Below are 72,089 nucleotides of genomic sequence, written 5' to 3'. Positions count from 1 at the left end.
CCAATAAACCATTTTTCAGAGTAACAGCCGTGTTAGTCTGTATCCGCAAAAAGAAGAACAGGAGTACTTGTGGCACCTTAGAGACTAACAAATTTATTAGAGCATAAGCTTTCATGGACTACAGCCCACTTTAGCTTATGCTTCAATAAACCATTATTGCAGTACACAAGAAAAGCTCTGTAAATGTACCACCAAGGATATATCAATGACTTTTGGAAGTAGAAAAGTAAAATATGACCAGGGAATTGCCACCAGGACATTACCCAGTAATTGCAGACACATTGTTAAGAGCACATTTCTTTTAATGATGTACAACCATGTGATCTCAAACAAGCTGTAACAATATATGCTAAGATAGAAGCATCATGTATTGTACCACCAGGAATATGGGATAAACTGAAAAGAGAAACATTGATGGATGAAACACTACAAGCCATGTACATCACTACGCATATCAGCAGCAGTGCTGTGAAAGCCAGCCGTGAACCCAGAGCCCTGACTGGTTAGGGGTTTGACTAAGAGTAGATGCTGGTGTTACAGTCCAGAACAATTATACTTGTATTCCCCCTACATGGTCCAACATGGACACTCTCAGTCTTGCAGCTCCCCAGCCATCACCTCACTGGGCCAGAGACTTGAATCTCTCACCCTCCTGACCGGGGTTTTTCCAGGCTGCACAGTTGCCTACCTATACTGCGTTATTCCCCAGCAAGGCTGACCACCTAAACTGGCCTGTATCTGCTATTTACTTATGTTTCAAAGGCTATGAACCATATACTTACCCACAGTTAAGTTGCCACATAACTCCTTCTAATCAAATACATTTATTCTTAAGGTAAAAACATTTCAGAGAAAACATTAAAAATAATAAAAGAACCTACACACATGCTAATAAGCTTATCAAAGACTATACCAACTCCAAGGGTTCTGGCCAATGAAAAGTCCTTCAAACCCCCCTCCTGGGTTTTCCTGTGGTTACAAGTTCCTAACAGCTGTTAGCTCAGAGCAAGCACACCCATTAATCAGAGAGTCACTTTTATCCAGTTTGGGCCTCTGATTTTGTCCTCATGTAACAAGTGATCAACAGACAATCGTATTTTTCCTTAGGGCACAGCTTCAAAAGGATGGGTCTGCAGATTGGTAATTTGCATTCTCCTACCTCCCAGATATCTCCTAGAAAACTCACTCCACTAAAAATTCAGTTTTGTCTGGCCCATTGTTTTAAAAGGGTCCTTTGAAGCTCATAACACTTCCCAGGGTTTACATTAGTCCCGCCTCCCCTTTAAAGAAGTTATATACAATCCCACAATAATACATAAACATTTGCATTTTGAACTCCTATAACACTTAAAAATTAATTCAGTAAGGTTTAACTTAATTCAATAAGGTTTTCCAGGATATTGCAGGTAATGGCCATATCTGTCACAGCTGGCTTCTCCACTCCACCTCCAACCCTCTGCTCCCTAGATACCTGTTCACCTAGATTGCAGGTAATCCCAGCCCTACTTCTTGCAACCTCTCTATAGTGGACTGCCAAAAGCATGTGTTAGCCTCTCTATGGTGGACTTCTAAGTTGCATATGGATCAGAAACAGTCAAGCCAGAGATGAAAAGAGGCTACAAAACCATAACAAGTCTAAAAGTTGTAAATGATTGTAAATCTACCCTATTGTAAATTTCTACATATTGTAGCTCAGCATAACTTCACTGACCTCAGCAGAGCTGTAATGATTCACACCAGCTAAGGATCTGGCCCTAAACTTCAAGTGTTTCATTCCTTGAACCTCCCCGCCCCCGCACCCCGAAGGCTCTGCCCCTAAATCTGTCTCAGAATCTTGCAGCTTCAGAGCTAACAAGAATACTGTCCAGCAAAGGGAGCCTTGAAATGTGTGCCATATACCATGCTAATTTTTGGTGTAGTCCAATAGATTTTTAATCTTACTGAAACAGTAACCAGATGGATTTTTGTTTAACATCTCATGAGAAGTCTGTATTATAAAGGCTAGAATTTCAGATTCAGTTCATTTTGTTTGCCTCAAATTTAGAGCCTCAACTCTTTCAGAGATTCTCATTTTTGCTCATCAGGGAGTTCTTAATTTGTAAGTAGCTCAGTTGGAATTCCACACAGAGGGCAGCAGTCCAGAGCTCCCCTCACTGCTAAGTATTAATACATTTTTCACATGTGCACTGCAGGTATTTTTCTCTCAGAGTGCCTGCCAGTCAGGCACCCAGCTAGCTCTGCAGAGGGAGACTAGATTAATGAAAATAATTACGGACTCCATTCTTCCTGTGCTCTAATACATGAACCACTTTTTGTGATTCAAAACTTGAATCAGAAGCTGGTGGAAATTAATAATGAGCTCATTTACATTTCAATATATTCGCTGCTGATAATTTGAAGTGCTATTTTTTTGCCAGCAATAAGATCCTATTGGCAGTGTCCTATCCTCCCTCTTGTTTGCAGGCCAAAATAAAATTCTTTAAAAAACACTGTTGTCATTTTTAAAAATTATGTGTTTACTGCCACACCGAATTTACATTCAACAGTTCTAGGCTGGCTTGCAAAATTCTTTTACCATTGTTTTGCCAGCTTGAGAGAATTAAGAGACTGTCATTATAAATATATGTTATAAAGAAGCAGCAATATATAAAGTGATGCAGAGCTTGGCAGCTACTTCTCCAAAGATTCCATGGGCACTGAGCATGCTCCATCCTCTCACAGCTCCTATATGACAATTGGAATGTGCATGTACCATCACCACAAAGCATTTGAGTATGCTCCAGCCCAGGGTTGCAGGAGCTGAGCAGGACTTTACCTACATTAGCCCCCTTCTCACACACCAGTTCTTAGTGTATGCTATAGCACCAGGTACTGACACTGAGAGCAGGGAGACTGTCCCTCCTATGCTCTCAATGCCCTCTCTTCCTAAAACACAGGCAGGGGGAGGAAACAGCCTGGGCCTAGCTCAAATCACAAAGATGGGGAGAAACGGGCAGGAGAGGGACAGGGCCAAAGGGTTTATAACCACTAGATTCCTGAGACCCTCTGTTCCTCTATTGTCAGCAAATAGCTGTGAAACCCACTCGCAAAGTGTATGTTAGACCACCTATTGTAGCCCGAAAATTAGTCCACAAATACAGGCAGACTTACAACACAGCTGGTTCCTGAAAATCGTGTCTTAAGTCGAAATGTCATAACTCAGAACCGATTTTCCCATAGGAACCAATGTTCTAACTGGGTGATTGATTCCTGAACCAAGGCCCAATACACTATTTTCACCAAAATAACCCAGATTTTTGTACTCAATCAATTATAGATGGGTAATATAGGTATATTAATGTAAATAACAGTCATGTTGACATAAAAAAACATATATGCTAAAAATACATAAAGAAATATAGTACAGGCAGTACTCTGACTTACAACACAATTGGTTCCTGGGCGTTGCTGATCTTGTCATTTGATTTGTAGGTTAAGAAACCTACTGAAGGAATGAAGAAGGAGATGGGACACCTTCTTCTGAGCTCATGTGTGGGTCTAATTGCGTGGAGTTTTTCGGGGTTTTTGAGGTGACTTGGAAGGACTTAAAGAAAGTTTCCAAGGAAGTATGGACAGATGTTCTCTTTTCCTTGTAAATTTCTCTGTAGCAGCTGTACATGTTGGATATGTCCCTATTCATAGATGCACTGCGTTCAATGTTGGGGTCATGTTCCTCAAACAGGGACATGGCAGCTTCCAAATATTGAAATGTCTCAGCCAACACTTTTGTTGTCAAGACTTTAGGATGATGAGTCTCTTCAACAGTGGGTGCATCTTCTTCCTCTGCCACTTTTTGCTGTTCCAAAGCAATGAGGTCCTCATTAGTTCATTCTTCAGAATATGATGCCAGCAACTCATCAACATCCTCTAGTGCAATGTCTAAGTTGAGTTCTTTGTCCATTACAACAGTAGTTTTGGTCACCTCCTCAGTGTCTGTAAAGCTTGGAAGTCAGACACAAAATCAGGACACAATTTTTTCCAAACACCATTCAAATTTGATTGTTTGACTTCATTCCAGGCCTCACCAATGTTCTTAACTGCATGGTAAATGTTGAAGCCCTTCCAGATTTCCTTCAGTGTTGGTCCACCTTCCTTCTCAGTTGCCCAGATGGCCTGGGCAAACGTGCTCGTAAGATAGGCCTTGAATGATGCAATTATCCCCTGGTCCATGGGTTGCAACAAAGAGGTGGTGTTGGGGGGCAGAAACACCACTTTGATGTCAGGATGCATGTCATCAAGGATGGCTGGATGACCAGGAGCATTGTCGAGGATTAACAATGCTTTAAATGCAAGATTGTTTTTGCTGCAATAATCCTTGACACTTGGCACAAAATGATGATTAAACCAATCTTCAAAAATGTTCCTATTGACCCATGCCTTAGGATTGGATTTCCATATCACTGGGAGAAATGTTTTGGAATATCCCTTGAAAGCCCTGGGGTTTTTGGAATGGTATACAAGCAAAGGTTTAAGTCAAACAAAGTCACCTGCAGCATTTGCACTGAGCAAAAGAGTGAGCCTATCTTTAGCAGCTTTGTAGTGTGGCATGGATTTCTCCTGTTTGGCAATGTAGGTTCTCGACAGCATTTTCCAAAATAGCCCAGTTTCATCAACATTAAAAACTTGCCAAGCACCATACACCCTCGTCAATGATTTCAGCCAATGTCTCACGAAAAACATGAGTTGCCTCCTCATCACCACTGGCAGCTTCACCTGAGACCTTGATGTTATGCAAATTGGCCCTGGCTTTAAAATACATAAACCACCCCCTACTTGCATTAAAAGGCTCTGCATCAGAACTTTTTGTTCTGTTGTTTTTTTAGATCATCATAAAGACTCTTAGCCTTTTCCTGAATTATGCCTAAACTCACAGGAACACGGCGTTGATTTTGATCCTCCAGCCAAGCAATTAACAGTTTCTCAAGCTGGGCAATAACTCCAATATGCTGCTTGGTTATCACAGTTGACTGCATAGGAGCCGAGCCCTTAACATGTTCCTGAGTTCGTATCTTGTCTTTCAGGATGGTCACAGTCACTTGAGGGATATCCAGAGCTTTACCAATTTCAGTTGGCGTCTAACCTTTTTCAGACCTCTTAATTATGTCCATTTTTGTTTCTATGATAATTATTCTACGTTTCTTAGAAGAAGAAACATCACTTGCACCAGATTTATGCCATTATTATGGGCAAAGAAACACTAAATTAAAAAAAAAAAAAAGTTTGGAAGCCCCCAGATTTGGAAGCACATGTAAAACTGGCATTGGAACAGCTACTGAGCATCTTGAGTCAGGGTGATGGGCGGCACAGAATGTTGATGTGCACATATGAACTTGTTCACTGGCATGGCCTTGCATCAGCTCAAGCATCGTAAACTCGAAACACGACATCGGAAAGTCGAAACAGGATGTCAAATTTTTAAACAGCGTAAGTACCATTCATCATAACACAAATGTCGTGAAGTTGAGAATTTCCTGTATGATTATTTACTGAGATACATGATGCGCTTGTCACAGATAACATGTTCTTTTCCTAGGTGGCTACTTAGAGTTAATTGAAAAGATGGAATTTGGTGAAACACACACTGAAGCTTGAATTGAAATAATAGGAAAGGATCAATATACAGAAATATAACAATAAGATAAAAAGTAAAGTGGTTTCCTGTATTCATACTTAGACTCTTGCATTGTGCATAGTTAAACATATGGAGACCAGTGGAAACAAAGACAGAAGGTAAAGTAAGTGAAGCCTATTAGAAGGGAGATCCTGATTCAGTTTACACCATCTTGGGGAGCCAATGAACATGGTGAAATGGGAACTGGATGTGGTATTTTAGCGTGAATATATGTCTTATTTGACCCTTTACGCTGATAATAGTAAGGTCAATTCCTATCTCAATCCATATGTGCCTTTTGGGGTGTCCAGAATTAAGCATTAATGTTCATTATTTGCATCACTTATCTCTTCATTCCTATATATAAATATGGTCTAACTACTTAGATACTCTATAGCAACCTAATTGCTAAGGCCCTCCACAGAATTCTACAATAAGGGAGTTTTGGTGTACTATACCCATTTGTGGTTACTTGTTGTGTCTCAGAATGAAAGCACAAAATATCTGACATGGGCTTATCTCCTTAGACCTACATTATTCAGCTAAATCCCAGACTTTAGCATAACTATTCCCACAAGGCCTTATATCAGTGGTGGGAAACCTGCGGCCCGTTAGGGTAATCTGCTGGTGTGCTGCTAGACAGTTTGTTTACATTTGCATGGCCACAAGGCTGCCCACCACTGCCTTTAATCATAGCAAGCCTAATTTGTTCTCTTCTTGTTACAACTTTCATAACTTCCATTAAACATGCTGAGCAAATGAATTAGATGTTACCCAAAACTACATAGCTGCCAAGATCAGGTCATGGATCAAGGGTCAACACCCCTCTAGGTTCAGACAGAGGATAGGTTACAACCACTACCAGTTAATTTATTAGCTCAAGGCATAAGTCTATGCTATTGCTCTACAGGTCTCAATTCTTTTGTTGGTCTATGTGGGTGTCAATATGATGCCGCATGATGGAATTTCTGCTCTTTGTTTTTTAAAAATATTAAGAAATTACACACATACAAACTAACAGAAAAGAACACTAAGGTTTCAAATTCAAGCACTCAAAAAGTTAAGAAATACCAGAATTAAGATTGCCTGTGTGACACTGAGTAACTTCAACCAAACTTTTGACTGGTGTCCAATTTGATGCATCTGGAGCTAGATTTGCATAAGTGCTGAGCACTCACAACTACAACCAAAGTCAACTTGAGCTACATTTTGAACATATGAAGTGCTAAAAAATGGTAGGTGTTCTGAAAAACTCTGGGGGCAGGATTTGGGGACCCCACAGAACTCTGTTCTGTAGGGGTGCCCTGCACACCAATGTTTAAGGGGTTGAGACTTGGCCACATAGGAGTAGGGGCAACTTTGAAAATTTGCCATAAAATCTGCTTCTCATCACTCCCTGCAGTTGCAGGGGCATTGGCAGCTGTGGTAGGAGGGACACCTCTAGGCATTTTACCATGTCTTAATCCTCCACTGAAAGCAATTTACAGCAAGACCAGCTCCTCTTCACTCCCCTGGGGGAACTTCAGCAAGACAGGTAGCCAGGGAGTACTCCTTGCCCCTCACCAACTTCTCCTCCCTTTCTGCTCAGAAGGGGATATGATAATCTCTTGGAATGCACCTTTCACCACCTATCTGGTAGGTGATAACTGCTATATTCAGCAGGTATTAGCACAGTGGAACCTGACTCTAGCAAAATGAAAAGTCACTATAAGGGAAATGAAATACATTCAAGATACTTGAGACTTTCACTCCACTTCCCTGTAAGTGAAGTTCCATTGTAACTGAGCTCATTTTGCTTCTACTCTACAAGAAAACCACAATGCTTTGCAACAAAACTTAAAAAAACCCAAACACCTAATTGCCTGAGTGTAGTTTGGCAATGAAGGGAAGTAATCAAAAATGAATATCTCACTGCATCAGCTCAATTACAAGCTGAAGCACTGCTCATGAAGCAGTTATCCCTAGTGTACACTCTACCATTCTTTCACCCACTAATTAGCCCACTAGAAACCCATTTCTTTTTTGTATAATAAATTCACTATTATATAATATAGGACTAGATATACATTGTCAAAAATAATGCATTTTCCACATCTGAAGTTTCAGGGCATTCAGTAGTTAGCCATTTTAGCTGAATACAGATTGTCTTCCATGTCTTTTAGATGAAAGGGATTTGAAGAGTAAAGCCTATGCTATCTTACAAGAACCTCAGGGTGTGTCACCTTTTGACTCTTTTATGTGATGTGTAATAAAAGGATTCCTTCATCACAGCAGTGTGTACTTTTTGCAATGAAAAAGAAGTCCAAACCTTCAGGATGCATTGTTATTGTTGGGGGCTAGGGGTGAAATGGGGCAGCATTAACAAGAGAAGAAGTTTAGTCATCTGACAGTTAGTAATTTATCCGCAGTCACAGAAGTTAAACAATAAGGGAGGGTGCAATTTGAATGGTTAAGATTTTGTATATTACTGAACAGGTCTCCATGCCTTGCTTATATATAACTAGATAAAACCAGAAGGCAAAGACAAAAGGGGCTGTTTATATTTCTCACTCTTTAGGCAATATTAGACAAACGTATGCTTAGTACAGTACATAAGTGATATAGCCTCTATGTAAAATATATAATTTTGTTTCAAATAACGGTCAGTGCCAAATACGTGTATATCTTACTGTATACTTTTTCTAATCTGCAAATTATAGCTTGTTTTAAATTAAACAATTTCCCCCCTCTTTTTCATTTGGTCACACAATCAGGCAATTTATCCCATACCCAATCTAAATAATTGTCTTGTCTTCCTGAATGAAGAGTGGGATTATTGATAAACAAAAGAGCTCTTTATATTAATTAGCTTCATAGCATTTTATTTTTATCCCCATTCAGGTTAGTAAGCTATTTATATATTTGAATTATTTAAATTGCCCCCATCCAAAGACAGGTACCAGCAGGTATCATTACTGTAGGCAGCAGGTCAGGTGCCATCAGATCCTTGAATAACCAGTAGCAGAATAATATTTCAAATGATTAAACACACTCTCTGCTGTCCATGTTATCCTGAGATGATCTTTCATTTTATGGTACATGACTCAGAAAAACATTTCCTTTGTGTGGTTGTTTACCTCCATCTAGTGACCAGAAAGATACATAAACCAAAACTTCTATAGTTGTTCATCAATTCTAAGCAAATGCACTATTGAAAAAGTGGGCAAAATGCTGTTTTTTCTTGTGCTCGTGTCCTAAGTGAGGGAAGAGAACATAAGGACTAGAATCACAAGGGGGAATAAGGTGCCTTTATGCTCCTAAGTCCAACATTTAATCACCACTGGCATTCATAAAACCACTGCTCAGATGCTATCTAACTCCCCAGGCACTTAGTTTCCAGCAGTAAAGGCCTTTATGCACCTAAATATCAGCCAGTGGGCGTTCACAAAGCTGCCAAAATCCTGATGCCACCAAGAAATTCCATGCATAGCTCATGCCTAAATCCTGGTGGGATTCACACACAAGGTATTTCCCCACCTGCATTGCCTGCAGAGTCTGGACTAATAGCCATGCTCAGAGCTCACCTAATGTTGCAGTGAAGGAGGAGAAGCAGCCAGAGCTGGAGCCCTCTAAAGCCCCCACACCCAATAGCCCTATTTAAGCACTCACCCAGAATGTGGGAGACCTGGCTTTAAATTCCCCACGCCCCTAACATGGAGCAGGGGCTTGAAACTGAATCTCCCATTTCCTAGATAAATATCCCAAAGCCCAGTGATTAGAGCATTCAGAGGCAGGGGTGTCTCAGGGTATGTCTACACTGCAATGTAAGCCTAGGGTTAGTAGAAATCCTGTTAGCAGGCATGTTAACCTAGGATGAGAGTGTCTACACTCATTTGTAACCCCGGGGTTAAAATGATTGAACCCTTGGTCCCAGCCTAGAGCTCCAGCATTTACACTGCATTATGCAGGCCCACATCCAACCATATCCCAGACTTCCTAGCATCCTCCAAAAATGTAGTCATCATACCTCTTTTTCATGGTACAGTGTGGGAAAATTTGACTATCCACCAAACTTGACTGTCTCAGAGCATAAGTCTAGTGGGGCTGTGTCTGCACTGCAAAGCAATAGCGCTTGAACGCTGGGTTCCAGCTTGACTCGGGCTTGGAAACTCCACCTCTATGGGGTTCTGGGACCCTGACTAGAGCCTTGGGTTAGCACAATTTGTGTGTAGACAAAAGGGGGGTTAGACTTGAGCCTGAGTTTGAACCCTGGGCTTACATATAGTATGTAGTCATATGTTTAGTCTCTGCTGCTCAAGCAGTTCCACTTTGTATTAAATAATTAAATACTTATTGGGCTACAGATATAGTAAGAATGACTCTATAGGCTGCTGGTTAGGGAAGTCTGCTGGGAAGGTGGAGATCTGAGTGCCAATCCCTGAGCCAGTGACTTCTAAGTATTTCACACAAAATATAAGAGCTTCCACAGGAGACACATCCTTCTCCTTGGCTTAAACAGTTGTTTGCCAGCTTCTGTGACTCTCATTTTACATGCCTAACTCTCCCCATGCATTGTAGAGGGAACCTGGGAACCTAACTTGGGGTTGTAAATTCCACAATACTGAGTATTGCAATGCCCAAGTCTTCCTTGTGAATCTAGCTCAGAAAGCCTATTCTCACCAGCAAACAAATAGCAAGATCTCTCCAGTGAATTCAAGAAACTTCTAGCAGATGTGGTGCATGGATTATGTACATCTCCAAGTAGCATAGTCTGGATTTTAGGTGGCAAGTCCAGCCCAGCCCCACTGCCCAACTGACTAGTGCATCTACTGCAATGAACAAGAAGAATTAAGCAGGCAGACATTTTGTTCCTCGCTAGAGGTGTTCTAACTCACTCCCAGAAGTATATTACAGTGGGCCATACTAGCCATCCCACCCAGCACCCACAGGATGTCTTCCCCTTCTCCCCATCTCAGGGAGACTTCTTCAGTTAAGGACAGGAATTTGCCATATATAATGAGAATAAAACACTTGTTAATGTTGTTTTGACTAATTCATTTTCTTTTCCAATATGTCAATACCATCCAACTTTTATTAATTAATTATAAAATGATACTAGGGATTTGTGCAGTTACATTGACAGCAAAATTTCCAGATTTGCTGACAGGATACATTTGTAAGTAGAGTAGTGAAATCACTGTAATACAGTACAATTTCTGATGTGCCCTTTTTGCCCATCTAGCAAATGTTCAATTAAATGCAGCTTTGCTTCCAATGAATTTGTATTAATACAGTGATTGTAGGAGAATTAATACATCAAAAGGCAAAGGGGGAAAATGAAGAGAAGCAGAGAAAAGAAAGGAGGGTAGCAAAGGGATAAATTTTCTGCTGGCATAACGTGGAGCAATTCCACTGAAGTCAATGGAGCTGCACCAAGTTACACCAAAGGAGAATTTGTCCCAAAGTGCTTTTACAACGGGCAGGAAAAGAGTTCTGAGAATTGGATGAAAAATGAAAGGCAGATGAAATTAACAGTGTGGGTCTTCGTAAAGAGCACTTTTTTCAGGTCTGGTATAGAATAGAAAAGCAGAATTAGTTAGGCAGAGATGTTATTTCAGCAGCTGAGAAAGCTAATGGAATTACCTAGACCAGTACGTTCTGCCTTGTGATTACAAGTCTCAGAAGAAAAATATGTATAACAAGTAAACAGTATAGACATGTGAGACTATTTAAAGAGGGACAGAAAATACAGTAAAACATTTTATGCTATCACTAAAAAAGAACAATATAACTTTTACTTAGTTTGTGTGATAAACACAAATATAACTAGATACATAAAGCTACTAAACAATAGAGTCCATCACATGACACCTTGTCTGACGCTCCCATTACAGGCAATAAAACTGCTGAAAAGCTGTTAATCTATGGAAAAAATACATTTGGGAGTACACCTAATTGTCACTACACTAGTATTCTGTGCATGTGTGAAATTCTGCAAGCCTACATGTAATGTAAACCTGTATAAACAATATCAGCAGAAAATTAAATGCTTCTGCATAAGTTACACATTCTGGTGACCTAGAGCACAGTAAACTTGCAGTTTTTTCCACTCAATCTCTTGTCATCTTATCATATTTTAAGCCTTCTCTCGTGTCCACTCATCTATGTGACTGGTTGCTATTCATAGAAACACAGAAAGGCCAGTCACATGGGACTACTGTGAAAAAGACTGTTCTTCAAGGAAGAGCAAAAATAGAAAATGGGATATATTGCCAGCACTCACTTTCCCTTATGGTAGGGTCCTTAGGCCAAAACCCTCTCCTCATCATCCAGCCTGAGCACTTTGGCTGGCATTGGGAACTATTACACAGGGTGAAGAATCTATTTCACTCCCAAGGCATGAAATGACAGCAAAGCCATTTCACCTCTACTACTCCATTCTAATAACTGGAGAATCTTCTAGTGCTCCCTGTTTGGGAAAGGGGAAGGACCAGAAAATCATTCTAGTGGCATACGCTTTAGCTCCTGTCTTCCCCAAAACTTCCTTTGGACAAAAGCATACAGGGAGAGCCCAAAGACTGGTGCATTCACTACAGCACTTCCCCAAATCCTATGGCTACACCCAATACTGAGGCAGCAGAACTGCACACACAGAGAAAAGAAAGATGAGATTTTTCCTCTGAGAGTGCTATATTCAGAATTTAGTAAAGGGTGGAAGGATTGACCCATAAACTGCAGTAACCCAAACATAGCCCTAAGAAGCATGGTGACTCAGAGTAAAAATCTTAAATGAACCAAACGGTACCATAGAATCTCTATGGATAATAATTCCATGTTCTAATAATAAGAATATAGCAGTAGGGATGTATTACCAACCACCTGACCAGGTTAGTGATAGTGACTCTGAAATGCTCAGGGAGATTAGAGAGGCTATAAAAATAAAAAACTCAATAATAATGGGAGATTTCAACTATCCCCATATTGACTGGGTATATGTCACCTCAGAACGGGATGCAGAGATAAAGTTTCTTGACACTTTAAATGACTGCTTCTCGGAGCACAGGATCTGGGCCAAGAAGCGAATATAGCTGGACCGCTTGGTAATAATGACCATAATATAATTAAATTTAACATCCCTGTAGAGGGGAAAACACCACAGTGGCACAACACTGTAGCATTTAATTTCAGAAAGGGAAACTACACAAAAATGAGGAAATTTAAACAGAAATTAAAAGGTACAACACCAAAAGTGAAATTCCTGAAAGCTGCATGGAAACTTTTTAAAGACACCATAATAGAGGCTCAGCTTAAATGTATACCCCAAGTTAAAAAACATAGTAAGAGAACCAAAAAAGAGCCACCGTGGCTAAACAGCAAAGTAAAAGAAGCAGTGAGAGGCAAAAGGGCATCCTTTAAAAAGTGGAAGTTAAATCCTAGTGAGGAAAATAAAAAGGAGCATAACCTCTGGCTAATGAAGTGTAAAAATATAATTAGGAAGGCCAAAAAAGAATTTGAAGAACAGCTAACCAAAGACTCAAAAAGTAATAGCATAAAATTGTTTAAGTACATCAGAAGCAGGAAGCCTACTAAACAACCAGTGCGGCCACTGGACAATCAACATGCTAAAGGAGCACTCAAGGATGATAAGGTCATTGGGGAGAAACTAAATGAATTCTTTGCATTGGTCTTCATGGCTGAGGATATGAGGGAGATTCCCAAACCTTAGCCATTTTTTTTAGATGACAAATCTGAGGAACTGTCTCAGATTGAAGTATCATTAGAGGAGGTTTGGAATAAATTGGTAAACTAAACAGTAATAAGTCACCAGGAACAGATGGTATTTACCCAAGAGTTCTGAAGGAATTCAAATATGAAATTGCCAGAACTACTAACTGTAGTTTGTAGCCTATCATTTAAATCAGCTTCTGTACCAAATGACTAGAGGATAGCTAATGTGACGCCAATTTTTTAAAAAGGCTCCAACTGGTTGAAACTATAGTAAAGAACAAAATCTTCAGACACATAGATGAACATAATTTGTTGGGGAAGAGTCATGTTTTTTATAATGGGAAATTATGCTTCACCCATCTACTAGAATTTTTTGAGGGGGTCAACAAGCATGTGGACAAGGGGGATCCAGTGGACATAGTGTACTTAGATTTTCAGAAAGCCTTTGACAAGGTCCCTCACCAAAGGCTCTTAAGCAAAGTAAGCTGTCATGGGATAAGAAGGAAGGTCCTCTCATGGTTTGGTAACTGGTTAAAAGATAGGAAACAAAGGGTAGGAGTAAATGGTCAGTTTTCAGAATGGAGAGAGGTAAATAGTGGTGTCCCCCAGGCGTCTGTACTGGTACCAGTCCTATTCAACATATTCATAAATGATCTGGAAAAATTCAATGTTGATAAATGCAAAGTAGTGCACACTGGAAAACATAATCCCAACTATACATATAAAATGATGGGGTCTAAATTAGCTGTTACCACTCAAGAAAGAGATCTTGGAGTCATTGTGGATAGTTCTGTGAAAACATCCACTCAGTGTGCAGTGCCAGTCAAAAAAGCAAACAGAATGTTGGGAATCATTAAGAAAGGGATAGATAATAAGACAGAAAATATCATATTGCTTCTATATAAATCCATGGTACGCCCACATCTTGAATACTGCATGCAGATATGGTCACCTCATCTCAAAAAAATATATTGGAATTGGAAAAGGTTCAGAAAAGGGCAACAAAAATGATTAGGGGTATGGAATGGCTTCCATAGGAGGAGAAATTAATAAGACTGGGACTTTTCAGCTTGTAAAAGAGACGACTAAGGGGTGATATGATAGAGATCTATAAAATCATGACTTTTGTGGAGAAAGTAAATAAGGAAGTGTTATTTACTTCTTCTCATAACACAAGAACTAGGGGTCACCAAATGAAATTAATAGGCAGCAGGTTTAAAACAAACAAAAGGAAGTATTTTTTCACACAATGCACAGTCAACCTCTGGAACTCCTTGCCAGAGGATGTTGTGAAGGCCAAGACTAGAAAAGAACTAGATACATTCATGGAGGATAGGTCCATCAATGGTTATTAGCCAGGATGGGCAGGGATGGTGTCCCTAGCCTCTGTTTGCCAGAAGCTGGGAATGGGCGACAGGGAATGGATCACTTGATGATTACCTGTTCTGTTCATTCCCTCTGGGGCACCTGGCATTGGCCACTGTCGGAAGGCAGGATAATGGGCTGGATGGACCTTTGGTCTGACCCATTATGGCTGTTCTTATGTTCTCCAAGTGACAGTTTCTCTCCTAATTCTTCCTTGCTCCTACTGGTGGGCTGTTATTTATACAAGTAGACCTAGGCCTGGTCTACATTAAAAATTTAGATAAACATAGCTACTTTGCTTAGGAGTATGAAAAATTAACACTCCTGAGCACTGTAGCTTTGCCAACATAACCCCTGAGGTTGACATGATTAGGTTGATGGAAGAATGCTTCTTTCAACCTACTACCACTCCACAGGGAGGGGTTCCTACAGGGATGGAAAAACCCCTTCCATTGATGTAGGTCGCACTTCCACTATGGGACTACAGCAGGCTAGCTGCAGTACCACTCCTGTGATGCTATAGACCTCATACTGTCCCTGCTGAAGTCCTATTGAAGTCAAAATTCGTTGACAGAATCAAGAGAAATGTATAGTGAACCTAAGAGCCTGTTTGCTAAAGTCTGTTCACAGAGATCCTAAAATCTATTCAAGAGTATCATTGTGTGGAAAACAGTTTTCCTGTCCTAGGAAAATGTTGAGATTTCAAAAAATGTTGTTAATCTCAAATCAGGACAAAAAGGTTGAAGTTTTTTGCAAACTGAAAGTCTGGTGGGGGGAAAAGTGGGCCAGGTTAATCCAAACATTTTGTTTTCATAATTTTGAAAAAAGGTCAAAATGAAATATTTCATTTTTTTAAAGTAACTTACATTTAAATTACTAAATTAAAAAAATTGAAACAAAAAGTTAATCGGGCCAAAAAAATCCAGAACTTTGTTTAGAAAATATCAAAATGGGATGTTTCAAAGATTTTAAAATTCTTTCTTCAAAAGACTTCTTGAAATGGGCAATTTGTTGAAACTAACCCTTTCCTGTGAAAATTTTGGTTCCAACACATTATCTCGTGTGACAGGACATTGTCCCACTCCTGTCTCTTTTCTAGTCACAGGCCACTTGGAGACCTTCTGTTGGTCAAACACCTTATGTAATTATTTACAGTGCTCTCCCCATCATGATTACAAACTGTTGCAGCTCAGTATTTACATACCTTTTGTCTCCACCAGCCTTGGCGGAGTGAGTTAAGGAGTGTATCTCCTCCCAAGAGATCTCTCCCGGCTCTGACTCTCAAAAGTCTACCTCATGCACACCATCCCTGAGCACTTCCTTCCTATCCCTTTATACTTTCTGGGCTAATTCGCCTTTTAGGCTTTTCCCAATCTATCAATTAGGCACAGCTTTGCCCCTCAGATTTTCACCAGGGTGATTTAATTGGTGATCCTGTGATTAGAATGTTGGTACAGCTGTTGTGGCCCAGCACTCCATCCCAGACTGTTTTAACAGAAAAAGTTTCACCAGCACTATTCAAGATGTAAATTCCAAAATGTAAAAAATATTAAATAATAATAATAATTACTCATTCAACAAGGTTAATAGTTATGAAAGCTGAAATTTAAAAAAAAAACCTTCAACAGGCTAATGAATACAGAAAAGTAAATTTCCAGTGCCAAAAAAGAAAAAAAAATAGAAGGCAACTATGGCAGGGTACTATCTTTGATTCCCCTTTGTGGAACAGCAAGGCCCTTCAGATACATTTCCCAGAGTTTCCTCTGTTGGGGTTTGAAAATAACTCATTCACCTCCAGAGTCTTTAAACAATATTCCCCTTCTCCTTGGGTTTAATTTATTTTGTTTATACAGCTTCTCTCCCCCGCCCCCCCGAGAGCTCCCCTTTAGGTTCAGAAATCTTCTCAGAGCTATGGAATTTCAGTTCTGGCCTCCCAGACGCATAGATTCTCCACTCAGGTTCAGAGGTCTTCCCATCCCTCCTGCTTGTGACTTGGTGGATTTCCTTTTCAGCATCTCCCTCCTTGGCACAGGACACCCACAGTTTCCCCTTGTTCGACTGTGCTTTCAACCATCTTCTTCTCCAGCCTGCTCCTTTTCACCTTAGTCCCTTTTCTCCCTGGACTGGGAGAATTCAGCAAGCATCTACCTTACACTGTTGCTATCTCTCTGCTATTAGCAAGGAGGCATCTTATATGCTAGTCCCCTTCTCCCAGCCCATTCCAAACTGATTGGGTGAGAAAGAAAAATTATCCCACCTACTCTGCAAGGCTTCTAGTCCCAGGCCCTTAAAGACTTTCTCCCAAAACCCACCAATGCCTCTTATTTCATAGGCCTTTGCATTCATCAAAACCTCCCAAAACCTTAAAGAGACATAGCACAGAACTGGAATAAGAGAATCCACCTTCAGAGTTAGTCAAGAAACAGAATCCTGAATAACCTCAAATGTAGAAAGCCCTAAAGCAACCTCCTGTTGGTTGCTCCACCTTTTTCCGACACAGAGGCAGAAAGCAAAAGAACTACATTATGAACATGGAAGTCATTCCTGTACTAATAATACTGTCCTGTGGAGCTATGAGGGTGTGGAAATGTAAGCGGGTGGCTCCATCTTTTCCTCCAACTCTTCCTCTGGCCATTTTGTAAATGGCACCTAAATCCCAGGTTGGGGGGAAATTGTCCTAAAATAGTCCGCAAATTCATGTCAAATTCGCAAAGAGTTTTGGGTTGACTAAACCTGCATTTTTTGGCGAAAAAACTGTTCATCCGAAATGTTTACCAAGCACAACATAGCCTTCCTGTGCCTCAGTCTCCAGTCTGGTGTTGTGAAAATAAATACATATACGTTTGTGAGGCACTCAGATACTGCCGTAATCAGGGGTCATATCATAGCCAGATAGCTAGTCACTTGTAGAATTAAAAGAGTCAAGAATTATTTTCTGTAAATAAAGAGTTAAATGTTGTTTGTTTTACTTTTTCTGAACGTATTTAACTATCAATTGCTAACAGTTCACAAGACTATCTACCAAAGTCAGTTGTAACCTTAGCAACAATTCATTTAATAATATTATCAAATCTTTCATGATACAGTGAAGATGAAAGGGCAAGTACAATCTGAATCCTTGCCAAGTAATGTTGTATTGAGGAACATGTTATATTTTAAGATGACATCATGTGTTCAATGCAGACAAGTTCAGTTGAATGTGTTAATATTCATAATTAACATAAGTAGATGATAGTGTAATAGATAAAATTGCTGGAGATGAATTTATGAATAAAATTCTTTTCCATAATCTATGAAATGTGATTACTGTAATATCATTTGAATTGAAAATTTCTATGCTAGATTCAAGATACAAAAAGGGGCTTGTTATGTGAAGAGATTGCACATTAGATATGAACCTAAAGTTGTTGAGCCACTTACCCAAGCATTTCTGAAATGAAGCTTGCTCTACTACTATCTGATAATTTGTTATCTTCAGTAAAATTGTCTGAATCATTGGTACCTTAATTATCTTTGCTAACAATTGGTACATTAATGATCATTTCCTAACAAACACAAGTCAAGGAAAGTTTGTTGAATGTTACAATTCTGTTGCAGTTCATTCATAACTAAAAATTCATAATTTTATACTCACAAAATACAAAATGGTAACATCAGCACAAATATGAATAGAGGAGCTACCAGCTGTCTATTTTATATCATTAATACAAATGGAAAATGAGATTTGACCTAAAATAGACTCTTATTGTGCTCTAGTAATGAAAGAGCTACTGATAATAACATTTGATTGTGTTGGGTTTAACAGTGTTTACAATTATAACAGGAACTCCCTGGAACTAACCCAAGGAAATAGGGGATAATCTCTTAAAATCTATTTAATAAAAGCAAATGGTTTCCTGTACCAAGCATTTTACACACATCAGTACAGGATAATCTATCAGTGAAATATTAATGAAATCATTTGTTATTTTCATGGCAGCTGAAATAGTACCATGACATTGATTGAAAGGTTATTTATGAGTGTCCTGGTAATGGATGAGTAATTAGCAAATCTTTCCAAAACTCTTCATTGTGTTAATGGCAACTGAGTGTGCCAAATACTCAACAGGCACTTTTCAATATTAGAAAAATCTCAGAAGCAATACAGCTCTCTCTTTAGCAGATCATTAGGGCTCAATTCACTTTAATTCCTATGCAGTTAATATTCAAGGAATACGGATGATAGTCTATGAATTTTAGGTGAGGCCAGAGACATGGCCACTCAACATTTTAGATCCATCCAACATTTTAGATCCATGATTTATAAAGTGTCTAATCCAAACATTGTACAGATTCTCAGAAAGCAAACAAGGCAAAGAACTGGCAACCCACAAATTGCAGCAGTCAGTGTAGGATAAAAACCGTTGACAGATTTCCAGCCCATCTATGTAGCTGTCAATCATGCATGTTGTAAAAAGCAGATTTATGAACAATCATCTGAGAAGCATTTCTTAAACATGAAACATAAAAAGAAAAATGTGCTGCTTTCAGGTAGATGATAATTAATAATTTTTTTAAATGTTCTTTTACAGTAGTGTCCAGAATGTTTTGGGGCTATACAGACATACTGTGTATGACGACACAGCCTCTGCTCCTCTGCTGTGAAATATTTACAGTCGAGAATACAAAAAACAGATAAATGAATGGAAGAATGCAGACTGGGATGCAATATGCAAGCAGAGAGGACAGGGTAATGACTGTAGCACATTAGTTCCACTTCAAATTATATTTTATTGCTTCTTTTTTGTCTTATTTATTCATTTTTACTTGCATGTTATAGTTATCCACCACCAAGTCAAGATCAGTTAGTTAATTTTGTATAGGCATCATCGGGGGAATAGGTCTTCAGGAGAGATCTGCAGGAGAAGAAAGAAGTGGCCTTGCAGATGGGCTCAGGAGGGACTTTCCATATGTAGGACACTTGAATAAGGTCACACAAAAGTCTTTGGCACAGCAGAGAATTGAACCCAGGTCTCCCAAGTAGTGTCCTAACTGGCCATCCTTCCTTTCCAGATTGACCATTCATCAGTCATTGACTAATACCTGTAACTGTTAATCCTAGCCTGTTGGAAATTATGCTAGATGAGAATTTTCTATTTGTTTTCTGTGAAGGGTGTTTGCTGTAATCTAGGTCCCTGCTCAACAAGATATGTAAGCATATGCCTAAACTTCAGAATGTGAGTAGGTCCACCCATTGATTTCACATTAAAATTAGACCTTAAAATGAGGAACGTGCTAAGTACCCTGACGAATTGGGGACATAATTGCTGAACTGGGAGCATAATTGCTGAATTTGTATATGTGACTATGTGTTTGGAAACTTAATGAATGACCTGTAGTCCAGTATGTATGAGATTATGTTTTAGTTTGTGAAACAGGTCATTGTTAAGAATAAATTGTTCACAGATCACAAGTATCCCCAAAACTCATGGATTAAGACCTTCAGCAGTTATGCTCTGGCATTTTGTGCTAACTGAAGTCTGATAAGTGGTTTCCAAAAAGAGTTCCTAGTAGAACCCATTGACGTAACCAAAGCTGATCACTATGGTGAGATTTCCCAATCCAAGAAAAAAATTCAGAGCTTCCAAATATTTTGGAGATGAAAGGACATTTTTGACCATCACTGAAACCTTGATTTCCATGTTCATCTCACAGCCAAAACTAAGGTGACCAATCATGCACGCCCAGAATACCAGACATTCTGGTATTTCCAGGAATGGCATTGGCCTGCTCCAGCCTGCATGGCCCTGCCCCCACCAACAGGACGTTGCATGCCCAGTGCATGTGAGGTTGTGCTGGTGAAGCAGCTCACTCTTCAAAATGGCATCCCCCATCCTCTACCAGACAAAACCACATCTGATTTTGTCTCAGTACCATACCGGGGACAAACCTTAGAAAATCAGGATTGTCCAATTTCAAACCAGATGAATAGCCTTCCTGGCCCAAACTGATTACCCTGAAGAGAGCCAGGGGATATCTAAGAACTTGCCGTTATTGTGCATATGCCATAAACAGTGCTTCAATATTATCCATATTAAACTTAAACCTGCTATCATATATTTAGTCTGCAGTCTCAGCAAGATTCTGTGACAGCACAGAAACAGAAACTCTGTTATACAATCTATACTAAGGGATCACTCCATCCGTTACTGAAATGCAGCTGTTCCTGGGATGAAATAAATAAAAACTGAAAGGAACAGTCACAAGAGTGAAATACGTACAAGCATAATAAATTTAAAAAATAGTAAAAGGACTCAAAAAAAATGCCACCATAGCTAAACAGAATACAAGAGGCAGTCAGAGGCAAAAAGACACCCCTTCAAAACTGGAAGTCAAATCTTACTGAGGAAAATAGAAAGGAGCATAAACTTTGGCAAGTCAAGTGTAAAAATTAATTAGGTAGGCCAAAAAAGAATTTGAAGAGCAACTAACTAAAGACACAAAAACTAACAGCAAAAAAAAAATTTAACACATCAGAAGCTGGAAGCCTGTCAATCAGTGGGGCCACTGGATGATCAAGGTGCTAAAGGAACACTAAAGGAAGACAAAGTCATTGAGGAGAAGCTAAATTAATTCTTTGCCTCAGTCTTCACTGCAGAGGATGTGAAGGAGATTACCGCACCTGAGGCATGCTTTTTAGGTGACAAATCTGAGGAACTGTCCCAGACTGGGGGGTCGATAGAGATGACAAATTGGAACAAATTGATTAATTAAATGGTAATAAGTCACCAGACCAGATAGTCTTCATCCAAGAGTTTGAAGGAATTCAAAGATGAAATTGCAGCACTATTAACTGTGTTATATAGCCTATTTTTTTAACCAGCCTCTGTACAAGATGATTGGAAGATAGCTAATGTAATGCAAATTTTTAAAAAAAGGTTGTGAGGTGGTCCTGACAATTACAGGCCAGTAAACCTAACCTCAGTATCAGGCAAAATGGTTGAAATTATAGTAAAGAACAGAATTGTTAGACACATAGATGAACACAATATGTTGGGGAAGGGTCGATATGGCTTTTGTAAAGGGAAATCATGCCTCCCCAATCTATTAGAATTCTTTGAGAGGGTCAACAAGCATGTGGACTAGGGTGATCCAGTTGCTTTAGTGTACTGGAATTTCAGAGAGCCTTTGACAAGGCCCCACACCAAAAGCTCTTAAAGCAAAGGAAGCAGTCATGGAATAAGAGGAAAGATTCTCTCATGGATCACTAACTAGTTAAAAGATAGGAAACAAAGGATAGGAATAAATGGTCAGTTTCACAGAGGAGAGAGGTAAATAGTGGTGTCCTCCAGAGGTCTGTAAATAGCAGGATCCCCTAAGGATCTGCACTGGGACCAGTAATGTTCAACATATTCATGAATGACCTGGAAAAGGGGGTCGGTAGTGAGGTGACAAAGTTTGCAGCTGATACAAAATTACTCAAGATAGTTAATTCCAAAGCTGACAGCAAAGAGCTACAAAGGGATCTCACAAAGCTGGGTGACTGGGCAACTGAAGAGCAGATGAAATTCAATGTTGATAAGTGAAAAGTAAAGCACATTGGAAAACATAATCCTAACAATACATACAGAGTGATGGGATCTAAATTAGCTGTTACCACTCTAGAAAGAGATCTTGGAGTCATCATGGATAGTTTTTTGAAAACATCCACTCAAATGGGCAGCAGCAGTCAAAAAAAGCTAACCGAATATTAGGAACCACTAGAAAAGGGATTTATAATAAGACAGAAAAATCATAATGTCACTACGTAAATTCATGGTATACCCACATCTTGAATACAGAGAGCAGTTCTGGTTGCCTCATCTCGAAAAAGATATATTAAAATTCGGAAAGGTACAGAGAAAGGCTATAAAACTGATTAGAGGTATGGAACAGCTTTCATATAAGGAGAAATTAAAAATGACTGGGACAGTTCATCTTAGGGTATGTCTACACTACGAAATTAGTTCGAATTTATAGAAGCCGGTTTTATTGAAATCGGTTGTATACAGCCGATTGTGTATGTCCACACAATAAAATGCTCTAGGTGCTCTAGTCGGCAGACCGCGTCCACAGTACGAGGCTAGCGTCGACTTCCGGAGCATTGCACTATGGGTAGCTATCCCACAGCTATCCCACAGTTCCCGCAGTCTCTGCCGCCCCTTGGAATTCTGGGTTGAGATCCCAATGCCCGGATGATGCAAAACAGTGTCGCGGGCGGTTCTGGGTACATGTCGTCAGGCCCCTCCCTCCCCCGTCACAGCAACGGCAGACAATAGATTCGCGCCTTTTTATCTGGGTTACCTGGGTTACCTGTGCAGACAACATGGAGCCCGCTCAGCACAGCTGAGCTCACCGTCACCATATGTCCTCTGGGTGCCGGCAGACGTGGGACTGCATTGCTACACAGCAGCAGCTGCTAACTGCCTTTTGGCGGTAGACGGTGCAGTAGACTGGTAGCCTTCATCGGCGATCTGGGTGCTGGCAGCCGTGGGGCTTGCCTTTTGGCAGTAAATGGTGTATTATGACTGTTAGCCGGCCTATTACAAGTCGGGTCATCGCACGTTAGCAGAGTCTTCCCTGAGCAGCAGCTCGTACAATAGGCCTGAAGACCATCGTCATACACCGCCCCGTATTTGCTGCCAAGCACCCAGAAAGATGCCGAGGGCTATCAGTCACACTGCACCGTCGTCTTAAGATGTAAAAAATAGATTTTCTCTGTATTCATTTGCTTCCCCCTCCCTCCGTCAAATCAACGGCCTGCTAAGCCCAGGGTTTTCAGTTTAATCTTTGGGGGGGACCAGTCTGTGACAGTTGTTTGTGTCTCTCCCTGATGCACAGCCACCGTTCTTTATTTTAATTCCCTGTGCCTGTACGCCATGTCGTCACTCGGCCCCCCTCCCTCCTTCCCCTAGGCCGTCAGATACTACGTTTGCGCCACAGCTCGAGCCGAGAAGCGGTTCGCGCCTTTTCTTTGAATTCTGGGTTGAGATCCCAATGCCCGGATGATGCAAAACAGTGTCGCGGGCGGTTCTGGGTACATGTCGTCAGGCCCCTCCCCCCTCGTCACAGCAACAGCAGACAATAGATTCGTGCCTTTTTACCTGGGTTACCTGTGCAGACAACATACCACGGCAAGCATGGAGCCCGCTCAGCTCAGCTGAGCTCACCGTCACCATATGTCCTCTGGGTGCCGGCAGACGTGGGACTGCATTGCTACACAGCAGCAGCTGCTAACTGCCTTTTGGCGGTAGACGGTGTAGCATGAGTGATAGCCGTGGGGCTGGCAGCCGTAGTGCTGCATTGCACCAGCCCCTTGCAGGCGATGGTATATTATGACTGGTACCCGTCGTCGTCGTACTGGTATGGCTGTCAATCATGGCCACCTGGGCAGACATGCTACTGTTTCGATGATGACGGTTACCAGTCATAATATACTATTTTCTGCCAATTGCCCAATATTGTCTGCTAAGCACCCAGAAGAGGCCGAGGGCGATGCTGGGTGCTGGCGGACGTGGGGCTGGCAGACGTGGGGCTGCATTGCTACACAGCAGCAGCCCCTTGCCTTTTGGCAGATGATGGCATATTATGATTGGTACCCATAATCGTCATACTGGTATGGCTGTCACTCATGCTGCAGCGTCGGCTGCCACCTTAAGATGTAAAAAATAGATTTGTTCTGTGTTCCTTTGCTTCCCCTTCCTCCGTGAAATCAACGGCCTGCTAAGCCCAGGGTTTCCAGTTTAATCTTTGGGGGGACCATTCTGTGTGACAGTTGTTTGTGTTTCTCCCTGTTCCTGTACCTGTACGCCATGTCGTCACTCGGCCCTCCCTCCCTCCCGCCCTCCTTCTCCTGGTCCATCAGATACTACTTTCGCGCCTTTTTTCTGACCAGGCGCCATAGCTAGCACTGGGATCATGGAGCCCGCTCAGATCACCGCGGCAATTATGAGCACTATGAACACCACGCGCATTGTCCTGGAGTACATGCAGAGCCAGAACATGCCAAGGCGAAACCCGGACCAGGCGAGGAGGCGATTGCAGCGCAGCGACGAGAGTGATGAGGAAATTGACATGGCCATAGACCTCTCACAAGGCACAGGCCCCAGCAATGTGGAAATCATGGTGTTACTGGGGCAGGTTGATACCGTGGAACGCCGATTCTGGGCCCGGGAAACAAGCACAGACTGGTGGGACCGCATCGTGCTGCAGGTATGGGACGATTCCCAGTGGCTGCGAAACTTTCGCATGCGTAAGGGCACTTTCATGGAACTTTGTGACTTGCTTTCCCCTGCCCTGAAACGCCAGGATACCAAGATGAGAGCAGCCCTCACAGTTGAGAAGCGAGTGGCAATAGCCCTGTGGAAGCTTGCAACGCCAGACAGCTACCGGTCAGTCGGGAATCAATTTGGAGTGGGCAAATCTACTGTGGGGGCTGCTGTGATCCAATTTGCCAGGGCAATGAAAGACCTGGTGATAGCAAGGGTAGTGACTCTGGGCAACGTGCAGTCAATAGTGGATGGTTTTGCTGAAATGGGATTCCCAAACTGTGGCGGGGCCATAGACGGAACCCATATCCCTATCTTGTCACCGGAGCACCAAGCCACCGACTACATAAACCGCAAGGGGTACTTTTCAATGCTGCTGCAAGCCCTGGTGGATCACAAGGGACGTTTCACCAACATCAACGTGGGATGGCCGGGAAAGGTACATGATGCTCGTGTCTTCAGGAACTCTGCTCTGTTTCGAAAGCTGGAGGAAGGGACTTTCTTCCCGGACCAGAAAGTGACCATTGGGGATGTTGAAATGCCTATCGTGATCCTTGGGGACCCAACCTACCCCTTAATGCCATGGCTCATGAAGCCATACACAGGCAGCCTGGACAGGAGTCAGGACCTGTTCAACTACAGGCTGAGCAAGTGCCGAATGGTGGTGGAATGTGCATTTGGACGTTTAAAAGCGCGCTGGCGCAGCTTACTGACTCGCTCAGACCTCAGCGAAAAGAATATCCCCATTGTTATTGCTGCTTCCTGTGCGCTCCACAATATCTGTGAGAGTAAGGGGGAGACATTTATGGCGGGGTGGGAGGTTGAGGCAACTCGCCTGGCCGCTGATTACGCGCAGCCAGACACCAGGGCGGTTAGAGGAGCACAGCAGGGCGCGGTGCGCATCAGAGAAGCTTTGAAAACGAGTTTTGTGACTGGCCAGGCTACTGTGTGAAACTTCTGTTTGTTTCTCCTTGATGAACCCTCCAACCCCCCCCCCGACCCGGTTCACTCTACTTCCCTGTAAACCAACCACCCCACCCCACCCTCCCCTCCCCTCCCGCTTGCAGAGGCAATAAAGTCATTGTTTTTTCACATTCATGCATTCTTTATTAGTTCCTCACAGAAGTAGGGGGATAATTGCCAAGGTAGCAGGGATGGGTGGGGGAGGAGGGATGGAAAAGGACACACTGCATTTTAAAACTTTAACTCTTATTGAAGCCCAGCCTTCTGATGCTTGGGCGATCATCTGGGGTGGAGTGACTGGGTGGACGGAGGCCCCCCCACCGTGTTCTTGGGCGTCTGGGTGACGAGGCTATGGAACTTGGGGAGGAGGGCTGTTGGTTACACAGGGGCTGTAGCGGCGGTCTCTGCTCCTGCTGCCTTTCCTGCAACTCAACCATACGCTCGAGCATATCAGTTTGATGCTCCAGCAGACGGAGCATTGCCTCTTGCCGTCTGTCTGCAAGCTGACGCCACCTATCGTCTTCAGCCCGCCACCTCTCCTCTCGTTCATGTTGGGCTTTTCTCATCTCCGACATTGACTGCCTCCACGCATTCTGCTGTGCTCTATCAGCGTGGGAGGACATCTGCAGCTCCGTGAACATCTCGTCCCTCGTCTTACGTTTTCTCTTTCTAATGTTCACGAGCCTCTGCGAAGGAGAAACATTTGCAGCTGGTGGAGGAGAAGGGAGAGGTGGTTAAAAAAGACACATTTTAGGGAACAATGGGTACACTCTTTCATTACAAGGTCACATATTTCGGCTTGCAGGCAGCCATCGTAGGCCACAGTGTTTTGGCTTATTTAACCTTCTTAACATGCGGGAAAGGTTGCAAACAGCAGCGCATTTCCCATCTCAAGGATGAATTGGGTTGTCCATTTAAAATGGGGTTTCAATGTAAAAGGAGGGGGCTGCGGTTTCCCGGTTAACATGCGGCACAAACACAAGTAAACCACCCCCCCCCACACACACACACACACGATTCTCTGGGATGATCACTTCACCCCTCCCCCCCACCGCGTGGTTAACAGCGGGGAACATTTCTGGTCCGAATAGCAGGAACGGGCACCTCTGAATGTCCCCCTTAATAAAATCACCCCATTTCAACCAGGAGAGCTTTCTGGAGATGTCCCTGGAGGATTTCCGCTCCATCCCCATACACGTTAACAGACTTGCTTGCTTTTTTTTTGTAATGTTTACAAATATTTACAAAGTTACACTCACCAGAGGTCTCCTGTGTGCCCTGAGGGTCTTGGGTGAGTTCGGGGGTTACTGGTTCCAGGTCCAGTGTCACAAACATATCCTGGCTGTTGGGGAAACCGGTTTCTCCGCTTCCTTGCTGCTGTGAGCTACCTACAGTACCTCCATCGTCATCTTCCTCGTTCCCCGAACCGTCTTCCCTGTGTGTTTCTCCAGTGAGAGAGTCATAGCACACGGTTGGGGTAGTGGTGGCTGCACCCCCTAGGATCGCATGCAGCTCCGCGTAGTAGCGGCAAGTTTGCGGCTCTGCCCCGGACCTTCCGTTTGCTTCTCTGGCTTTGTGGTAGGCTTACCTTAGCTCCTTAATTTTCACGCGGCACTGCTGTGTGTCCCTGTTATGGCCTCGGTCCTTCATGGCCTTGGAGATCTTTTCTAATACTTTTCCATTTCTTTTACTGCTACGGAGTTCAGCTATCACTGCTTCATCTCCCCATATGGCGAGCAGATCTCGTACCTCCCGTTCGGTCCATGCTGGAGCTCTTTTGCGATCCTGGGAGGACTCCATGACGGTTACCTGTGCTGATGAGCTCTGCGTGGTCACCTGTGCTCTCCACGCTGGGCAAACAGGAAATGAAATTCAAACCTTCGCGGGTCTTTTCCTGTCTACCTGGTCAGTGCATCTGAGTTGAGAGCGCTGTCCAGAGCGGTCACAATGAAGCACTGTGGGATAGCTCCCGGAGGCCAATAACATCGAATTCCGTCCACACTACCCCAATTCCAACCCGCAAAGGCCGGTTTTATCGCTAATCCCCTCGTCGGAGGTGGTGTAAAGAAACCGGTTTAAAGGGCCCTTTAAGTCGAAAGAAAGGGCCTCGTTGTGTGGACGTGTCCAGGCTTAATTCGGTTTAACGCTGCTAAAGTCGACCTAAACCCGTAGTGTAGACCAGGCCTTAGAAAGGAGATGACTAAGGAGGGATATGACAGAGGTCTAAAAAATCATGAATAGTGTGTAGAAAGTGAATAAGAGAGTGTTATTTACTCCTTCACTTACCATAAAAATTGGGGTCACCCAATAAAATTGACAGGCAGCAGGTTTAAAGAAAACATAAGGAAGTACTTCACACAACACACAATCAACCTGTGAAACTCATTGCCTGGGGATGTTGTGAAGCCCAAAATATAACAGTGTTCAAAAAAGAATTAGATAAGTTCATGAAGGATACGTCCATCAAAGGCTATTAGTCAAGATGGTCAGGGATGCAACTCCATGCTCTGGGTGTCCCTAAACTTCTGACTGCCAGATACTGGGACTGGATGACAGGGGATGGATCACTTGATAATTGCCCTGTTCTGTTCATTCTCTCTGAAGCATCTGGCACTGACCAGTGCAGGAAGACAAGATACTGGTCTGGATGGACCATTGGTCTTACCCAGCATGGTCATTATGTTCTGTTTAGCAGTGAACCGCAACAGCACACACAAGTTTTACAGCAAGTGAAAAATACCTGTTTCCAGTTAACTATTGCAGTGTGAATTTCAGGCAGCGGAATGTAATGTCTCAAGATTTAATTTACCCTGGGCACAAGGACTAACACTCTGCTAATACAAAAGTCATTAATTGAATATTATTAATAATAAAATAATAATATATAATATTAACAGTGACAGGGTCCCACACTTTGTTGCTTTAGTGGGCCCAGCTCCCACATTGAGAGAGATATGAGTAGGGAGCAACAGGGTGTGCCAGAGACATTCCTCTGCCTGCAGACCAAATGGACAATCCATGGGCCTGGTTTTCCTCTCACACCAATGAAAATCAGGCTTTTCTGGTTTTCCAGTTTTCACCAAAATCAACAGGATTCTGCCCATTGATGCCTAGAACATAGTGGTGTTCAAAACTTATTGCATGACAAACAGACCAACAGAAATATGACATCAAGTTGAACAGAGGGCCTCATGTCACTCCGGCAATAATATATTACAAACAAATTTGTATTTCATAGAATCATAGAACTGGAAGGACCTTGAGAGTTCATCTAGTCCAGTTCCCTGCACTCATGGAAGAACAATTATCTAGGCCATTCTTGACAGGTGTTTGTCTAACCTGCTCTTAAAAATCTCCAATGATGGAGATTCCACAACCTCCCCTAGGCAATTTATTCTAGTGCTTAACCACCCTGACAGGAAGTTTTTCCTAATGTCCAGCCTAAACCTCCCTTGCTGCAATTTAAGGCCATTGCTTCTTGTCCTATCCTCAGGGTTAAGAAAAACAATTTTTCTTCCTCCTCCTTGTAACAACCTTTTACATACTTGAAAATTGTTGTCATGTTCCCTCTCAGTCTTTTCTTTTCCAGACTAAACAAACCCAATTTTTTCAATCTTCCCTCATAGGTCATGTTTTCTAGACCTTTAATCATTTCTGTTGCTCTTTTCTGGACTCTCTCCAATTTGTCCACATCCTTCCTGAAATGCGGTGCCCAGAACTGGACACAATACTCCAGTTGAGGCCTAATCAGAGCGGAGTAGAGAGGAAGAACTACTTCTCGTGTCTTGCTTAGAACACTCCTGCTAATACATCCCAGAAGGATGATTGCTTTTTTTGTAACAGCATTACACTCTTGATTCATATTTAGCTTGTGGTCAACTATGACCCCCAGATCCCTTTCCGCAGTACTCCTTCCTGGGCAGTTATTTCCCATTTTGCATGTGTACAACTGATTGTTTCTTCCTAAGTGGAGTTCTTTGGATTTGTCCTTATTGAATTTCATCCTATTTACTTCAGACCTTTTCTCCAGTTTGTCCAGATTTCAGTTGTAGTAAAGTGGCTATTAAGTAAAGTGGCTATACTGATAATACCAGAAACCATGCTTTCAACTCAGTTCTCCAAGCAGCTTTATATACATAAAACAGCAGATGTGACAAAAACTATCCCTATGTGATTTCACATAAAGCAATCCTTTTCTCCCAGCTGCAATGTAGAGATACCCTTAAAGAGCCAGTGTCTCCCTGATATGCTTTCTTTAAGATGATACTTTCTTGCTTTCTTTAAGATGATGGGTAGACTATGAGGGAGCCACTAGGGTTGATGGTCTGTCCTAGGAGAAAGGACAAGTAACTTGATACTTTTTAATCTTGCTAATTTTGCATAAAACAGTCTTTGGGAATGGGCCATGTTAATTTCAGAACGCAATGTGAGACTGGACTTTGAAGCAGACTTTGTGGGTAGCCATTCTAAACCCAGAAAGACCGGGGAAAAGAAAAACCCTAGTAGGAGGGAACTCTGTTATTTAAAAGAACTTGTCTGACCTGTTACAGCCACTTACCATCAGAAATGAACCAAACCACATTAACATGTTAACCTCAACTACTCCAAATGTCAAGTTTAGATCAGTCATGTAAAAAACAGATAATATTTGATCATTCTTATCAAAAAACTGATATTTGATCTAACATAACTAGTCTGCAGAGTTGTCTAATATGAGTTCTGCAAAGATCATCCATCAAACATGTTATCTGCATGCCTTGTCAATGGCTGCCAACCACATAGGAAAACATAAAAGGAATCCCATAATGTCTAGATGTCTCTGGAGTTGCTTAATCATAACCTCCACTAAACCCTTCCGAAAAGTGGGATGTTCAATACTGAGCCAATAATTGGATAGTTCCTCAGTGTCAAGAGATGATTTCCTGATAGGAGTTTGCATATGCACTGGGCATATTTCAGGGAGTCAGTTCATTTGGTTTGCTCTCTCTAGAACAGGCATTGATAGTGGAGCCTATCCAATAGGATAACGGCTTGCTATTGGCTTTTAAGAAGCCAAGATTGGCAAGAATACCACTCACAGTTTATTGACTTGACCTATCCTAGAACTTCCATATTTTGTGGATGAGACATTGCTAAAAGTAATCAGTGTCAAAACAAAAAATGTCTAAACAGATTACTGTACTCCCGTTTTACCATAGCCTGACACGTGCATGAGGAACTACCTTAAGCATGACACATTATTCTGGCAAAAGGAGCTGGCAAATCTCTCATATCACAGAGAAGCCTATTTCAAGGAAAGAAGTCTGGATGCACCAGACTCTTCAGTATCCAGAAGAGCTCAGCTAAGTGGTTCTTCAAAGACTGCAAGATATAGGAGCACAGGTCCCACTAGCTTTCAGTGGAACTTGTCCTCCTAAATCCCTTAGTTGCTTTTGAAAATCTGCCTGAAAATCGTGCACTGGCATGGGGTTATTGTTGTTTTGTAAAACTGTTTTTAGATACTATCTTTTAATTCAAGTGAAGCAAAAAATAAAGTGATTCCATATGTGAAAGACAGAGAGAGTGTGTGTGTTTGTGATTTCTTTATATATATATATATATATACATACACATGTCATCAACTCTCAGTAGAAAGTGTGTTAAAAAGAGGGTCTTGTTTTATTTTGTTTTCTCAATTGCCCAGTATGTCATACTTTCTAACCTGTGTTTGGCTACTCTCTAGCAGTTCTCATAATCACTAAAAGATAAGTAACCATCCCTCTGAGTTATGGTGAGTCTAGTTCATTTATATAGTTTTGTTCTGTCATGCCAGATGTGAAATGTTGAATGGTTCTCTCGAGTATCTTGGCAAATAATTTTCCTCAGTGTTTGTTCTTTACTAATCATTTGTGGAGGATTAAATAAAAAATGCTTAATGTATCATAGAGCTGTATCAAGTATTTTGCACACTAGGAGAGGTTAATAAAATAAGCTTTTTCTCACTTTTTAACAAATAAATGGTGTTTCTATTTATTAAAATTCTAATCAGGGAATATGCAGTATTGCTGTAACCATGTTGGTCCCATGATATTAGAGAGACAAGATGGTTGAGATAATATCTTTTACAGTTTCCCAGAACTGAAGACGACATCTTTGTAAGCTAGAAAACTTGTCTCTCATAGGAAAAGAAGTTGGTTCAATAAAAGATATTACCTCACCCACCTCGTCTTGCTATCAGGGAATATTTATATAATGTGGAGTAGTGGTTTGCCTGAATTAGCACTGAGTAGAAAAATGAGTACGGACTTTAGGGTTTGGCCTTAATTACATATAATAAGTGAGGGGCATCTAATTATTTTAGATAGTCTAAGCTGTTAATAAGTGTAAATATTTTTTAATTAAACAAAATTTGAACCATATACAGTTGTTGCTCTGCACACGCAGCTCCCCAACTTCCCCATTAGGAATTCTGTATATCAGCACAGAGTGTTGTAGAGTCCTAAAACTGCAAATTACAGCGTTTTTTCCACTAATAATGAAAAAAATGGATGAATTCATTTGGTTGCCTGCTCCAGCTTTCCAACTGATGAGTCACACATATTGTCTCTTAACATATCTACAATACAAATTCAATATCAAGAACAAAAATAGAGAGTGCAAGGAGCATTACAAACAAGTACATTATGTCAAAAGGGGACTAAACTAAAAGTAAGTAATTTCCTTGAGGAACTCATAAATAAATGTGCAATTTTAAACAAATGGAAATATGCTACAGTTTAATAAGGGGCAACTTCATAACAGAGATCCAATGAGGTGTGAAAGGAAAGCCACTGCAGCTTGTATGTAAGTGAAGTCATTAAATCTGTGAAGTGCAGAGCCAAACAATCAAGCGTAATCAATAAACTAGAACAGTTATTTTAGCAACTTCTAATCTACTTTTGCATACTATATAATCCAAGTCTTCTAGACTTCCTAGACTGGGGCATCACCTTGTGGAGAAGAGGTATGAGCATGTGGCTAATAAACCACAAAATTTCTGTGTGGTACTAGGTAAGCCACATTTAACATTTCTTTGTATCAGTTTTTTAGACCCCCAGTTCAGGAAAACACTTAAGCATGTACCTAAAGCCATCCCTATTCAGGGCAGCACTTAAAATATGCTTAACTTTAAGTACATAATTAATTTCTATTGAACTCAGTGGGACTTAATCATGTACTTAAAGTTAAATCCATGCTTAAGTCTTGAGAAGTTCTGTCCTGCTTAGGCATGCTTTCCTTAATTGGGGCCCTAATCTGTAAATAATTAATAATAATTCATATCTATTTCCCAGGGATGTTTTTGAGGCTAAATCACATAATATGTGTAAATCAGGTAGAAGGCATTATAGAAGTGCAGATTATTATTTTGTGTATGGTGACTGAATCATGATGTCCTTTTGTCTTAAAGCCTCATCACCATTATCTAAACAAGTGTTCTTTTAGGTGTAAACTGTCTGCTTCCTTAAAAATGTGTAATGGTACTACTCAAAATAATACCCCACTTTGAAGGTGTAGTGCTCCTTCTTCATCCAAATAATCCTGCCTGACTCTTAAACAGCTACTAATTTTTGGTGAAATCACAAAATATTTTACTCTCAGAATAGCATCATCATGGTAAATCCCAAAGGGCGTGGTGTCCTGGCAAATTGACCATTACCAGATTGATCTCTGGCAAGGTGCATAAGATGGTCTGATTGTATATTCAGTTTATGTGCATAAATCTTGTTGTGCCACCAAAGCTTCTAGCACCCACATCATCAGCCATGGAGTGGTCACACAATTCAGAATGTGTTGGTCTTCCATTCTTTTAATATGTCCATACCAAGAAAGCCGCCAAAACCCAATCCGTGTTGATAGGGGTGGTTACCAGGTTTAGCTTAGTTTAGATTAGAATATCCTCATTTCTGGTCTTGTCCTGCTACTTGATATGGAGCTGTTGACTGAGACAATGAGAATCAAATATGCCAGTCTGGTGTTTTTCAGATTTTCTTCAAACACCCATGTTTTACTTCTGTATGATAGATTTGGCATAACCATGGTTCTATAGATCCACAGCTTCATAGCAAGTTTGAATTGTCACAACATCCCTATAGAGGCTGAAAGATGGCAGCATCTGCTGCTATATGAGCATCTTTCAAGCACCTTTCAACACTGTCTATGCTACGGCCAAAAAATATTTGACAGCTGCTACATGTGCAATGTCCCATCCAAATAGGTTAATATTGAGCTGGCTATAATATGGAGCTGAAGACTGTTTTATGAACTGGCCAGGGATCTAGTTTTATCAGGATTAATAACCAGACCAACACATGCTACTTCTTGCCCAACCAGATTGGCCATCAGCTGCAGTGATTCATCAAACTAAGACAATGTAATTGGCACATTGAAAAACTCAAAGCAGAATGGTGTTTAGCTCAAGCCACTAACACCTGCTTCCTCAAGCTTTGTCATCAATTAGTCAATGCCAATATTGAAAAAAGATGGTGGCAGAACACAGCCTTGCCAAACACCCTTGGAGATAAGAAACCATGCCATGTATCTGCCACTGACTCAAATACACCTTTCCATTCCATTATAGACCTCTTCTATCAATGACATTATATTTCCAGGGATGCTGGGACACGTCATCAGATCCCACAAACTTGCTCGATGCCCTGAATCAAAGGCCTGATGGAAGTCTATAACAAGTGGTTCACACAACTTATTCTCTAAAAGCTGTCTCAAAGAGCTCTGGTCAAGAGCACAGTGATGAGGGGATAAAGCTGCACTGAGTATCCCAGCCTTTCAGAATACTATATGACCAAATTGTATTTTTCCCCCAACTCATTTCCCCATAACTGTACATTTCTTCAGGTAGACATAGTTGAAATCTAATTTCAAAGTAGGCAAATTTTCTTTTTCTTTTGTGTGACAATACATTAATTTTGGGGATCAGCAATGACTTAAAGATATATGATAATTTGTGTCTCAAGCCACAGATGTGGTAGTTTATACAAAACTAGAAGCTGTTTACACAGGCTTAAATCTATTGTGTTGAAAAGTGCTTATTTCAGAATTTGTCTTGCTGTAAAATGTTTTACACTAATATTAGAGATCTTTTTGAATCTTTAAGGACACTGAAATATGTCACTGAATTACACAGATGTATGGTTACTAGGGCAAGAAGTAACACATTGCTTCTGTGTACTCACTTCATTTGTCCAGGGTCTGCTCATTGTATAATTTATTAATATTTGAGCTGATCAACATTTTTTTTATCAAAAAATACTATTTTGAACAAAGCAAAAATGTGTGGTGAATTCATTTCAATTTCTTTGAAATTTCCTGTTTTTGTCAAATATTTGAGTGGGAAAATATTGGTTTGGGGATTTAATTGTATTTTTTAATTATATTGCATTATGTAATTTGTGATTGGTAATTTGCCTCCATCACATCTTGCCTTGTGGTGTTCCATGATTCAGTGAATATACCCATAAATACTGAAAGAGCATGTGATCAGCTGCTGCTCTGTTTGTGATGAGGTTTGGGGCATGGCCAGGTTGCATTGTGTCACTGACCAGCTGCTTGTGAGGTTCTCAACAGGCAGCTGAGCCGTATCCCCCTCCACTCTAACCCTTGGAGAGAGGGAATGGATTTAGTGCTGGTGTTTGTCTTGTGGACTATTGCAATTTGCAGCTCCTTGTAGCGGCAGTTACACGGGGATTCTGACAGGACCTTACATGTTGTGGATATAATTATCTGCTAGTAAGGTTCCTGTGGGATTGTCAGGCCCTACACACCCAAGGTTGGCTGGTTGGTTGCTTTGGGAAGAGAGCGGGATGAGCAGGCATGACATTTCAAAATTGGTGGTGAGGAAAGTACCAGGGTCAGGGAGACTCCTTCTCCCTGTTTATCTATGAGCCACCTCCTCACAGTGCTTGCAGAATCCACATCTGACTTACATGGAAGCAGTCTGAATTTCTATCCTTGGCCTCTCCCTTTTGCTCTATTGTCCTACAAAGGGGATGCAGATGAACCCCTAACCTCCTCCATACTATACTGTCCTTCTTCCCCTTCCTCCCTACCTCCTCCTTCCTTTCCCTCCCATCATTATCCATGGGAATTATGATGGTGATGGGTGTTTTTGATTGGGTATGCCTTAAGCCTTGGGACAATCCACCTTTCCCTTCCCCAGCCCACCAACAAACACACTCAAAATGGCCACTTTTACTTTTCCAAGTTGAACATTTTCCTTTCAAGAGCGTTTGATTCAAAATTGCTGGCATTATTTGTTACATGAGAAATTATGACATTTTATCCCACTTATGAAATTTCCTATGATATTGATATACCAGTTTTGAGCAGTTCTAAATGATATGCATATTTTATTATTATTGGGCCAAATCCCGGGGTCCTTTTTGGCTTTTGCTCAGCCTTTAAGTGGCAAAAGCCCTTGATAGTTGGACTAAAAACTCAACAAAGATCTCAGGAATTAGCACTGTAGTACTGGTGCTGATGTTTCATCAAAAGTGATCATCACTATTTTTTCTGGGTATCAGTTTCATTAATACTGAAAGTAAAATTATAGTCTCAAAAATTAGAATCAAGACCTTTATCCACCCCTGCCCTGATCGATTAAGCTCATTAACATACATAGGAAGAATCAGCAGTAGGCGGCATATAGAGTCACAGCCAGAATGTGCCAACATCTTACAAGAAGGCCAACAGGAAGAGCTAAATCTTTTGTGTTTTATCCAGGATGGTCTCGTTCTGATTTCTGATCCTAGTGAGAATGCCCTGCCCCTGACTCAAGCACATTCTAACCCCCTTCTATCAACCTGACTATTTATTTGAATACAACTTGACTGAAGGGTTGGAATGGTGAAAGGAGGTAGGCCCAAGCCCATTTAAAGCTTTGAAGGTGAGGACCAGGACCATGTACTGTACCAGTCCAGATACAGGAAAAAAATAGCCAGTGCAGAATACACAGCATTTGACGTGATATGATCCTGATTGTCTTGCTCCCTCAGCAAATGGACCACTGCATATTGAATTTTCTGGAATTAGCTTATACTATTCAGTCAGCCCACTAATCCAGGCTTCAGGTGACCAAAGTATGGATAATATGCCCGGGTGCCAATTTGAGAAGTAGTGGCATGATCTTTTGGCTACCTAATGATGTGGGAGGGAAAGCAGCTCTGGCATCAAGGAGCAGTTTTAAAAGGCTCATAAAACAGTACCCCACCGTGACAATCAAAGAACATAGTCCCTAGATTGAGGGTGAGGCTATGACTTCTTAAACTGTTTCTCACTTTCAGCGTCATGACGATCTCTCCTGAATTGAGTGTGAGCCTGCTGTTTCTCAGGCAGGGCTCTATGTCCCTAAGACACACTAGAGTGAAAGCAAAGTCTACACTAGGTGAGAAGAGGTAAAGTTCAATGTCATTTGCATATTGCTGATATGATATAGTCCATGGCATTTCATGATTTCTCCCACTGACCTCACATAAGTGCTGGTCAGGACTGAGCCCTGTCAGACTCCAAAGGACTAAAGACCTGATCCTGCACTACTGAAGTCAGAGGGAGTTTTACCATTGATTTTATTAGGCACAGGATCAAGCCCAGAGTCATCAGCAGCGGCTGCCCACTATAGTCCAGTGGGATTTATTTCAGATCTATTGGGAGGAAATTACATCATTAGTGTCACAGGATACTGTCCTCTGTTCGACCCAACAGGCCCATCAAAGAACCTCATGATATTTGTATGTCTGTCTGCCCTCAGCCCATAGCCCTTATGAGACTGTCCATCAGCATGACCAGCATTGCCTCTGCCAGCTCTTGTTCTGTGGCCAGACGGAAAGATGTTGTAGGAGACAAGATGCATGACAGTTGTTTTAGGTGATAGTTTGATTCCAGTAATTAAAGGGGAAGTTTTGTTATGATGCTAATTTAAGAATAATACCTTTAAAACTATTCAGATGAGGAAGTTATGGCCTTGACCTGGAAAAAGGATAATCTCTGACACCCATGTGGATCTTGAATGTATTTCAGGCCCTTGAATGTATTTTTTTTTTTAATTAAAAACAGATGGATCAAGTCTGCAATTCATGGGTAAATAATAATTGGAAATTAATGGAATTAAACAGACACTAACTACAAAATGCTAACTTTTTTTCCATTGGTTTATCCAAGTCAATCAGTTGAGTGAAATAGTTATAGGGATTTTTAACTGATCTCAACAGTTTCTATTGGAATAGGCGCTAACAATGATAAGTGTACATTGGCAGGTCCTAATAAATTAGTTGGCCTAGAGGGCAATACATAATACTAGGAAACATTTTTGTCATTGGGGAACTTGACGGTGTTTGATATTTCTTCCTTTTTGCCATTGTTCTATTTAGTGAATTATTACCTTCTCCCCTAAGGGCAGGTCCACACCTAAAATGCTGCAGTGGCACAGCCATTGTAGCACTTCAGTCAAGATGCTACTACGCTAACAGGAGGGGTTTTCTCCTCAGTGTAGTTAGTCCACCTCCGAGAGGTGGGAAGTTCTCCCATTGACTTAGTGCTGTCTACAGCGGGGGTTAGGTTAGTATAACGGCGTCATTCCTGGATGTGGATTTTTCATATTGTAAACTTTGCATCTGTTTGTGTTTCTGGACCCTCTGTGCATGGATCTCATTTTTCCCCTGTGTAGACAGGAGGGTCAGCTGCTGATGCTGCTTCTGCAGCATCATACTCCACATTTTCTTCCAGACTTCTTTCTGGGTCCAAGGATATAAGTGGGAAGTAGGGGTTGGGAGCAGATGAGAGGGACAGAGGACTGGGTAAACAGTGTCCCCTCTGTACCCAGTGTGAACACAAGAGAAGAGTCAATACAGAGGCAATAGTATTCACTTTCCTGTGAAGCCCCATCCGTGCTGAGTAATCCTGCTAAAGGAAATCTAAAGGGCAGACACTGGTTGGGAAGGTCCTAGCAGCAGAAATATTGGGCAGAGTCATAAGAGGCCCAGAACCAATGGAGAAGAAGAGGGAGCTGCAGGGTTTGTGAACCAGACTCTCAATTTCTTCTGCAGGAGGGGCACAACCCCCACGCTCCCAATAGAGGGATACAAAAATAAATCCAGCAAGTTGCTCTGGTAATTTCTCTAGCTGTTAGACAAGTATTTCCACATAAAGATTATATATATTACCCTATACACTACAGCAGAAGAATGACATCGATGTCTCAATGTAACCTGTTCATCAACCCATCATTCTCTGGGGAGTACCATAAATCCACATAACATCTCTGACTGATTAATTTTATATTTGATTTCTAATTACACTGAAGGGTGTGTTAAAACTTGTGTAACCAGTAGCACTGCCGACATATTTGAAGAGGCTCAACCCTTGCAACAAAGAGTCTGGACTAAATCAGAGTCAATAAATAGGCTCCTGCTATACCTGTTTCAGGAACAGGGTATAAAACACGTGTGCATTTTGTTAAATACTCCTCCTTGTGGATGATCCATGCCTCTTTTGAGAGCTGGGGGGTTTGATTTAATTTGTATAGATCCAAGAATAAAATCCTCCACTATATCATCTCAAGAACTATGGTTTCAAAAATAAGAATCTATGAAGAAAATGGTTTTATTTCATATTCAGATTTTTTTTGAGGTAGAAATGGCATTAGAAACCATGATTGCTTACTTCTCGCTTCCCACATGCTCCCTTTGCACAAACAATATTTACATTTAATATACATTTATTAAAAAAACATATTAAATTTAAATTTGAGCTAGAGAGTTTTTTCTTCAACAGCTTTTCCCTGAGTGGAATGAATAGCCAAGAAGAGTAGGAGATGAGTAATGGAATATGGGCTTATCACCTTTAGGTTACTAGGGTGAGTATACCCCAGCTTGTTAGTGACCAAATCACCTTTATGCACTGAAGTCAAATGGGAGTTTGCCTGAGTTTAGACTTTGTAACAAAACCTACAACCAGGAAAGTTTCATGTGGTCATGTGTTTCATTGGAAACATTCCTGAAAGTGAATACTTTTCTCTCAATACAAATTCATTGACTTTACAGAAGTTAAATCACAGTTGGGCATCAGAAGATCTGTCTGTCATTGTCCACCCACCATAAATTGGGGTCCACCTAAATGTCAAGCTACACTACCCCTTACACTGTTGCTAGGCTGCTTAGTATGCTTTACATGGGTCTCCTGTTAGTAATGATATAACATATGTCACAATTTCACTCAGACAGCGTAGTGGTCAGGGCCATCCTTAGGCATACACAGCATTGTGGCTGCATAGGGCACCTGAAAATTTGGGGCACCACTGAGTCTAAATATCCACCCTCCCGGCTCTTCCTACCCTCATTCGGAACCTTCCTGCAGGCTCCCACAGCTAGCTGCTGTAGCCTGGTGACTCTTACTCCAGAGGGGATCTAGTAACTTAAAAGTGAAAAAGCCTGCCAGACCTATTAGCACACCTGTTAAAGAGCCATTCAAATGGTAATTAAGCCATTAACAGGCATTTGCCAATCCCTAGGTAGTTTCTGAATATACTGACAAAAACAGTTGTGCATTACTGTAATATTTACTCAGAGCATGTTAGTCTATAGGACCTTAGTTTAAAATTTGCTTTAAAAATATTTCATTAGAAGATTTCTGAAGATTATAAAATCACATCTCTAAAAAATCCTTGCATAGATTTTTAGATGCATGATCTGAGGCTAGGTCTACACTACCCGCCTGAATCGGCGGGTAGAAATCGATCTCCCGGGGATCGAATTATCGCGTCTCGCCGGGACGCAACAATCGATCCCTGAATCGACGCTCTTACTCCACCAGTGGAGGTGGGAGTAAGCACCGTCGGCGGGGAGCCACGGAGGTCGATTTTACCACCATCCTTACAGCGGGGTAAGTCGGCTCTGATACATCGAATTCTGCGTATCTTAAATCGACCTCCCCCTGTAGTGAAGACCTGCCCTGAGTATTCAATTGTAGCCTTAAATGCTTGGATCTTCAGATATAGTTTTTTAAATAAATCCTTCAAAAGACCACCTTTATCTAAAATACACATTTTAATTTTAATTACAATAGTACAAAAAACTTGCTTCCAGAGTCTTCCTGTCCTTTCTGTCCATCCCTTTCTCCCATCACCCCCTGTTGAAGAGAGCCCTTAAAGGGACAACACCCCTTTCCTTCCAGATAGCTGGACAAACAAGTTTCCCGTTCTTTACTTCTGACTATTTGATGAACTAGTTTTAAGAGAACCCTCTAACAAAATCAGTACCTTAGTAAGATATTAAATCCTTTGTTATGCCTAAAAGCTTTGGAAACATATTTTTTAAAGTTGGTGAAATTTCATAAACATGTTTATTTTTATGGAGATCACACAAAGTAAATTAGTGTTCCCGTTTGTTACGAACACACTAAACCTCTGTGACTGATTAATTTAAAATAATGTCTTTGTTTCAGTGAGTTAAATAGGTAGTAATCTGGAATGATTACTTTATGAAGGCTTAAGAGTACATTTAAAATATAAAATCAGTTTAGAAATACTGATTAAAAAAAATGTAAAACAGAAGAGCTGCATCACGTATTCCATAACATTTAATGTTGTGTTCAGCAGGACAGCTGAATTGCCCTTACTACAAAGTTTTTGCAAATAAATCTCTGACAGACTTCAGGGTATATCAAAATACCTGTGACTGACATTTTTTATTCCCAAGTTTAGTGCTTTTAATTAGGTATCTTCTGCATGTCCAGTCTTCACCATCTGGCAAGCAGTGGAAAACATGCTCCATTTTCTTTTTTGGAAAAAAAAAAAAGAACTCTTCTGCAATTTCTTTCTAATGTCATTTGCTTCATTTGGGTTCAGGAATTTGGCTGGAAGGGGATGAGCAGGGAGACAGTGGGGAGAGAAAAGGGCCAGGACAGAGTGGCGGTAGGACCTGGGGCAAAGCAGGGGTAGAGTATGGGCAGGGCCACAGGTAGAAGAAGTGAGCTGGGAAGCTAGCCTCCCCAAGCAGCAGCTTCACCCCTTGCCCATGACAGCAGGTAAGAGCAGGTCGGCTCCCGCACACCCAGCACGCGCTGCAGTCTCCTTAAGCAGGGGCCGTATTCACAGAGCCGAAAGCGCCGGCACCACGCAATCTGCGTGAGGGAGAGGGTATGGGGGGTCTCTGTGGGGAACTGTGACTCTCCACCACCGTGAGGCCAGCTGGGCAGCCGCGGCTCGTCTCTTCCCCGCAAGGTTGCGAGCCCAGGCTGTCTTCGGGCATAGGGTTACCAGTTTAATAATACTATGAGGGCCCCATAAATCTTAAGAATGGCCCGGGTAATGGTATAGAGAGAGACAAAGAGTTAGCTCCACTAGTGAATGAAAAAATGGCAGCAGCAGATATAAGCTTTTTAAAACCAAGACAGTTATTTTTAAATACTAAAACAGATCGAGAGGGAATTCAGCCAATGTTCATTTTAGCAAGTTGTTTTGACAATGCACGAGCAAAATCACTCTTTCTCAGCTTAATGGTTTGATCAGTATCCTTTCATTGAATACCTGATGATGCCCTATTTTGCTATCCCAGTATGGATTTTTAGTATGTTTCAGAATATGATAATAGTTTTACAGGAAGAGGTGTGAGACTGGAACAAAATCTTTGAGAAACTGAATAAGTATGTCAGGTACAGTATATGAAAAGTGGCGAGGTTACCAAGCAGCTAGTAAATTGGCCTCAGTTTGATCTTGTTTCTAATTCTCACAAGATCACTGTTCAGGTAAACAGAATATGCAAGAAACATTACTGATTTGCTATGTTACCTTTCACACCAAAGACTGGCTCTTCGGAGCAGCAATGCAAAACAACCATCAGAAGAAAATTAAAAGGGTAATTTTCTGGAGCTATGTTCTCTTTTTATGAAATATGATGAACAATTTGAATGAAACTGCATGGTACATTTAACTTAACAAGCCATGGCATTCAAAATAAGTTGCTGTAAGTCGCAGCTGACCTGGTGAAGAAACATGTAACTGAGGAAATGCAGATGATCGGATTTTCTTGTCTCCTTGCTAATGAAGGGTGGTCTTTTAAACAAGGACCTCTCAATCTGTGTTCATTATGTAGGTGCTGATTTAAACGTTCATGCATGATTGCTCCTGTTTAATGACTGCTGTAGATCACAAAATGCAGAGGGAATTTACAATAGTCTCAAAGAAGGAATAGAAACAGTTGGAATAAGTGTCATTCCTAGAGTGGTTCAGATTTATGATAGGGAAAGTATTGTATCAGGCAACATTAATAGGGTACAGCAAAAATTAGAAGTGACTACCTCACAGTTATTTACATTGTACGGCTCACAAGCTTAACAGTGTCACTGTAGAGGCTTATAAAATAAAACCATGTAGGGATTTTTCAGCTTTTTGGAATCTCTCTAATGCTATTTCTCTATGCTTGGCTTTTTTGCAATAGACAGCATGCACTAGGAATCAAGCCCATTGAATTGACTAGTTTGAGTAATACACATGGGGCACACAGGTGGAGAAGTGTCACTGCATGCAAATCCACTTTGAAAGCAATCACCCAATGACTGAATAAGCTCAGCCAGCCTGGAAGTAATCAAGGCTTTGTTGGAGCAAGTGGTTCACTGCAAAAGATTGAGACATATCATAAAATCTATTTTTGACCCTCTATTGTCATTAATTTGAGTTGCTCACAAGGCACTGCGAGTCAAAAAGGCCATGCTTTCCTCAGCAGCAACTTCAGAAAATATGAAAAACCATGGAACCATGCCTGGACCAACGTCACGCATTATGCCAAAAATATTGGCATTTTGATTGAGGAAGACAAAAAGTGTTTGGTGACCTAGTAAGAACTTAAAAGTGAGCAACTTAATTGTTTATTCCAGCTGTGGGCAAGAGAGGGAGTACATGTTCTAGCTGACCCATAGATTCCTAAGCAAAAGTAGTGCTAACAACTTTTCCCCCCAGTTATTAATGAAGAAATTAAAAGAAGATTTTTCTGAGGAAATGTTTGGCATCCTTATGGCATGCACTTTCTGTCTAGCGAGCCTCTTGCATTTGACAAGGTGCTGGAAATCCATGAGAAGATTATAGGAATCAATGCCAATTTAGCAAAATCTGAAATGCAGATTTCTCATACTGACATTGCATATCATGGACATGTCATAACATTAGAAAATCTGAGTTCCATGCTGACAGCCTCAGAATACCCCAATCTCTTTAAACTGGGTTAGTTAGCACTTGTGCTGCCTGCTGGTGCAATGAAGTCTGAAACGTCCTTGTCAGTGATGTGTCAAATTAAAACATACTTGACAACCATGAGCCAGAAAAGGTTTTTGGCTTTGGGTATCCTGAACATTGTATCTGACATCACCAAAGACATTGAGCCTGCAGAAATTGTCAAAATTTATGCTTCCTAGGGAAAAAGACAAACTTCTTCTAGAAGAAGATAAGAGCAAGATTTTCATTATTTTGTGTTCATGCAAACAGAATGCATTTAATACAGATTTAAGTGGACTAACACAAGCTAAATAGATTCACTGCTAAGATGTGGCCAAATGTTGTATAGAGCAAACAGGAAACATTATTTAGTAATGATCCCTTGGTTTAATGTGCAGCTGTATAGCTCCATGGTTGGGTCTCATAATAGCCTTGTGTCTGGCTGTTCACATTCAGCAGACAAGCTGGTCCTGCTCACCCCTCCACCCTGTCCCAGCCTTTCCCCCGTTGCCTCAGATATTATGCAGTACACAACATGCAGCTATAATGCAGCCAACTGTCAAGGCCAATTCTCCACTCCGGCACTTTGAGTGCAGAAAGTTGGGGCCTGCAAGGATTCTAAAAATTAATACTGGTCACTCCAGGCTTGTATTAAACTCCCAAGGTTACAGCTTTTCTCTGACCTTGAATTGGTAGATGCTGCCACCACCCAAGTGCAGAACCCCTATGAGAGCCCAGGAAGGCGCACTTGGGAATTCCTTCCTTGGGGGTACCCTCAAGCCCTTTCACCACCACCACCTGCCCCTGGGGAAGAGCTGAGAAAGAAAAAAAGGAAATCAGCTGTTGCCACCAGCTAATTAAACAATATGTGCACAAACCTCTTAGGACAGAAAAATCCAATTCTGTTCTTAAAAAAGGTAAATTTTATTTTAAAAAAAGAAAATACATCTGGGAACTCAGGCTATTGCTAGATTTTAAGAGAGCAACTACAAGAATTAAGCACCAAGAATAGCTTTCTTGAGGTCCAGCTTAAAGGTTACAGGCAAAACAAAAGCACCTGGGGTTAGCACAGAGGAATCCACAAGCCATAATGAAATAAAAGGGATAAACCTAATTGCATCTTCCTAGACATTTCTTGATCTACTTACATATCTGGGGTTTTAAATTAGTAGTTTCTAGGTACGATACTAATAATTTTTCATACCTGGCCCAAAGCTTCTTATAGGATAGCTGCTGCCCTGTCTGCCTCTCCCCGGGAGAACAGACAGACAAAAGGGGAGTCTTGTTTCAATTTTAAAAAGTTCTAGCCTTCCCATTGGCTCTTTTGGCCAGGTGCCCACTCATTTCCTTTTACCTATGCATAGCAGTGAGATTTTTTTAACCCTTGACAGGGAGAGCAATTAGAGAACAGCTACTAAGAGGGATTTTATAGCTACTGGCTAGCTAGGTGTCCATAAAAGGGAGCTATCCCCCTCCCTTCATTTATCTCACCAACATTCCCACCTAGCCAGTAAATATCAGTGACCTTTTAATCTACCAAAAGCAAATTCAACTGTCATCCTGTACCTGCTCAGCCAGTAGTGAAATCTTTCCTTGTCTCTGTCAAGGTGGACAGTGGATAGCTTAATGAACCAGGGGAGTAATAGGTAAGCTGGGTCCCCCATAATCTCTATCGGCATTTCAGCATAGAGTCAGAGTCTAGAATGTCTGGAACTGTCCTCTGTTTTTAGAGATGTGAACATCACGCACCTTCCTTTACCAGCTCACATTGATGTCACTGAAGCATCCCTGGTGATCCACCAGCACTTACATAACTATTGAAAAGCAACCATTTTTGTTTATGTACTTGCTGGCATGGTGAGAAGGTACCCGAATAGGGATGAGTGTCCCACCTATCACTCCACTGCAGTTTGGGAGCTTCATTGCTTCAAATCCATCTACTATTTCCTGCACACTGCCAAAAGTCATAGTCCTGTGTAACAGGATATGCTTAATGGCTTTCCACAGTGGGGGCCATTGTCATCCAAGTGTTCATATTCCAACTGCAAACAGATTGCCCACTGACCAATAGCAATCTGGCATTGCAAGTTTCCAGTGCATGGTCATCACCTGCTTCTCCACTGTTGATGCAGCTCTCATTCTGGTGGGCTGGGGTGAGCTCAGCACATACCTTCAAGTATGTGGCCTTTCATATCCAAAAGTTCTGCAGCTACTTTTTATCACCCCGAACTGCATCACAATATGATACCATCAATCAGTGCTAGTTCTTAGGCCCAGAAGAGTCAATCCATCATATGAAGCTACTCCATGAATGCCAACCAAAACTTAACATTTTTATTTTCCATGTCAGTCAGTATCCAGTCATCAAACATCTCTTCTTCTTCCTCCTCACACCACCAGTTGTAGTAGCACTCACGGAAGTGCACAAATGCAGTAGAATCATGTGATCTCCGTTAGCAATGGTCATTAGAACTGTGCTGAGCTCGGCAGGGTCCGCCCTTCTGGCAAGGGATGGTGAAGACTGAAAGGCAGTGTGCATGACTATAGGAATTTTAAAAATGGCTCAAATATTATGGGATGGAATTAGTACTATAGATGGAAAAATGGCATTTTAGCAACTTGAGCCCCTAGTTCTCAAAAATCACTGGGCGAACTGCTGGTATCCTACAAAGCACTGTGAAAATGTCCCACAAAGCATTGCGTTGGACAGTGGCATGGAACACACTGGGATATCTACCTGTAAAGCACTGCATTTTCCATCAGTGCAACCACTCATGGTGAAGATGCACAGCACCTAAGCAAGCAGGCAATTTTGATATATTGCTTACAAAGTAAATTACATTAACCAAACTCTGTAGTATAGTCATACCCTGATGGTGCAGGCTCTTGTCAGCCCCTCTAATACATAAATTATTCCAATTTTTGATCTGCGTTTCTGTGTCTGGCTCAGCCAAGATTTTTAGTCTTTCACTTTCATTAGTACTGCATTCACCCCACACTTAAAAAAAAAATCACAGAAGGTACACTTGACTAGATATTTTTAGAAAGCAAGGACTGTTAATTTCCTCTTTTTAAAATCTATTGGCAGGTTTATATTTAAATAAGTGAAAGGGAAGCCATTTAAGCTGGTGTAACAAAATGGTAATTTTAATGAACAACTCATGATATCTATGGAAATACTATTTTAGTAACTCTGTTCATTAAATGACTAGTGTTGCTTTAGATTAATCAGGTAAACTCCATTTCATACGGTGCACCATATATTGCATATCAAAGATGAAAGCAAGAACATGTTTTGTATTCAGTTTCCCTATTTGTTTTAAATTTTGATTAAGTAGCAGGTAGAGAAAGATTTCATAATTAGTCATGTATATATTCATCCTTTAGTTAAAATGGGGGATTACCTAGAGGACAGAGCTTCACAAAACTTATGCAGAGTGATGCTCACTGCTCAATATTCAGCATGCTAAAATCTTTACAAAGTGTTTTTGAGATCTATTGATGTAGGTGCTTCACAGCCTTGAAACCCACTTGCTCATTTCCTTCAAAATAAAGCTACTTAAGTAAAAAATAATTGCATGTGTCTCTTAATCCATAACATTCTCCTACGAGTGCTTTTTAAGATATTTTACCATGTCCAAAGAGTGTGTGAAGCTCTGGGAAATCAGTGAGTGAACAGATGTGTAACTGTGAGCTCTCAGAATTTACATTTTCATGTTAGCTATCTGGATAATAGCTGAAGAGAATGGTGATGAATGAGTCCTGTAAGCTTTCACAGCTTTTACTCATTTAAAATAAATGATCCAATAGACCCAGAATCATTCAGGCCAATTCTGTATTATTATAAGTGCTGAACATTCTCAATGCCCATTGATTTCAGTTACAAGCACTCTGTACAGAGCAGGATTAGACCCATAGAAGCTAGAGATGGAAAAGAGCCTTTAGGTCACTAATCCTACTCCTGGGGGAATTCCGTGCCAATTTTTCCCCCTAAATTCTGCATACTTTATTTGTCAAAATAATGCAATATAATTACACCAGTTTCACTTATTTTGGTAATTTATTTAAATTACCATACGGGGGAGGGCGGGAAATCACAACAACTGTTCAGCATTTCCTAAACACATGAACATTAAGTTACAAATACTTGGTAACCAAGACCCTGCATTCCAGTTATAATCCCGGATTTTCATTTAAATTACACTACTTTTATTTTGATGTTTTGTAAAGTAGAATGTCACTTTAAATTGCTCAGACTTTCACAAATGAAAGTCAGACAGTTTTGCTAATCACTGTCCTGCATTTTTTTTAATGGATAAGTAAAATAGCTCCTGAGTTGTAATCTAACCCCATTGCGCCTCTCTGGCACAGGAAAAAAAGCGAGTAAGCACATAGGCCTTCCTAGCTGAGGATTCCGTTACTGTCATTTGCAATAAGGCTCCTTTACACCACTACTGCAAGGTAAAGGAGCCTTAATTGACTAAGAATGGGAACATTAGCAGCCTGCCTTTTTAAGTTGTTACATTTCTGCTCTGCCTCAGGGCCAGAGCCTGCTTTACACCTCCCTATGCCTCAAAGCCCAGTATGCAGCAACAGGGAGGAGAGGGACAGAGTGAGTCACATGCAGCCAGGTGCCCAGCCCCAGCCTGTTAAGGTCTCTCCACAGGTGCACACAGGCATGCCCAGCCTCCCTCCCACTCACACAGTGATCTACTCTCTGCTGCCAGCTGCTCCCAGCAGATGCGCCCAGGCTGCCACAGAAGGGGCGTGTGTTCCCCACAGATTTCTTTACTCCCCCATTTTTCTGTGGGGGAGCCAAGAAATCATAGAATATCAGGGTTGGAAGGGAGCTCAGGAGGTCATCTAATCCAACCCCCTGCTCAAAGCAGAACCAATCCCCAACTAAATCATCCCAGCCAGAAGGTATGAATTCTGTGCCTTCTGCAGGGTACAGAGTTCCCCCAGGAGTATAATCCATTTTCCTGACAATGCAAGATTGTTCCCTAGTGTACATTTAATAGTGTTTTGCCACATTTAGTTTGAAATGTGGCAAGTGATGGAGCTTCCAGCACTTCCTTTGGGACTCTATTCTGTTCTAGATCCTAATAGATTTCACTCTTGGGGAGATTTTCTTGGAATACATTTTAAATAATCCCTTTCTTTATATCATACCACACTCTTAGCTGATCTTCAGGGCACGCTGATCTTCAGGAAACTCTGCAAGGGGGATCATCTGTTTTGCCCAGATAGCTGAAGAGTTTAGGGCCTGATGGGAGTGATTGCTTATGAGTGGGATGGAGGTTTGGGGCGGGGGCAAGTCCCACCTATTAATATTAGAGATAGAATTGTGCTGGAAATGTTCTGGGTGTCTTGCTGATTTTGTTTTTTGTGGTATTGTTATTTTAAACATCAGAAAGGTGCAGATTAGCAGATGGGTTCCTCTTAGGGGCCTCAGACTGGCTGTAGTCATGTAAGCAAGCGCTGTACTCAGCCACATTCCTTCAGAGGACCTGAGCTCCATTCTCCTCATAGAGATGCCACTAACTAAGCTGGGTTTCTCCACTATTAAGGCCTTTCCTCTAGACCTGAGATGTCTTACAGGGTGGGTCTACTTAAGTCTATAGCAGGTCCTTAACACAGTCCTGTTTGGTCCAGGCATTGTACAACCCAGCACATGCCCTCCCACTCAAAATAGGACCTGGAGTATTGTTAGCCAATCTTCCCTCACTACCTTCACAAGAGAAGTTATCAGCATTGTGGTGCACCTTTCCAGCCCAATGTTGTACATAGAAGTTATAAAGCTGGAGGGATAGGTACCAGTGCATTATACAGTGGTTCGCATCATTCATGGTGGTCAGCCACCAAAGGGGACATAGATATTACTTATTAAGGAATCCCTTGTTGTAGACTAAGAGCATCCATGGCCCACTTCACTCCCAAGGCTTCCTTTTCAATCACTCAATATATCTTCTCTAGGGAACATTTTCTTGCTAATGTAAACATAGGTGCTGGAACTAGAGCTGCTGCTGCACCCTCAGCTTGAAGCTGTTTCCATTATATACAGTGTTTACAGTTTGATTCAATGGCTCTCAGCACCCCCACTATACAAATTGTTCTAGCACCCCTGAACATAGAGGGCTGGATGTTCTTCATCTTTCACTCGGGAAAGGACAGTCCCTAGCCCTACATCTAAGGGATCTGTTTGAAGAATAAATTTCAGTGTGAAGTCCAGGTGTAACAGCATGGCACTCACTTCTCAAAAGCACCCCTTCTGGCCAGGTGTGTCTGCAGTCTTTAAGTAGTCCTGACATCATGCCATACCCCCAGGACTTCCATCCTGCAGGCAATGGTTTCACTCTGTTGGTCTAGTCTGGCCCCAGCTCTCTAGCTGGGCCACTATGTAAGTTTAGTTCCCCTTCTGAGGGTGTTTCACTGTCCAATTATAGCCCAGTTCCCCTGTGACCTATCGGGGGACCCAGACCCACCCACTGCTCTAGGTCCCAGCCCAGGGACCCTAAGAATAGTAGCCACATGCCACCATGTGGCTTTAACTATACTGCTTTCAGTTCCCTGGGTCACTTCCCCTTAGTCCCAGCCTTTACCAAAGCTTTGCCCTTACCACAGGGCTTATCTAAGTTCAGGCCCAGCAGCCAGTCAGGGGCTCTTCCTCATGGTCCCGGTCCCAGTCCCTGCCAGCACTAAGTTATCGCTCCATGGTACTGCAGCTCCCTTTAGCCAACGAGGAGCACCCTCTAGTCTCCTCTAACTGCAGCAAGAACCTGACTGTTTAGCACTGCGGCTCCTTTTTATAGGCCCTCCTGGGCCCTGATTGGCTGCTGCCTGCAGCCGCTCTGATTGACTGCAGCCACTCTAGGCTGCTTGGAGGACTCCTCTACTGCTCCTTTCCTGGGATGAGTATGGCAGGACACTGAGGTCTTCAGCAGGGGGCCTCTGTGTCTAGTCCACCCCATCATACCAGGCTAAAAAGGACCAGTTCACAACATAAACAGCCTTATATTGTATTAAAGGCTGTTTCCCAGGCCTCAGACCACTTGACTTTCTTTGGTTCATGAGGTTTGTGACAGTAGCTGTAACGATAGCAAATGCTGGCACAAACCATCAATAGTACCTCACCAATCCCAGCAAATAGCTCATTTGCCTTTTCATGTTGTGAATAGAACAGGCTATTATCCAGACCCTTACCTTGTTGCCAAGTGATTGGAGTTGGCCTCTTCCTCCCATATAGATGAGATATGTGATCTCCCAGTTCCCCACATTACACTTAGTTGGGTGAACTGTTAGACCTGCATCTGCTGGGGACTGAAGAACAGCCATGACCTGTCTCAGATAGGTAAGATATAGCATATTTTCCATCAGGTCAGAGGACTCTGACCCTCAGCTACTGAAAAGTCATACCCACCAAGTAATCACAAGAAGAGATTACTGAGCAATAAATCACACACAAGGAACTTGTCAATAGCAAGGTACAGAGAGAGAAGCCAGTGTGCCACCTGAAACAGATCAACAATTAAAGTCCCAATAACACAGAGATATAAAGCAAAAGCTGAACTTGACTAATACAAAATGACCTGTGCTGCAGCAGCTTGAGAAAATTTCTTTTGATCATCTATCTAGAATTAGAGTCCCAGAATAAAAAATGATTGGGACTATAGAGATAAAATTACTGCATATCATGAGGTTTTGTACAGTGGACATAGGCCCAGATTTTTTTTAAAAAAAGAAGTTATTTAGGTTCTGCTGTGCTCAACATTGCAATGCCAAACTGATTAAAGAGCCCAAATCTCATGTTCAAAAAATATTAGGCACTTAGGAACTGATGGGATTTAGGGTCCTAGGTATCTAAATCACACTTGAAAATGAGATTTGGGCTCCTAAATCTGTTAGGCATTGCAGTGCTGAGCCGAGCACTGCCGGAATACCTTTAAAAATTCTGGGCTTTAGTGTCACAGTTCCACACAGTCTGTGGTAAAAAATATTAAGCATTATTCATAGTGTCTATCTGGATATTAAGAAATGTAAAATCAGAGTCCATGTTGTATTCTGACTAGACAGAAATGCTGTCATGGTGAAATCCCTGATCACCTTTGCAGATCTATTTGAATTAAATTGGAAAATTACCTCTTATTAGTAAGCTGCTACTTATATCTTTCTGAAATTGAATTGTTGCAGAACACATCAAATAACAATTATAGCATATTGCATATCACAGTTCACTCATATAATTTTGTTGTTGGGGGGGGGGGGATTGGAAAAAAAATGTTTTTTTTCTACATGCCTCCAGCTCTTTAAATCTGGAACTCTGCTCCCAGGTCATCTCAGCTCCGTGGAATCAGAAGTGCTTGGCTCCTGGGGTCTGAGATCCCTTTACACTTCCTTGACCCAGAAATCAATGGGAAGTCTTCCAACTGACTTCATTTGGCATTGGATCAGGCCCATAAAGAGCCATATCTTCTTGAAGTTGCAGATGTATTAATCAGGTGTATCTTGTCTACACATGGTATTTGAGTAACAACCTCATACCAAGATCTGTTTGGACTTTGCAAGGTTTGGTCACAAAAGAGTTCACCTTACTGGATCCACTTGAAGATCTGAATTAAGAGACATGTAAAGTTATGGGTCCAAATGCTACCTCCCACTTTGTGATGCAAAGAGAAGGAAAAGAGTGAGCAAAATGAGCAGAAAGGCTATGTAAACAACTACATGACAATACATAGCTGTGTGTCAAGTGAGTTGGCTGTCCAGCTAGTGAGGCAGTAGCCAAGAAGCAAAAGCAGCATGGTCACCTTAGCAATTAGCACTGTGATTGGGTGTCCACCCCACACAAGACTGGAAGGAGTGAAGGTGGCCAAGTAGGTCTATTAACTCCACAAGCAGCATCTGCAGGAAGATCCAGGTAACAGGGAATTGATTGCAAGCAAGTTCAGCTGTGCAGGAACAGGTGGGGCCTATAAAGCCAGGAAGCTGGCAACAGACAGGGACAGTTGCTGGGGAAGGGTAGTCACTTCCTGGGAAGAGGGAGAAGGGTCTGGAGCTGGTATTCCCAAAGAAGAGGGGAACTAGAAGTGGTGGGAAGGAGCAGTGAGGTCTGGGAGAATAAATCCCAGAACTGTTGGGTTGAGGGTCCCTGGACTGGAACTCAGTGTAGAGGTTGGGCCTGGGTTCCCCTGCCAGCCACAGAGAGTGGTACCTGAGGCAGTGGATGGGAAGACTGCGCAGGACTGCTGAAGGAATACTTCGATATACTTCCAGAAGAGGAAAACACTGAGTGACCTGGGATGAGTCGTGAAAAGGACTCTTCAGTTCCTGGAGTGAGAGAGGGGCTGCAAATCTGAGAAAGAGATGAGTGAATACATGCAACTATGGGAAGGGGCATCTGACGAGTGGCAAGCTAATCCCCAGAGTGGCCAGGAGGAGGCACAGACTAGCAGTCAGTGAACCACCCTGTGACAGGCATATTTCCCAGTATAAATCTTCATGAAAGTTTAAGGCTGCTACAAGCCGCTTAGCTCCCATTCCCTTAGAAAAGAGAGTAGTGCCCAGTCTTTGTGCAGGAAAAAAGTAGCAGCAGGACTCTTGAGTGAGCCATGCTGCCAGAGAGAGGTATGGCAAGGAATAATGTGGTGGGATGCTCAAAATAGGCTGCTCTTTTAGGATCTGGAGGGACGCAATTTCCCCTATTGTCCAAAATTGTTTGACTACACTTGCGGTTCATTCTTAAAAATGTTTGAGAGATCAAATAACCAAACTAAGCCACATTCTTTGTCTAAAGACAAAAACAGTAAAATACAAAAGAGACATATGTATTCATCTTCCAAGAAGCAAATTCTTGCTGTGTGTTCACCTTATAGAGAAGGTATGCTCCTAAAATAAGCATTTCAGCGGGTAGTATTTACAGGATGATTTCATAAGTTAAACTCTTTAAACACACTAAAATTCAACCCTCCAGTTTGTTCCTGTTCTCTAACTTGTTCTGTACCTATTTTATCTTTATTTTGGATTCTAGCATTCCAGGAACAGGTCTGTGAAGGTACCTCCCCAGCTTATACCAGGCAGAACAGTAATGTATTTTGCCTTTGACAAGTTTCCTAATTTCTGTTGCAAAAGCTGACTTTAGCTTTGTAAACCTTTGTTAGATACTTGACATGAGTGAACAGAATGATCAGGAAAGCATAATATATTCAGTTTACATATGTGTTGGGAAGTTATGTTATGTATATTAGTATCATGCACATAATACTTAATGAGATATATTCTATGCCTAACATTTATGTATTGCCTAACATGCCATGGACCTTAGGGTGTCAATGATATGACCTCTTTTCTGTGCATAACCACAACCCTAAAGGGCTTTCCATATTAGAGGAAGCATTTGGCTTGTGATTCCCATTTATCAATTATAGTACGCAAAAAGAGCACATTTTTAAACAAATGATTTCTAATAGAGTGAAATTCATCAAAACTTTAATTATTAAAATCATTTATTATGTTCAGCTTGTTCAGAACCCACAGATGATGTGACCACTATATTTATCACAATTTTTCTGCCAGTGTGACCTGCACTAATAAAAATGTGTGAAATTAAAAAGAATAAGCATTATATGCAAAATGAGATCTTAATTGAAGTGTTCTCTTGCTTTTTAAGAAACTCTGTAAAAGTTGCACACTATGCAAATATTTTTATTATACTAAGATTCAGTAGTACTTCAGAAATAGTTCCACTTTTCCTTTGATGAAAACACAAGAGAATTCACTTTTTTAGGTCTTTATGAAGGAAAATAGATTTTTTTTTTTTTTTTTTTTTTGCATGCAGATGTTGACTTTCTTTTTATGTCAAACCCTTTTATGTGTTTCCTTACAGGGCTATCTTTCATCATTTACATTAGGTGTCCTTCCAACAAGGCAGAATTTTCAGATCTCAGCCTTTGCATCAGAATTTCAGTGCTACACAGTCAAAAAGCGGGTATTAAGAATATTTGTAGTACATATGAATACTTTCCATTTTAAAAGGTATTTATTGTAGTTTAATTATTCCCTCAGTTATATTTAATTATGTTTGTGTGCTGCCACTGGAAATTAACAACAAAAAATAAATACGAGCTTGCTTTTCATATCCAGACAAGAAATTTAGTTTCTTCCCTGGCAGATTATCAAATAATTAATAGTTAGCTTTCCCACCTACATGAATGGAAAATGACTGTCGTTGTGGCACTGTGACAGAAGAAAGGCAAAAATGACAGATGAGCTTTCTGTCTTCTAGAGCAGTGATTTTTCAACCTATGGTCTGCAGACCTCTCGGGGTCCATAGACTGTCTGAGTCCACAAAAGGTAACTATGAAAATAAAGTTTCAGATCCCAGAAAAGGCATTCTGTTTTTCTGATCAATCAAAGGTATGTGAATAACCCCACCTAGAGGTCAAAAGTGACAGGTGTTGTCCTTACCATAGAAGCCCACAATTTAATGCCCTTTCTTATGCTGCACATGCTTGGCCCTGCATTTGATGCAGCATTTATAGTTTAATTCTGTTCAGTTTTCAGTCTAAGACTACTATGGTAGGGGTCTGTAGACCACAAGTTGAATTTCCAAAGGGGTCTGCACCTCCATTTGAAAATGTTTAGGGGTCCACAGTGAAAAAAGATTAAACCAGTGTTCTAGAGGAGTAAGTAATCACTCTGAGGATTGTTCCCTTATGAGTTAGTTTCTGATTCCTAATTACCAGTCCTATGTACTGTGTAACATAAGGTGACAGAATCAAATGATAGACTGTTTCTGCTGCAGTGAAATGTGGGATAGAAAACTTCACTATGCAGTATAGATGCCAATGTGTAAGTGCTCATTGGCACATCGCCACCTCTATTTAAATGATCCATAAAGTAGGACAAGCTTTGCAGTACTGCTGATTGATTTATGCCACTAATTCTTCCAGGAAGCACTTTAATCGGCATTAAGACAGTGTGAAGTGTTTGCTTGTAACTATAAAATGGACATTAAAAATACCACGTCTAGTGTTTAGATTAAGTTAATTGTTTCATAATAGAAAATCATTCATCATAATTAGAATGGTTCCTAATAAGAATTCATCTATGGAACTACTGTATAGCCCTTCCTGGGTTTCTTTTAAATGCAAACTGGAACAGTCTGTTGAAGAAACACCAGGGAAGCCTCTGCCTGGCAGAGCACTGAAGAAAAACAATCTATCTTCAAATTTCAAAGTCTGACGGTTTCCCAAGCACTTTCCCCATAGCCCAACCAGATGGTATATTTCAGTTTGTATTTAAAAAAAACAAACAAAAAACCCTCAGTCAAGAACATTAAGCACCTTGATGCAGAACATAATAAAATGTTAATTGTTTCATTTTATATTACAATCAATTCAGGCCATATAAAAAATGCTGAGGAAATATTCAGCCATGTCTAGAGCAGTAAAGGAGGGGAGGGACTGTGACAGTCTACTGTTATGGTCATCATTTTTACAAGACTATGACACATTTTCTACAAAGTATGCCTTGTGAGATATCATTTGAAAACTCAATCTGCTGAATATTGTTCTCCTTGTAAATTATGTGTATCAACATCGTATGAGAAGTTATTAGATTATACTATGTATCATTGTTATAACATGCTCTAAGGCAGGGGTTCCCAAACTTGGTTCGCAGCTTGTTCAGGGTAAGTCCCTGGTGGGCCACGAGATGCTTTGTTTACCTGAGCGTCCGCAGGTATGGCTGCTCGCAACTCCCAGTGTCACAGCTCCCGCACCACTTCCTGCAGCTCCCATTGGCCAGGAACAGTGAACCGAGTGGGAGCTGCGAGTGGCCATACCTGCGGATGCTCAGGTAAACAAAGCATCTCATGGCCTACCAGGGGCTTACCCTGAACAAGCTGTGAACCAAGTTTGGGAACCCCTGCTCTAAGATTAAGACAAGCAGACACAAACCAGTTTTTTCAGAGACAAAGACATACTAGTACCCCAGCCAGGTGTTAGAGCTACCCTGACTTAAGCAGCCATTATTCAGCAATGGGAAGGTGTAAATAATAAATTTAGATTTCATCATTGAGACAGTTCAACCCACATGTCCACAAGAGACTACTTGTCCCCTGCATCCCAGTTGGGGGTAATCCTCAAAGAGGCAATGGTAGTATTGGAGGGGGAGAGGCAGTGGCCTCCATTTCACCTCTTCTCCTCCCATTGCTCTGCTCCATGACAAGAACTCGCAAAGAACTGAACTAAGTGGAGTGGTCCTAGGCTAAAAGGAGACCTACCCTGCGAATTTTACAACAGTGTATGGTGAGACAAAATATTTGCTTTTACATTCACTTAGCTTGTTAAATTAGGTAATAGCTTGTGTATTACTCTATTTTCTTTTTTGTAACCAATACTGACTTTGATGTATCATCACTTAAGTTTATTAACTATAGAAAGATAGATTTTTGTTGTATTCTATCTTAACCAGTGTTTTTGGATTAAGTTGTGTGGGGATAAAGCTGGTGCATATATCATTTTCCCTTGTGAAATGATGGACTTTCTATGAGCTTGCATTGTTCAGTAGTGTGCTGGACAGTACAAGGTGCTCATTTCTGGGGGAACAAGTCTGGGACTTGAATTTGTGGATGTAACCCTGTATGTAATTCATGAGTGATTGGTCAGAGTGCTCATGTGTTTAGCTCGGGTGAATTTGCATGCTGAAGGCTGTGAGAGCAGATCAGGAGTGGCTGTTCTGAGAGCAAAGCAGTGTAAAAGGCACCCCAGGCTAGAGAATTTAGGGCACACAGCTGTTCAACCGACCAGATTGTACCATAGGTAATCTCACAGAGACATGCAGGAGTAAAGCAGAAGTAAGATGCAGGGTGAATAATAGAAAAAGCCTGATCCAAAGCCCACTGAAGTCAATGAAGAAAATCCTATTGGTTTCTTTAGACCATAGATCAGACCCTGGTGAGCCCAGCTATAAACTGCCCCAAAAAATCAGTTCTCACATGCTTAGAATCTGACAGCAAAATTCTATGGATTCTATCTGCACTGAGCATGCTCCCTCCCTACAGAAGAACTGAGTATGCTCTAGCCCAGGGCTGCAGGAGGTGAGGAGGCCCTCCCCTGCAAGTGCTCCACTCAGCACCTGTGAAATGGGAGAAATAATACCCAGATGTCATAGTGATCAGGGCCAGCTCCAGGTTTTCTGCCACCCCAAGCGGCCAAAAAAAAAAAAAAAAAAAAAAAGGCCGCAGCAGCACGATCGCACCCCTCCACTCTTCGGCGGCAGGTCCTTCGCTCCAAGAAGGACTGAGGGACCCACCGCCGAAGCGGACATGCCACCCCAGTAGTGGCCGGAGTGCCGCCCCTTGGTATTGGCCGCCTCAAGCACCTGCTTCTCTAGCTGGTGCCTGGAGCCGGCCCTGATAGTGATAAGCACCATAGAAAAGCCCATGAGGTAATTAAGAATCCTGTATTAGAGTAGGGTTTTGATGGTGTACAATAAATAAGGCCCAAGGCTACACGTTGAAAGATAAGCATAAAGCAAAAGATTTAATGAATGCTTGTTCAGTGAGCACTGTCCACCTGTGCACTCAGTAAGGCTGGGATCCTGTGGGAAAAAATAGTATGTGATCATGTAATTAAAGACCATCACATAATGCAGATGCACAAGTGGAGTATTTGAGATTTCACAGGCAACCTTAATTTTGGCACTTCCTAACTTTTGAGTGCTTGATTTTGGAACCTTAATGTGCTTTTAATGGAGTTGTTAATGTTATATATTTAGTACTAATCAGAAAAGTCCTACATTAAAAAACTTTCCTGAGTGCTTCATTATTCCACTTTGAAAGCTAGCAAGTGCCAGAATTAAGGTGATTCATAGTACCTTAATTTTGCCCCTTTGTTCATACATATTGCTATATATAGTCTTTTGTTATGATTACATTATATCAGTGGTTGTTTAACTATCTAGTGTAAATAATTCTAAATGGTATTCTATGTATGTTTATTCCTGATTATTGTAAGTCAAGTTTTTTTTTTTTTTTTTGCTATTAGCTTTGATTATGTATCCCTTCTGGGTGCTGTACAGGGAGACTTTGGCAAACCAGTAAAGTGCCTGAAAGCACTATGGCTTATTGTTAAGGCAGCCTAGTCAGCAAGCTATAAATTGGCCATTCAGCAGTCTCAGCTTGACCAAGGTGGGGGGGGGGGAGTTTTGGGGTGCCACCGAAAGCGCTGCTTGACCCCGCGTCCTTCCTGATAAGAATTGTGTTGAAGTTGCTGATACCTGCATTTTAAAAGAGCAGGATGTGCCCCAGGAATGTCTATTGGGGTCTCAAGGCTACAACTCTGGAAAGACCCAAACCTGGTTAATCAATAATCAGAAGGAACCTCTTGCTTGAGCATTGAAACTGCTTACTTTACAAGTTTTCTTTAAGGAACATGTCATTCTATTACTAATGTATAAATAAGGGGGAAAAAGCTTGACATAGTTGGACTTGACTGGGGACTCTTTTGGACTCTCCCTCTGGATACATCTTGCAGTCCCCACTGGCAGACGGAAGATTTGGCCACCGGAAGCCTGCCGCTGTATCACTCGAGAGCCACACTCAGCTTTGGTAATTATCAAGGGTTGGGGGTGTTTTATTAACCTGTTGCGGACATGTGTAAGTGCTTGAGATTAAGTAAAGTTTAGCTTTAAGTGAAAGCACTCTTGTGTTGTCCTGTTCGTGCCAGCCATCTATCAGTCGGATGGCCGTGTCTCCCCTGATTTATTTCCTGACACCACCTCGCACAGAGTAAAAGTTACCAAGAGCTTTGGGTTGAAAGAACCCCGGGTAACAGGTGTCCAGTATAAAAAAAATAAAAGATCAAGTTATCCTGTGCCAGCAGTTCCTTGGAACAGGGACTACTTTTTCTGTGGTGCTTAACAAATAACAACCACCTGCTAGGAGCCGAAGAGCTGTATTTACCATGAATTGCACATATTTGTATTAAAAATAAATGTACCCAAACAGAATATTTGAAATGTTTCCTTGCACTTATAGATTATAGGGACCTCGAGAGGTCATCGAGTCCAGTCCCCTGCCCGCATGGCAGGACTAAATACTGTCTAGACCATCCCTGATAGACATTTATCTAACCTACTCTTAAATATCTCCAGAGACGGAGATTCCACAACCTCCCTAGGCAATTTGTTCCAGTGTTTAACCACCCTGACAGTTAGGAACTTTTTCCTAATGTCCAACCTAGACCTCCCTTGCTGCAGTTTAAACCCATTGTTTCTGGTTCTATCCTTAGAGGCTAAGGTGAACAAGTTCTCTCCCTCCTCCTTATGACACCCTTTTAGATACCTGAAAACTGCTATCATGTCCCCTCTCAGTCTTCTCTTTTCCAAACTAAACAAACCCAATTCTTTCAGCCTTCCTTCATAGGTCATGTTCTCAAGACTTTTAATCATTCTTGTTGCTCTTCTTTGGACCCTTTCCAATTTCTCCACATCTTTTTTAAAATGCGGCGCCCAGAACTGGACACAATACTCCAGCTGAGGCCTAACCAGAGCAGAGTAGAGCGGAAGAATGACTTCTCGTGTCTTGCTCACAACACACCTGTTAATGCATCCCAGAATCATGTTTGCTTTTTTTGCAACAGCATCACACTGTTGACTCATATTTAGCTTGTGGTCCACTATAACCCCTAGATCCCTTTCTGACGTACTCCTTCCTAGACAGTCTTTTCCCATTCTGTATGTGTGAAATTGATTTTTCCTTCCTAAGTGGAGCACTTTGCATTTGTCTTTGTTAAACTTCATCCTGTTTAACTCAGACCATTTCTCCAATTTGTCCAGATCATTTTGAATTATGACCCTGTCCTCCAAAGTAGTTGCAATCCCTCCCAGTTTATCATCCGCAAACTTAATAAGCGTACTTTCTATGCCAATATCTAAGTCGTTGATGAAGATATTGAACAGAGCCGGTCCCAAAACAGACCCCTGCGGTACCCCACTCGTTACGCCTTTCCAGCAGGATTGGGAACCATTAATAACAACTCTGAGTACGGTTATCCAGCCAGTTATGCACCCACCTTATAGTAGCCCCATCTAAATTGTATTTGCCTAGTTTATCGATAAGAATATCATGCAAGACCGTATCAAATGCCTTACTAAAGTCTAGGTATACCACACCCACCACTTCACCCTTATCCACAAGGCTCGTTATCCTATCAAAGAAAGCTATCAGATTGGTTTGACATGATTTGTTCTTCACAAATCCATGCTGGCTGTTCCCTATCACCTTACCACCTTCCAAGTGTTTGCAGATGATTTCCTTAGTTACTTGCTCCATTATCTTCCCTGGCACAGAAGTTAAACTAACTGGTCTGTAGTTTCCTGGGTTGTTTTTATTTCCCTTTTTATAGATGGGCACTATATTTGCCCTTTTCCAGTCTTCTGGAATCTCTCCTGTCTCCCATGACTTTCCAAAGATAATAGCTAGAGGCTCAGATACCTCCTCTATTAGCTCCTTGAGTATTCTAGGATGCATTTCATCAGGCCCGGGTGACTTGCAGGCATCTAACTTTTCTAAGTGATTTTTAACTTGTTCTTTTTTTATTTTATCCGCTAAACCTACCCCCTTCCCATTAGCATTCACTATGTTAGGCATTCCTTCAGACTTCTCGGTGAAGACCGAAACAAAGAAGTCATTAAGCATCTCTGCCATTTCCAAGTTTCCTGTTACTGTTTCTCCCTCTTCACTAAGCAGTGGGCCTACCCTGTCTTTGGTCTTCCTCTTGCTTCTAATGTATTGATAAAAAGTCTTCTTGTTTCCTTTTATTCCCGTAGCTAGTTTGAGCTCATTTTGTGCCTTTGCCTTTCTAATCTTGCCCCTGCATTCCTGTGTTGTTTGCCTATATTCATCCTTTGTAATCTGTCCTAGTTTCCATTTTTTATATGACTCCTTTTTATTTTTTAGATCGTGCAAGATCTCGTGGTTAAGCCAAGGTGGTCTTTTGCCACATTTTCTATCTTTCCTAACCAGCGGAATAGCTTGCTTTTGGGCCCTTAATAGTGTCCCTTTGAAAAACTGCCAACTCTCCTCAGTTGTTTTTCCCCTCAGTCTTGATTCCCATGGGACCTTACCTATCAGCTCTCTGAGCTTCCCAAAATCTGCCTTCCTGAAATCCATTGTCTCTATTTTGCTGTTCTCCCTTCTACCCTTCCTTAGAATTGCAAACTCTATGATTTCATGATCACTTTCACCCAGGCTGCCTTCTACTTTCACATTCTCAACGAGTTCCTCCCTATTTGTTAAAATCAAGTCTAGAACAGCTTCCCCCCTAGTAGCTTTTTCAACCTTCTGAAATAAAAAGTTGTCTCCAATGCAGTCCAAGAATTTGTTGGATAGTCTGTGCCCCGCTGTGTTATTTTCCCAACATATATCTGGATAGTTGAAGTCCCCCATCACCACCAAATCTTGGGCTTTGGATGATTTTGTTAGTTGCTTGAAAAAAGCCTCATCCACCTCTTCCACCTGGTTAGGTGGCCTGTAGTAGACTCCTAGCATGACATCTCCCTTGTTTTTTGCCCCTTTTAACCTAACCCAGAGACTCTCAACACTTCCGTCTCCTATGTCCATCTCTATCTCAGTCCAAGTGTGTACATTTTTAATATATAAGGCAACACCTCCTCCCCTTTTCCCCTGTCTATCCTTCCTGAGCAAGCTGTACCCATCCACACCAACATTCCAATCATGTGTATTATCCCACCAAGTTTCAGTGATGCCAACAATGTCATAGTTGTATTTATTTATTAGCACTTCCAGTTCTTCCTGCTTATTGCCCATACTTCTCGCATTTGTATATTGGCATCTAAGATACTGGTTTGATCTTTCCTCCCAGTTTTGTCCTGACTCTCCTTTCTCTCTGCCAATATAGCCCACACTCCCTCTCGTTTCCAACCCATCTCCCCGGTCTCCATGTTCCCCACTTACCTGTGGGCTTTGCTCACCTGTCCCCCTCGAACCTAGTTTAAAGCCCTCCTCACTAGGTTAGCCAGTCTGTGCCCGAATAGGGTCTTTCCTCTCCTCGAAAGGTGAACGCCATTTCTGCCTAGCAGTCCTTCCTCGAATAGCATCCCGTGGTCTAGGAAGTCAAAGCCCTCCTGGCGACACCATCTTCGCAGCCAGGCATTCACCTCCATGATGCATCTGTCTCTGCCCGGGCCCCTACCTTTGACAGGAAGAATTGAAGAGAATACCACCTGCGCTCCAAACTCCTTCACCCGTACTCCCAGAGCCCTCTAGTCACTCTTGATCCGATCAGTGTCACACCGCGCAGTATCATTTGTGCCCACATGGATGAGTAGCATGGGGTAGTAGTCAGAGGGCTGGATAATCCTCGACAATGCCTCCGTAACGTCTCGGATACGGGCCCCCGGCAGGCAGCATACCTCCCGAGATGAAATGTCAGGGCGACAGATGGCCGCCTCCGTCCCCCTCAGCAGAGAGTCTCCGACCACCACTACCCTACGTTTTCTATTCGCAGTGGTGGCAGCAGACTCTCCAGCCTTAGGGGTACGAGGCTTCTCCTCCTTTACTGTAGGGAGTGATTCCTTCTTTCCTGTATCAAGAAGAGCATAACGGTTACCTATAACCACGGCAGGAGGGTTCGGAGCAAGGGTGGAGCACTGCCTGCTGCCAGAAGTAACCAGCTGCCAGTGTCCACCCTGAGCCATCTCCTCCTCCACCAGTGGTGTATCAGCAGTCCTGTGTTCTGGGACAGCTACCTCAGCTGTCTCCACATGGACACTGTCGAGGAATTGCTCGTGGATACGGATGCTCCTCAACCTAGCCACCTCCTCCTGTAGCTCTCCCACCTGCTGCCTGAGAGATTCCACCAGCAGGCACCTCTCACATTGGATGGTCCCCGCAGCCTGGATATCAGTAAGTGGAAATTGCAAGTTACAGTCTTTGCAAAACCACACCAGGATCTGGGTAGAGGCATCCATGCTCAGGCGCTCTGTCTGGCTACAGGCACAGGTGGAGGAGACAGTAGCAGTGCTGGCACAGGTGTTGCGGGTCTTCCTAACCATCGTGAGCCTCCCTCTGTCAAACTCCCGTCTGCAGCCCCCTGTCAGCTGAAAGGATTGTTTAAGCAAACAATTATGAATGTAGTTGCTTTATAGGTATTAAGGGGAATCAAGAGAAAACAGATGGAACTGGCAAGGGACCCTTGCCCCCTTCCTGCTCCCCTTCCAAACTCCCTTGTGAAACTCCCTGTTAGCAGCCCCTGGTCGCAAAGCTGTACCTTGTACCTCTCAGACTGATTGAATAAAAAATACGTGTGGTTTGAATTTACTAATGCTGAAACCCTGAAGTTGATCAGCTTTGCTCATATTCTAGTTCTATCAAGACGGCTGTCTCAAGACACATTTTAGGAATTGCCTCTGATCCAGAGGGGAGCTTTTTTCAGTCTTCATAGAAGAAGAAATAGTTATTTCAGCTGTGACAAAGTCCTAAGCAGCTGTCATCTTGATTCTCCTATCTTTTGGCAAGGAGATGGAGACAAACATAAATCAGCAATAGTGAGTGAGTAACTTCTGAAACTAGACAGCTTTACTGACAGCTGAACATAAAAGTTAAATACTGTATCTGATGTGAGACTTCAACCCTAGGGGGGAGAAAACTTTCAAACTTGTCATTCTATTTATGGTCAAACTCCAGCTTGTTGTACAAATTTAAGCCAAGAAATCTATGTATCCACATTTTCATTTTACAGAAACAGTAAAACAAATTTAAAACCTAGTCTGGTCACATTTTATATTAAGGCTCCATTTATAAAATGATTTAAAAGTAGTTAAAAGATGTTATAAGTGTGTTACAGACATGAGTAGTATGTGTTTGGATGGCTAACTTTAAACACATTCTATTGATGTGTTCATATGAGACTTAGGCTGATAAGCATCTGAAATTAGACTTAAGTGCCTAAGTCATTTAGGCACAAATCCTCAATGATATTTAGGTGCCTAAATCCTTCTGATTACAATGGGAGTTAGGTACCTTTGAGCATCTGGGCGTTGGGCGCTTTTCAGAAATGTTACCTTGTGTAATAATTTATTTCAAATTCAAGTTAAAATTCAAATGCCAGTATCATATTAAGGATAATGTCTGTCTGAATTAAAATATAGATCTGACAAATTACATTAGTCTAGTCCTCCACTAGTGCTGCCTGCTGTTGCACTTGTCTGTGTCCACAAATATATTTTGTTCTCAGTCCCCCTGGCCTGATGGGGCTGGAAGACATATACACTTTCATGACTGCACCAAGTCCTAAAGTATACTTTGCTTCATATATGGGCATGGGCTTGATTTGATTATGCTTGTTCAGGAAAACAAATCATATGCTATCCCACAATGCTATAAGCCAATAAGAAAAATATTCTTATCCAAAACACCTCTCCTTGAAGGGCAGATTGCCCAGTGGGTAAAAGTTACATTAAACATTTAAGCACACTGTTCTTTGAGAATTTGATGGTATTTAACTGTAATCTAAGCCAACTACTTCCCTCAGGGCTAATACCACAAAGTGTTAAACACTCTCACTCCCCCTTGACTTCAGGGCTCAAAACCTGTGGAAAACGGTCTAATAGATTTTAGGTTTGTATGTCCATTATCCTTGCAGCATAGAAAAGAATAAAGGACAGAAGAGAAAAAAGGAATGAAGTTAAATTTCTGGTACTCCTATTCTCTCCCTCTTTCCAGGAATACAGAGAAAACTCAGGTCTACTTGGGATCACTCATACAATTATGGAACATGCTCAGATACCAAAATGATGGGTGCTGTATGTATGAATGGCAAATGGACAGACAGATCAAGAGGGAGATACTTGTAGTTTAAAATAGTTATAATTAGTAATGATCAGTAGGCTATAGGAAAATTATGGAAAGCACGAAAAGTAAATGCATATTGTGCACCACATTTTCAATTTATCATAATCTTTAAGAATTAACTGATAAAGACAAATGGAAGACCCAAAAGCAAGTAAAACAAGCATGTAATAGCTGCTCTTCTGTATGCTTTTTTAAATAAAGAGATACATCCTCTTCCTAAAAATTTTCTTCAATATTTTCTTCACCTTCCATCAAGGAAGAGTTAGAAACTCCTTGTAAAGGTAACTGCTCACCCAGAGTAAATGATGAGTAACGGATTTTAATTTGAAAAGAGAATATTTTTCACATGTCCCTAATAATTGCTTTCTGACCAGGCAAGCTGACTTTGACAAATGCATTTTCTGACAGGTGGTGAAACAATGCTTAAGCTTACATTGGAACAAAGTTGTTATTTATCTTACACAAGATAGGGGGAAATAATTCTTTAACACTTTTTTCCTAGTGCATAACCAGAATTCATTTAATGTTTATATATTTATTTAATGGCCCATTATGGGATTTACCTCTGACTACTAGGTGAAAAGTATTTGCTAATATATTCTAAAGGAGTGAGGAGACTGATTCAAATTTCTCCCCTTTGGACCCTGAAGAATACACAATAAGCTTAAAAGCCTTGATACATTTATGGAGTGCAAACTAGCCTTATTTTACGGACCATTGTCCCCAAAAAGCTCCCTTCAGTATTGATGTCCTCAGAGACAGGTATTCCCAAGCAACACAACTGGTCCTACAACTATTCTGGCAACATACAATAGCCAAGATTGGGGTTGTGAGCTAAATAACAACAACAAAAACAACTATTTGTAGAAAAAAGGGGGGGAAAGGAGTAGCATAAAAATTTCATCTATTTTAATCTCTCTGAGATCTTAGATTTTTAATACAGCAATATTCAGGTCTTGAGTCCCAAATGAGCCTCTCTACTTACCACACCCTCCCTCCCCCATTTACTGTAAATGTTAATTTCACTTTCCACTATTCTAAAAGGATTTTAATATTACAATGTAGGTTTTCCATTAAACATGAAGGAAATACCATAGTCATTACAGCAGAAACCCACAATGAACAAATGGGATATTTTGTTGTATAATAAAATATTGAGGCAGAGTATCATTAAAATGTCACAGGTGATTGGTAAGTAAAACTGGGTTTTGCCAACATCTCACACTGCATGAGTGATTTCCACTATAGGACCAGTTCCTTGGCAGGTGTAGAGCATCATATCAAAATGATGTATTTAGGCCCGTATCCAGTCTCTGACAGTGGCCATTACCAAATGTTGAGAGGAAAGAGCAAGAAACCCTCTTTTAGTGAATTATGGAATAAATTGAAAAAGTCAGAGATTGGTTCATGACCTGAAGCATGATGGTTTATATTTCATATAAAAAAAAGGAATAGCCTATCCTAGTGTAACTGAAGATGTTCCCATAACTCTCATACTATGAGTAATCCTTCTCCAGGGTGGCCTCTCCTGCGTTCCCAGAATACTGGACATTCCAGTACCTCCAGGAACAGTGTGGACCTGCTCCTGCGAACATGGTGCAAGCAAGGTCATGCCGAAGGGGGCGGGGCAGCATACTCTTCAAAATCACATCCCCATTCAGTACTGGACAAGAGAACATCTGTTTTTGTCTCAATATGAGACAGACGAACCTTAGAAAAGCAGGAATGTCCAGTATAAAACCAGACGAATGGCCTGCCTATATTGTGGCACTGAGTTCTACAGATTAAGTATGTGTAAAATATATTTCATTGCATTATTTTAAATTGTTGCCTTTTGATTTAATTGATTATCCCCTTGTTCTTGCATTGTGATAAAGGGTAAATAGAACCATCTGATTTATCTTGTTTTACTATTAGTTCTTCCATCAATATGTAATTTGTCCTGTATAGACATTTAAAGACCACATGGCACTTTTTGTAAAAATAGGATTTTGCCTTAGTGTCTTGGGTCAAAAATATCCATAGTGTCATACACTGTGTTGTGTACCAGTTTGTTGTTATCCTCTACCTCCAATGAGCCAAATTTCAATGGCTCTGGATGAACCAGACGTCTGGACCCTGCAGTCCTTTCTGAATGTCAATGAATATTTTTATTTTTAAAATCACAGAAAATATATATGCTGCATATTTTAAAGTTACATTGGTATAGTACATTCAAAATTGTATATGATACAAATACACTGCTGTCCATGATATGCTATTTGTCATCTAACAGCATTGAAAGACAACGCATTTATTAGTAAACTCTGGCGTGCATGGATGTATTGGGACAAAATTTGCTGCATAACAGTTTCCCACAAGATACATGTATCAGCTATTTAAAGTTCAATACTGTACTGGAGCTTTCCAGTTCAAAATGTGGGGGGCTCTATTGAGAGCTTGGGTGATGGCTCAGGAGGCCACATTTGGGTGTTGAGTTTGTAATACTTGTTCCAGGCAGGTTTTGCAAAACCAAAACCCAAGAACAGGTCAGAATCAAGGTTCGGCTTTATCTGAAATGAAGTGATTAAAAGCTTTTGGTTTCTTCACTCACACAGCAACAATACAATCTTTTGTCCCCTGGACAAAAAGTGTCAACTATAGGAATCACAACATTAATCATAATTTTGTATCGCACTGGCACCTACAGGCCCCAATCAGAGATCAGAGAGACCAGGCACTTTAGCCACATGTAATTAAAATACAGTCCCTGCCTTTTTATTCTCTTTGTGTGACCACTGATAACAGGAAGAATCCTGCTGAACTTTTCTCCATTAAAGATAATGGAGACTCATTCAGTATCCCTTGTATCAGCTAAAACAACCTCATTTGGAAAAGTTCATGAATCAAAAGGTGGAACTCTCTACATCAGATCAGAGACAGGATGGGCCTGTTGTTGACCAATCCTCACCTTGCAAGACATTGGTACAGCTGGTTAAATGCAGTCTATATCACTCTTCTTGTTGCTCATCAGGATTTAAAAAGGCTATTGAATTTAATGTCATTCTTTCTGTCTCATTGACTTTACCATCTCATGCAAAATAAGACCTTCACCAAACATTGGCAAGCTGCAAGACTTTACTCAGACAAACTAGCTCATTTTGCTGATTATTGTGTAGGCACCATATTCCAGCCATGCTCACTTATTGTCTTACCTTGGAATTAAGTGTCTTCTTTTTGGGGGAAGAGCTATGCAATCTTTTTTTTCCTGGCCCTAAAGTGTCCTGTGTCATACTTGTTCCTAACCATCCAGAAAGCAACATTGATCTGTCACTTCTTCAAAAAAAAAAAAGAAAAAAAAACACCCCTTGTAGAATCCAAAGTCTCTTGGTAGCACTGAATCTGAGACGGAGCTAACTGCTGTCCTCGTCACTTAGCAAATCAGTGGCCAAAAACAGCTTGGACCAATTTTATTTCACCTGAGATATTTTACAAGATTTTATAGCTGCTTGGCGCTCTATTTTTATGTCTTTTCTCTCCCTTTTCCTTTACCTTCTTTTATTCTAACTTTTGGGATATATTCTATTGGCCAGAGTCTGCTGTGACTTAAATCTTGTGAGACCCCACTGATTTTAATGATACAGACCTGGAATATTAAAATCCCAGTAGTCATGCATGGAATATCCTGCCCTGCAAACTGAATCACATGGTTTCTGACAGAAAGAAGATAGTTTCATTTTTAGGCTCCACAGCTGTAAACTAGGGCAAAATTTGCCCCAGGTCTTGAATCAGAAAAAATATTTAACTACATGCTTAACCTTAAGAATATGTTTAAATCCATCCCTATTCAGCATGTACTTACGGTGCTGAATTGGGGCCCTACCGGTAATCTTACATATAGACACTTAGATAGAGCTGAGTTACATGTGTGTACTCTGTTTGGAGCTGGGTGGGAATTCCACATGGTTTAGCTGTTATACAAAGTTATTTTTTAATCAAAATTCATTCCATCAAAAATTAGGAAATGATGTGCTAAATAAAGCCACTGTGTAAGGCTGTCTATGAATGATTAAACTTTAATTAAAGTTGCCTTAAATTATTTTAAATCATTAAAATACCTATCTGGAAAAACACATAGCTGGAATTGAAAACTCTGCATATATTGGAGAGATTTTCTACTTCCCAGAGTATGCTATGGCAAAAACACAGTGCTTCAAAGCTAAAGATTAAGTAATGGAAGCAAAATTTATGTCTGGTATCTCTCTGCTGACTTTTAAGCAGTTACACCAAAAATGAATTTGACATGAAGAGCCCTATTTTGCCCTATGCTAAATCCTCTTACCACCACTCCTGCAGCACAAAAAGGCTTGAAAGCCACCTTAAAGGGGCAGCTTAGGACTTTGCTTGTGTAGGGGAATCTCCGGGTGGAGTAGAGCTGGCATAGGAGTACAGGTTATACCAGGGGAGGAGAGGGCGTAGCTGGAATGTGCTGCACTGACAATCCTTGCTGACATGACAGTGTGTGCTGAACCAGCACCTGTCTGCTCCAGAGATAGAGAGGCAGAAAAGTGGCAAAATAATACCCTTGCTTCCCTCCTCAGATGCATCCAACAGAGCTCTGGTTACCTGAGAATTAAGTCCAGAATTCTTCAGTTCACTAGCATTTGATAACCTTTTAACAAATGAGGCCTCATCCTTTCCCAACAAAGTCAATGGAAGGCGAATTTGGACCATAATAGGCTTACCAAAAAAAAAATCATACTTTAATATTAGTTAGAAAGATGCATCAAGAGGCTGACATAACCCTACTACCATCTGTGCAATAAAATGCTCATGCTGAATCCACCATAACACACTACTTTTTTCCCCCCGGAAGAGAAATGCTGCTGTATCATTTCTATAACAGTTTTGTCATTTAACATAATGATTCCACTGTAGAGAAAATATTTTGTTTTTTTATATTTATGACTACATTTAAAACACAATTTTAATCTAGTCTGAATGTTGCACCTTCAGTTAGGACAACATTTAGCTATCACTTTATTTGTTAAATTTCTCAATGTTAATATTCATTATTTTGTAAACCCGGCTTGGTCCCCAGTTCTTCTTCCATTAACCTTTCTAGGAGCAGAAACAGTCCTCTGTGTATTATATAGATTGTCTGCCACTTAAACACTGGGTGAAATCCTTCCCCGCAGAAGTCAATGGTTTTTTTTGCCATGGACTTCAAAGGGTGCTAAGATTTCACCTTCTATCAAATTCATTCTTTAATTCTTTTAAAGTCACACTGAGGAAGAATTTGTCTCTGTATTTCATCTATAATCTGAGAAATTGTGTTATATGCCACAGCAAAAAGAAAGTCTTTTACATTTATACAGCATTTTGAATTCCAGAATTTCTTTTTTCCTAATAAGATATTGTAATGATTCAAAATAATTTAAATCCGTTTTTATTTCATTAAAGTTCTATCACTTATATGCAGCTTTATCAAGGCATTACATTGTCTAGTTTTGGATTGAGTGGATTTTGAAAAAGAAACTGTTTATAAGCAGATGAAGTTCCCACCCTGCACCAAGTACATGGTGTACACTGCATAAGTTCCATATTTACCAATTTCCCAGGCTTTGCCTTTATTGTTAAATAACAAAGGGTAAACATAGGGAGGCAATGCAGCCTATGATAGGGCACTAGAATGGGACTGAGGATACCAAGGTTCACTTCCCAGCTCTTCCATTGGCCTCCTGGGTGACCTTGGGCAAGTCACTTCTCTCCCTCTGCCTCAGTTTTCCAATATGTAAGACAGGGATAATGATACTAACTTCCTTGGTAAAGTGCTTTAAGATCCATGGATAAGAGTGAGGCATTGTAACAAACATCAGCCCAAGCTTCCTTCTGAGCTTGGCTGTACCTAGAGTTTGTCTGCAGGACACTTTCTCTCTCTATCCTTACCCTTAATTCCCTATGTCTCAGAGCAATACTCCAACCCCGCTCATATTTCTGGATTGGAGTTAATAGGACCCACCTGACCTGATA

This window comes from Trachemys scripta, chromosome 5, assembly GCF_013100865.1.
Source record: "Trachemys scripta elegans isolate TJP31775 chromosome 5, CAS_Tse_1.0, whole genome shotgun sequence".
Lineage (NCBI taxonomy): Eukaryota > Metazoa > Chordata > Testudines > Emydidae > Trachemys > Trachemys scripta.
The sequence above is the reverse complement of the archived record's forward strand: the minus strand, read 5'-3'. Positions refer to the sequence as shown.